Source organism: Tursiops truncatus, chromosome 1, assembly GCF_011762595.2.
Source record: "Tursiops truncatus isolate mTurTru1 chromosome 1, mTurTru1.mat.Y, whole genome shotgun sequence".
NCBI lineage: Eukaryota > Metazoa > Chordata > Mammalia > Artiodactyla > Delphinidae > Tursiops > Tursiops truncatus.
In genome coordinates this window covers 99,993,462-100,065,550 of record NC_047034.1, presented here as the reverse complement: position 1 = coordinate 100,065,550, position 72,089 = coordinate 99,993,462, and the positions used below count along the sequence as shown (strand labels likewise).

The following is a 72,089-nucleotide window of genomic DNA, read 5'->3' as shown; positions in this document are numbered from 1 at the left end:
AGTGAGAAGTTGGCTGCAATGAAGAAGCAGGCTCTCACCAGACACTGAATCTACTGGTGACTTGATCTAGGATTTCTTGCTTCCAGACAGTGAGAAATAAATGTCTGTTCTTTGAGCCACCCAGTCTATGATACTTTTGTTATAGCAGTCTGAACTGACGAAGACACTGATAGCACCCCACTTGCTGTGTTTCTAGTTGGAATTGGTTGAATTATTTCTTCCATGAGCTCTGTCTCATGGGGAGAGCATAAAAGGCCTTGGTTGTGAGCTAACTCCAGAGCACAGGTAGCTGGGAGAAATACTGTTATGACAGAACAGGGCATGAGCCTTATCCCAATTCTTCTTTCCAACCCTATCTGACTCATCTCTCTCATAGCCTTTTATTATTAACTCAGCTGAATTTGCACCATTCACATTTGGCAAACATGCAGAATTTATCAATTCCCTTTATTCTGCATTGCCTCACCAGCAGAGAGGTCTTCAGGGCATGCAAAGCTGGGCCATTTCCCCAGGCCTGAGTTCTGTATGCTGGCAACAGGTAGTAGACAGGGAGTAAGAGATGACTTTCAGGTAAAGCACAAAGAAAAAACACACCCATGCATTTGGTGAACTTAGTACCATCTCCTAGTCAAAAAAAAGTGGGACAATTCTTCCCTCTTCCAGACCTCTTCTCCTTTCCATCTCAGGCTGCAAGTTGCTCTTTTATGGCATCATAAAAGCATCAAGGCTGATGCTTACTTGAAAACAAACACATGAACAAAAACCCACTTAATTTCATCCACAAGTAAGCGTTCCATGGGCAGATTAGGAGTTAGGGGTTAGTGGCAGACAACACCACATGTATCCACACCTAGAAACATTCTGTGGCTTAACCCAGCCTTCCGCTTCCTTGGGCTTTGTTTGGGTTCTTCCAGTGTCATGGTTTCTGTCCTATTACCCTGGATCCAGTTACATCTAGAGCTTGAGGGCAGGGACAGAGCCTTCTCTTCCTTTGGTAATTCCCGACTAGGCCAACATTTGAGGGACCTGATGCGTTTCACACATTATTCCTTTTAATTTTCACTACAACTGCATGCAACATGCTTCTCCCTCCCACAGCTAGGTAAGGATGTAGAACACGCCACGTAGAGCTTTGCCTCCTCTGAGCTCTGGGTTTTCCTCCTTCCTATAGATAGACAAAGTAACCAAGGGCATAGTTACTGGACTCCAGGATTTTTAAAGTTTTTTTAAAATATGTTTTCTGGGTTGAACTTAGAACTGTGATCGTCTTGATTGAATGAAAGTACTCAGCTGCCCGCTGTGAAGAGGACACGTGCAGATATTTCTGAGTGATTAACGAATTGTGGAGAGCCTTGCCAGAGTCATCTTCTCTGAATATTTTTATAAAATGCATGGAAGGGATTAACTATAGTTCTAAATGTAAGTAAGGGAAAAATCTAGAACTGTGCTGTTCATTATGGTAGCGACTAGCTCTATGTGGCTATGGAGCACTTGAAATTCAGCTAGTCTGAACTGAGATGTGCTGTAAGTATAAAATACACATCAGATTTAGAAAACTTAATAGGAAAAAAAGAATGTAAAATATTTCATTAATAAATTCTTATACTAATTTCGCATTGAAACAATATTTTAGATACATTGGGTTAAGACGTACTATTAAAATCAAGCTCCCTTGTTTCTTTTTACTTTTGAAAAATGTGGCTACCAGAAAATTTAAAATTAGATATGTGCTTGCATATATTCCTTTTGGATAGTGCTGGTCTAGAAGAAATTTTTTTTTTTTTTTTTCTGGGACTGCTTTTATCTAACCATTTAAACTGGCTTAGAATTAAACTGCCACCTCTACTTTAAAAACATCTGGCACGTCACACCCAGGCATAATTATTTTTCTTCTACGACTCTGTTGCTATAGGAGTAGAGTTATTGTATAATAAAGAACAACTTGAGCTAATAACTTGTATATGAAAATAGTTACATCTTCATTGTGGGAACCACGAGCCACCCATACGGTTTCACTGCACAAACAAATCTCTTTTATAATGATGCTTTTTCATTCATTTGGCATGCTTTTATTATTATTAATACCACAATGAAAACGCCATATATATCAGGGTAAAAGCATCTCTTTTGGATAATCAAACCTATAAATCTTGTGACTGCTCAGATATAGCCAATTAACTCCCCTTTCTCAGAACTGCAGTGTACCAGATGGTGCAAAAAGGGTGGCCACATAGTTCTTGCAGTGCTCTTGACTGAGTGATGTAGTCACAAGAGCCACGGAAGCTAGTGAGGAGGTTCAAGTTTTTCAGTCACCAGAAATGCTCATCTTAAGCACTAATAAGAAATGTTTCTATTCCTTCAAATGTTGAAGTCTTCGTTAGCTATGTCAAAGTTCTCATCAGTACATTAACAGAATCCTTCATGGTACGCTAGCAGAACCCTTCTTTATACCTCTCATGCCTCATTGTTTGATAACAGGAGAGGTTTTTTTAAATTGAAGTATAGTTGATTTCCAATGTTGTGTTAATTTCTGTCATACAGCAAAGTGATTCAGTTATATATATATATAATATATATATATACATATACTTTTTCATATTCTTTTCCATCATGGCTTATCATAGGATATTGAATATAGTTCCCCATGCTATACAGTAGGACCTTGTTGTTTATCCATTCTACATATAATAGTTTGCATCTACTAATCCCAAACTCACAATCCATCCCTCCTCTCCCTCCCTCCTTCCTCCTTGGCAACCACAAGTCTGTGCTCTATGAAAAGAGGTTTCTTAAAAGATAAGCCAGGGGTAATACTTTATAAATAACTCTAATCACATTTCCTACCTGCTCTGGGCTGTTACTTTGTTGCTTTGCCTATAGCACTAGGCTGCATTGCTGTTGTGTGTGTTGGGGGAACAGGGTGAGAAGGAGAAGCAAATCTGTAGATAAACTGCAGTGCAGTCAGTAGGCAAAGTAGGATCGACATGGGTGATGATCTTTTGTTTTCATTCAATTTTTAAAATCTTTATATAAAAATTTCTGGTTACAGTGTTTAAATGGTTTGGTTGGTGCTACCTAAATAGTTATTGAATTAACTAGTTCTACCACTAAGGTAAAATACACACCTTGAACTTTCAAAGATTAGGAAACTACACTTCATGATCACATGAAATCTGGCTTGAGGGGGTGTGTGTGTGTGTGTGTGTGTGTGTATGTATGTATCCCCTGGGCACAATCTCTTTAGGATATCTGGGATCTTGGTTTTATAGAATTAAAATTTGCCCCATGATTTTCATGTTTTCTTTTCTTTTTTTTTTTAACATCTTTATTGGGGTATAATTTCTTTACAATGGTGTGTTCGTTTCTGCTTTATAACAAAGTGAATCAGTCATACATATACATATGTTCCCATATCTCTTCCCTCTTGCGTCTCCCTCCCTCCCACTAATGTTTTCTTTTCTTAAGCTGTGTTTTTAGATAATGGTTGCTTTTGAATGTTTTAGAGCTTATAATGGCAGACTTTTGAAGTGCCTAGATACGGTTTAAAAACCTGAATAAAATGAAACTTTCATATTTGTACACTTCTCATTCAATATTGTTTCTTGCCTCCACATCTCCATAAAATATTGCAGATTTCAGTTTCTGTTTGAGTTGTTCATCATTCCTACAAGCTATAGCTGACCTTTTCATAAATTTGTTTTTGGATAAAAACGATGACCTAGAAGATATTGCACCAAGTAAAACCCTGCCCAAACCTGATAAGTGGGGTCCAAAATATTCAGTTCTATAGAGTGAAGGTTCAAGATATCATGAGCTTAATAAAGCGAGGGTGGAGGGCTTGTTCAGCTAGCTGCCACAGAGTGTGGGATTTAGCTGAGGGATCAAATCTGTCTGCATCCCACTTGCAGCGTGATGCCACCTAGTGATGGTCGTCCTCTCTGACTTAAGCTGTATCACTGGCAGTGATCCAGCATTCTATGAAAGGCTATGAGTTCTCTGACAGCAGCAGCAATTCCAGGAAATCCCCTGGTTAATTTGTGCCCATTTCATTGGCCTCATCTGGGGAGACTGAGCCAGGAGAACCCTGGGGATCCAGGGAACCACTCTCCTCCTCCCTACCTCCCAGGAAGAGGCTGCCTGCTACTTCCAGGAAACCACGCTCCCCTTCTCATTCCACTCCATTCCTTCCCTCCCTCATAGAAGAACTGTAGGCGACCAGATCTGCGAACAGGGTTGGGTGGAGGGAAGGAGTCAATTACATTGTGTCTTTATTGCGGGGCCTGTTAGTGTGGGGTTTTGCTGCAATTTTGTTATTTTCAGTGAAATATCGTTAGGAATGAATTTGGCAAAAGCTGTGCCCTCTATTAACATGAGCAGTGCCAGATTTTAGTTCCCATGTAATTTCAGCTCATGCCTGTAGGTGAATACTAAATGTGTAGATACTGCTTATTTTCAATGTTTGGTTTATTTATTTAGCTGAGGGATATCGACTTCATTAGGACATACAGATGGTATTTTACTAAATTTTTTGTTTTGTTCCTCCTCCCCTCCCTCCCAAGGCTTTTGATTGATTAAAAAAAGAAGAATTGGGGCAATTCATTTGCTAATCACAGATGAAAGAATATCTAAATTTCTTTTTTCTTTCTTTTTTTTCTTCGTTGTGGCATGGGGGCTTCTCTCTAGTTGTGGCATGAGGGTTTTTTCTCTCTCTAGTTGGGGCGCGCAGGCTCCAGGGAGTGTGGGCTCTGTAGTTTGTGGCATGGGGGCTCTACTCACTCAGGCATGGGAACTCAGTAGTTGTGGCGCCCGGGCTTAGTTGCCCCGCGGCTTGGTGGGATCTTAGTTCCCTGACAAGGGATTGAACCAGCGTCCCCTGCATTGGAAGGCGGATTCTTTACCACTGGACCACCAGGGAAGTCCCAAGAATACCTAATTTTCAAACAAGGTAAATCTCCTGTGAAAGAACTCTTCTCCTTTTCTGAATACCTATAGCATTTGATTTGAAACAATTGTACTGCATTTGAGTCTTATCTCCCCAACCAGAATATAAAAGATTATCATTAATGACATCTAATTCATCTTTGAGTACCTCACATTGCCCACAGTAGACCTTCAATAAATGTTAAAAAAAAGAGCATGCACATACACATGTGCTTGTACAATGTTTTGTAAAAACCAACAACAAAAAAGACAAGGCATTACCCCTAATCATAGCTTCTCAATCTCCTCCAGCCTGAGTGAATAAGCAACCGTGAATGTAGGTTGCTAAAACATTATGTAATCATGCTTAGCACACATGCTTCACAGAGTTGTAAGATGTTTTCAACCTCCTTTGTCACTTAACTTATTTGACTATCTGATCGAGGCACTGGAGATTGAAATCAGCTGTTTTTTTCATGCTGTAAAAGAAATGGAGCTGTAGCCACAGTCTTAATAAGCTTTCATTCCAGTTGAATGATTCTATCCAGAGAGACAGCTTTTTCTGAAGGCATGTTTACCCAATTCTCAGTAATTAAAACCTCCTCTACTCCAACTAGAACTTTGAAAAGTTCTCAAAGAAATTCAAACACTTTGAAGGTGCTGTGGGAAGGTCACTTAATGTAGCAAGATACTTTAGATATGTGGGTTCTTGTTGCATGGTGAGAAACAAAAAGCTGATTTTGCTTAGTATTTTCCATGAAGAAGATTTGGGCTTCAGTGACACGGTGCTCAGCAAGGCAGAATCTTTTCTTAGAGCTAATGAAATTGTCTCTCCGAGTTCCAGTTGTATGATAGTCATGGATTTAGTTTTGTGCCTGGACCCTTAGCTTGAGAGAAATGGAGTAAATATGCTAGTGGGTTGGGGGAGAGGATGCTGTAGGAGGAATTTAAATGGAAATATGGGACTCTAAGCCTGGTTCCAGAGACAGACTTCAGAAGAACACTGACCTCGGCATCTCATGTGGAACTCTTTATGGATGTGAATACATGCGTTTTGTGGGTGGGTGCACAGGTTTCATCGGATTCTCAAAGGAGTTCAAGGCTCCTCAAAGAACTAGAACCTCTAATTCAAGAGACTCAGCTGAGCAGGTACATTCTAATGGCTGTTTGGAAAACTTAGGGGATCATGTCCCTAGGATTCCTTACAGATGATTATAACAAATTCTTTGTAGATATTTGTGATTCATCTGGAAAAAAAGGTAACATCCGACCTTTGTGTATAGTTGTGCCCTCTTAGACTTGTGCTGAAATCATGACTGTCAAGAACAGAGCCTTAAGGGGACAGACTTGCTGGGGAGCAAAGTCGGGGGGGGGGGAAGGGACAGAACATTTATGAAACAGGTCAACCAAATGGAATCCAGTCAGAGAATAGCAGCTAAGATGGTGGAGGGTCAGAAATTATGGAGCAGGGTAAACATGAAAGAACAGAGAACATCTACAGGCTGTAAGACTTTGCCTAGGGGAGGAGATCCATGCTAACCACCTTTACATATCCTATGGAAGAGAAGCTAGGCTGTTTTCACTTTGGGTGTCTGAGAAGGGTGGAATCAGGGCAAGAGTGGGATTTGTAGATTTGGAAGTAGCATAAAAAATGCTCTCCTTCTGTAAGAACCATCTAGCCCTGGACTGAGATGCCTTATGGGAATGAATGTACAAGATGAGGTTAGGCAATCTTCCACAGGGAGTGTGGTAGAAGAGACTCTTACATTCAGAAGACTTGTAGTAGATGATTCACAGATTCATTAGTTCACTGTCAAGTTGTCATCTCTACTTAGATGTCCGGAAGGCACCTCAGACTCATCATATCCTCATCAAACTCATGAATTTCCCCTTCAAACTTGATCTTCTCTGGTTCTCTGTTTCAGTGAGTGGCCCCACCATCCACCCAGTTATGCAAGCCTGAACCCTTTCTACTGCCTCTTTTTCAGTCCTCATTTCTGATCCATCACCAAGTCCCAATTATTTACCTCCTTAACTTATCTCAAAAATGTTTTTTTGGCTCTAACCCCATTGCCACTCCCCTACATCATGCCACTAACCCCTCTTCCAGGCCACTTCAGTAGCCTGCCCATTGCTTTGTCTGCATCCCATCTTGCTCTTTCCAGGCATTTTTTATACATCAACCAATGTAGTCTTATTAACACAAATCTGAGTAGGTTCTTTCTCCACCCAACTCTCTCCTCTGGCCACTTCTTAACACTTCAGTGACTTCCCACCGCTTTAGCCACAGGATCTTTGCACATGTAGTTACTTCTGCCTGGAATGCTCTTCTTCATCCCCATGCCACATCCTGCTCCTAGCCCTTAACTTCTTTTTTTTTTTTATTTTTATTCATTTATTTAGTTATTGTTTGGCTGCATTGGGTCTTCGTTACTGCGTGTGGGCTTTCTCTAGTTGCGGCGAGCGGGGGCTACTCTTCATTGTGGTGTGCGGCCTTCTCATTGCTGTGGCTTCTCTTGTTCTGGAGCACGGGCTCTAGGCGCACGGGCTTCAGTAGTTGTGGCATGCAGGTTTAGTTGCTCCGAGGCATATGGGATCTTCCTGGACCAGGGCTCAAACCCGTGTCCCCTGCACTGGCAGGCCCATTCTTAACCACTGTGCCACCAGGGAAGTCCTCCTTCACTTCTTAGCACCTAACTTTCTTTGAGAATTCAGTTCAGCCATCACCTGCTCAGTTCTCTCTGACTTTTCTGTTAAGCAGTTTCCTCATTGTACTTCTTATGACAGCAGACTCTTCACAACCTCTTCCATGCGTGCCATGTAGCATTTATTAGTGTGAGCCTTTGATTAATGTTGTCCTCTCCAGTAGACAGAATTTCTATGAAGTCAGGGACTGTGTATTTTTACTGACACAGAGCTTAGTAGCTGCTCAGTGAGTAACTCTGAAATTCTATGATCCTGATCCAGGAGCTTGGGGATAGGGATGAGGTAGAGGGGCACTGAGTATGCCAAGGCTTGAGGAGGGGGCCTTAAAGAAGAGTAGTTGAGGAAGCTGAGGATGAAACTGGCCCACTTCCCAGATTTGCAGGGATCCTCAGTAATGGCAGCCTCAGAATGGTAGTGGTCCTGGTAATTCCTTAATCCAGTGTTTGATCCTTCATTCCATCGGGGGTTTGTGATACGGCAGTGGGCAGGGGGATCTTTCTTCTTACTGAAACAGAGAAGATGAAGCTGGGAAGAGGGCCCCTCCCCTCTTACCCTGATGAACAGGTAGTGCAGCCCTCCCTTAATCCTGCTCAGATCCCAAGGGGAGAGGGTCTTTGAACTGGCCTGGGTCTAGTTCCTGCACTGACTCCTCTAACCCAGTTGTACATCTCATAGCCTGTGGTTGCTCACCCCATTGCTTCTGCTCCTGTCACACATCCCCTCGGACTCTTATGTTTCTTGCAGGCAGAACTTCTAGCCAGTGGTTCAGCCTCATGGACAGGATCCAGAAACATCCCACCAGAGTCTATCACCATAGACCATTTCACCACATACCATAGTCAGAGAAAGACCCATGGCCATCTATTCAATTCAGCACATATAGCATGTTTATTCTGCAAAACATTACATTTGGACTTTACTAATAAAGAAACAAGGACCTGAATGGGAAACTGGATTGCTGGAGGCCACTGGGGGTGGCAAGGTACACTGGGTTCTATTTTTCTGATTGTTATGGTGGTACAGTAACAGAATTGTGGTAAAGTGCAGTTACATTATTCATATCTTATATTCAGGCTTAAAGCGAATCTTTTTCCAAATTTCACAATGCAGTGAAATCTAGGGCAGCACACTGTAAGTCACTCAACAGCATCTGTTGTTCCCCTCTGAGTGCAGTGAATTTTGGATTACATCACTCAGGAGTGAAATGCCAGCACTAGCAAGGGCCCAAAGGCACCACTCTCTTAAGAGGATACTTTGGAGGAGCCTACTCTGCCCCAGCTCGCTGCAGTTTCCCCTGTATCCCGTCTGGTGGAACAATTGGCTTTGTCCTGGTAGAAGTAGCCATTTCATTAACAAAGGGCATCTTTTGCTTCCTTGGGAGATCAGAGATGGGTCTTTGGAGTCAGGAGCAGCTCTAGTTTGGGTGGGATGTAGCTGCAGTGCCAAGGCTCTTCGATGGTGTTCCATGTAAGGCAGACCTGGAGAGGGTGGTTCAAGTTAAGTAGTTTATTTAGGAAGTGATCCTAGGACATTATGAGGCAAGACAGGAAGGCTGAGAATGGCATTGCTGTGGGCCCCCACTGGGGACCCCATGAGAGACTGTGGAGCATCCTTTAGAGCTCTGAGGGCTGAGGAAACTGATGTGGTTATCCTCTGACTCCTACCCCCCATCTTGAGGGTCACTCCTTAACCTCATGGCCTGCTCTGAGCCCAGACTAAGTTTGCTCCTCAGCCAGAGAACCTACCCCCACCGGTAGAGATGCAGGAAGGCATAGGCCTGTGTGGGGACTGTTACAGAGCACCTCTGGGATGGGCTGAAGTCATCTGGACACTGACGCCATTTGTAAGACCACGTGAGGGAGAACCCCTACCAGCTGACACACCTATGCTCACTTGCCTACTGCTTCTTTGTGTCAGTGTGTGGCTGGGCACTGTCACCTTAGCAGCTCTCGGAAGTGGGGATGCACCACTGGGCTGTGGTCAGCTGGGCCCATGCCTGGGACCTCAGGCTCTGGGCCAGGGGCAGTAACTGAGGGAACAGAAGGTGGGAGGAGAAATTGAGGTGACAACATCAGGGGATGCCAAAGCAGAGGCAATGAATGGAAATGGTGATTTGCCTTTCCATGCTGCTCACAGGGACCAGTGAGGGATTGGTGGCCTGGGACTAACTCCCTGGTAACAGCACCCTCTTCCACACGTCCTCCTTAGGTTGTGCTTTTTGTGACATTGTTCTCCATGCTATGGTGTTCTCTTTAACCAGATTCCCATATTACCAAAGGATGGGCGATAAGGGTAGAGGCTGTTTTGTGATTTACAGCAGGCCTGCGTTTGTCCTGCTGGGTGTGGTCTTGCCTGAGCTGTGTTCTCTGAATTGAAATGAATTGAATTTTATCCAGGTAAGATCCAGGGCAAGAAAACAGGTTTATGCTCACCTGGATTCTGGTTTATCCATGCATGAGGCCAGCTAACAGAGTTAATTCAAGCTCGTTAATAAATCTGTACTAACTCCCCTGCCTTCTAAAATCTGGACTAGGGATCAAAATAGATTAAAGTGGGCCTTGTCAGCAGCATTCATTTTTCTTGTTGTTTTGGGTTAAATGGATAAGGTGAATCAAGGAAATGGATCTGATTATGCCGGTTTCCATCACATTTCATCGTAACTATCATTTATACTCTTCCCCCTTTCCCACTCATTCCTTGCCTCTCTCTTCATGCATTTCCCTTCTTTCCATCTTTAATTTAGTGATCTTTTCAAATAAGATATTTAGAAAAAGTGCTGACTCATAAAGCTGGCGTCCCCTCCACCAAAAATTAGACTGCTCACTTCTTTGAAAATAAAACTTATAGCAATTTAACCCTAGGATAGAAGAATATAAAAATATTTTTCAATCCAATTTTAATTCAGGTGCACGATGCCCAGTGGAATGGTCTTAGAAACTAGACAAAAATTAGAGTAATAAAAGCCGACCATACCTTTGCTTGGTAAGACATACACTATTATGCCTTATAAATTTCAGTCCTTCTGACTAGCTTCATTTTAACTAGCTGAGAAAAATATAATCCGCTAAAGATGGTTTCCAGTGTTCAGAGTCACCTGAGACCTAGCCAGTGTTCAGTAATTACAGCCTCGCAATTTATAGGAGATTCCATCCCCACCAGTCCTGCCTTCTCATGTCTGCATTTGTAACATTGTTCATTATATTCAACCTGCTGCCATCACTCTGGAGCTTTCAAAGGTATTCTGGGGGCTATCTTGCTGTAGGACATGGATAATGAAATAGTTAGATGTGACTTGTATTATAATCGCCTCACCTAACCCCCATTTAGCTTGAAAAGTAGACTTAATAAAAGCAGGAGTGAAAGGCACTTTATGTTTTTAATAAGGAGTCTCATATGGTATTACCTGCTGTTTTTCATTGTGTGTCTCGTCTCATGGTTTTCCTTTGAGATACATGACAGAAGAAAGCTAAGCACATCTCTTAATCTTAAAGCACTTTAAGAATCTATTGCAGTAATCTACCAAAATTGATCAATAACTTCAAGCTAACAGGGTTGATTTCCAAAGTACATATGTGTACTTATAGAGATAGGCACATTCATTCACTAGCAAGAGAAGGCCATCTTATGTCCAAGAAACTAGAGGATTCCACTGTATAATAATTTAATGTTCTGTTTGCAAAAGGTAATTATAAAACTCTCATTCCATCTCCTGCTCTGATGGGCTCAGGATGAATTTAAAATGGATTAAGAGGAAATGGATAAGACGTTCTGTATTGCTGAACTCTGCCCGGGTGTCATGATATGCAAACAGTGAGCAGAGCGCTGAAACTACTAAATACACACTGAAGAGATGACAGGCTCAAATGCGAGAGCGCCTGGATCTGCCAGAGAAAAGGGCTCCTAAAAATAGTGCTAACAATTTACAGAAGAGAAATCCTGACTGTGGTGCAGAAATCTTTGAAGGCAGAGCTGCTTGGAGCTGGATGCTGTAAACATATTCATGTTATATTAAGAGAGGCATCTATTTTCTATGCATTAACGTCAGATGAGAAAGGGTAACAGCATCTGTGGACCTGTAATATGTGAAGAAAGAAGAATCCGCTGGTAGTTGGAAGGCTTCATTTCTAGATGAGGCTCTGCCGCTAATTAGCTCTGTGACTTCAGCAAGGCACCCTACCTCTTCAGGCCTTATCTATAAAATGGGTCTGTTAAACTGAGGCTGGTTGCCCTGTGCTAAAAGGTGCTGGCAGGTTGGATATTCAGGAGTTTCCCTAATTCTAGCCTAATTATGATGCTAAATTGATTGTTAATATTTAGGGACTACATTTCTTTAAAGCTGTTTGATACCTTCCTTCTTTGATGTCATTAGATGTTTTTAAATTAAAAAAGTAATGTATTCTCATTTTAACAAGTCAAATACTATAGAGATGTAGAAAGAAAAGGATTCAAATTTAAATCTCGCTCAAATCCTCCTCTGAAACCCCCTCTACCCGACCTGAGGTAATCAGAGATAACAGATTGGTATATATTATTCCATTGTTTTCACTGTACTTTTAATATATACTTATATGCAGGTTGTTCTTTAAATAAATTCTTTGATTAAAATGACATCATTTTTCTTGTAATGATTTATCATGGACATTCTCCTAGGCTAAGGGTAGGCAAGCTATGGTTCACAGGCCAAATCGGGCCATGCTAAGTGCATTGTCTGTGATTGTCTTGCACTCCAAAGGCAGAGCTAAGTAGTTGTGACAGACCCTTTTTGTCAGCAGACCCAAAAATATTTACTATCTAGCTCTATAAAGAAAACATTTGCCAACTCTTTTTAATATGTGTAGCTCTATTGCCTTGTTTTTTAAAAGTTGCATAATATTCCATAGAAAGGATGCTCAATATCAATTCAGCTCAAGAGGCTTAGGTAGTTGAAAAGTCCAGATGACTATGGGCTTCAGGTGCTGTTAGATCCAGGGACTGAAATGATGTCTTCAGGATTCTGTCTCCCACTGGTTCTTGTTTCAGCTTTCTTTTCTGTAAGCTTACTTCTCAGGCAGTCTTTCTTCTTTTACTGACAAAATAGCTGTCATCAGTTGCAGTCTTAAATCTCATTCAACGGTGCTAAGAGAGTTTTTTTTTCCCCCAGTAGTTTTATTAGAAATCCTTGGTAGGGCTTTCATTGGCCTGGTGGCTCATCCCTGAACCAGTCACTGTGGTCAGGAGCCAGCATTCTATGGCCAAGCATAGGCCACATGCTCCCCTCTGGACCTGAGTGTGAGGCTACTAGCCTTACCAAAAAACATGGATTGAAAATGAAGAAAGTGTGGTTATCCACAGGATAATTGGGGTGAAGTTATTGACAAAAGGGAATGAATACCAGGAACTTGAGATGACAAATACCCACTCCAAGCACAGATTTCCCAAAGTGCTTTGCTGGGTTGCAGATTTGTATTTTAAAATTTTCAGTAAATATTGCTGGAGTACTTTCCAAAAAGTATGTTCTAATTGATCATAGTTGGTCTCATCAGCGATTCTTGAGAGTGTTAGGTTTTCAGTATTGTCACCTGCACTGGTTATTATAACACGATTTTTTTTGATTGGTCTGATGTTTGAAAAATGGCATCTCATTGTTTCAGTTTGCATTTCAGTGACAGCTAGTGAGATTGAGTATCTTTTCATGACTTTATTATTGGTTATACATGTTTATTCTTACATTAAATATCACTTTACATCATTTGCCAATTTTTTTATTATGTTACTTATCATATGTATAGAAGCTCTGAGTATATCAAGTATACTAATCTTTGGTCCGTCATATGTGTTGAAAATATTTTTCATCAACTTTTGTCTCTTAGCCTGATTCATGGTATCATTTACTACATTAAAGAAAAGTATATGTTAAACTCTCTGAAGGAGTATTTCTAAACGTAGAAATAAGTCTCACTGGAATGAGAGAGCTGGGTGAAAGTATTATTGAAAGCTATGTTCATCTGTATAAATATATTTAATATGCTCATCTTCAGAGTTATGTACTTTAGGTGTGTAAATAGATAGAGCACCACCCAGGTTTCTCTATTGCTGTGTGGTATTCAGGGACAGATCTGGGCTCAGATACCTAAGAACTCAGTTCTCTTCATCAAGGAGGGGTTATCTCTTACTGGTATGGCTCATCTCCACCACTTTGGTCAACTAACAGAAGCCAAGGACTGTTTTTGCTTAAAAATAAAGATGCTGGATTCATTAGCTCTCATTCAGATCTTCAGTCTACTGAAATTACTTCAAATTATGTAACATTTTTGCCTAATCATAAGACACTTTTCTTAAACTTATTTTTTCATATAATTGTGAAAAGGAAAATCGCATAGAGAGGTGTTTGTGTGTTTGTGCATATGAGCAGAACAGTTTTTAAATCATTACCATAAAGGTACGAATACGCCATTTCTGTGTGCAGAGTAGGTGTGCAATAGAATAGGATTTATTTACCTTAAATCTGGATTGAACAATTGACATAATCACACAGCAAACTGACAGACAAAAGGAATGTAGTTTACGTTATTTTTCTGTTCTTAATGACCTAAATATCAAGAGTCTTAAAGTAGTTTTAATTACCCAACACAGTCCTACCATTTTGCATTAGATTACGGTCTTTTAGAGGTGTGACACAAAATTGCTGGAGGGTTTTTCTTTTTCTTTTCCCTAAGCCATGCCTATCCATAGCTTTTTAATAAATACATCAAAAGAGTTAGTTTCCCCAAATCAATAAAGCCCTTTTATATTGGGTGTTGTTTTCCTTAACCGATTTTTGCATTAGGCAACCTGGTCAAAATTGTGGGTAGGCATTTTCTCTACTGAAAGAAGAAACTGCTTTGGCATCAGTCACAAAGCAGCAAAGGGGAATATACAGGGTAGTTGGCCGAGGGCCAGGCCTAACTACTCTGGGTCTGTAGTCAGCCTTTGATTAAGTGATATATATTATGTATTAAGTGATCTTTATTACATATTATGACTAGAAATTAATGTCCTAGTTAATATAATATCTTATAAAGAAAGAATTATTGTATCAAATAAACGTAGGTCACCAGTCGTAAAGAATTAGACAACTAAATTCTAAGTATTCGATATATGTGAATGTATTTTGCATGATTCATACCTGAGAGTCTCATGGTGTCTGCCTCAGATTCATCATCAGCAAAATAAATATCTATGATTAGCATACTTCCTGCCAATGCTGGTGAAGAGAGAGTTATGAATATTAGAATGTGAAGCTAAATCAATTAATCCTCACCCAAAATCTACTCCTCCAACTTGCATGCCTTCTGATTGAGGATTAGTAATAGTAACAACTACAAGAGTATCCTCCTCTCCCCAACGCCACCATTAAACCCGTCAGTCTTCTCAACAATTCCATAAGGTAAACACGATGAATTCCCCCTTTTTACAGATGAGGAAATGGAAGGACAGATAGATAAAGCACCTTGTCTAAGGACACAAAGCTAGTATGGAAAAGCCAAACCCAGGCAGCTTAGCCCCAGGCCTATTTTAATTTATCCATTAGGATTGCCACCTAAGTTATTGTGATGGTCTGGAATGGGGATTTAGGCTTGGTGACTTTAGGAATATTTCCTCCCTCCTTCCAAACGCTCATTGTTTTAGCTTCTGGTGGTGATGACACATTTACCTCCACCATTGCCCTACTTTACAGATTGTGTGGAATGAAATATCATAACTGGTTGCTATACACACTGCTGCTCCTGACTTGCTAAACAGTTGGCAGCCTCAACCCTCATTTTTAGTTCCACCTGTTTTCTCTTATTCTGCTCACAGTGGGAATGAAAAGCAGCCGAGTTTCTATTTTTGTCTATTAATTGGTCCCATTACATGGAAGCCATTTTTAAATAGAGCTCCCACCTTTTCCAAGTTTAGCAATCTGTTCATTTCTTTCTTAGTCCAACCCCTTAATCATTGTGAGGGCTCATCTCCCAGCTTTCTCCAACATCTCTATGTTCCTGTGGAGTCCAGGATGGAATGAATATTCCGATACAGGTCTGGCCATTAAGAATGGGAAAGCACTTCCCGGCCCTCATGTGCTTTCTGATTCTTTGCAGTATCCAGGTTTCCAGTTTATATTCTTCCCATGCTTCTGTCTTCTGTGTCCATGCATTTTTATTCAACAGCATCCCTTTAATAATGAAATGATGCAAGGTTTACTGCATGGGCAGAGAAGTTGCTCTGCTCCTTTATTCCCTACATATACCAAATGCAAACAGTGCCAGATTATATTTTGAATCTTGTTGAAGAGGTTATCAGCAGAACACATTTCAAAACAACGATTAGAACCACAACTATTCTAAAGTCACAATTGGAATGCTCATGAATTCAGAGTCTCTGTTAGGAGTTTTGAGATTTTAAAATTTGAAATAGTTAATTTGGAAAAAAAATGGCCAAATACATGTGACTTAGTTTTGCTTAAATTACTTAGTTTGATAGCCAATAGTTATTTAAAAAGACTAAAGTTTAATGACATTCTGCTATTAAGTTACTCTGTTAAGTTTTTTGGTTTTTTTGGTGGAGGATGGTCCATGGTTTTGTGAAAGTGATAAAACACTAGATCCATCTTTGTATACCTAGGACAAAATAATTAGCTTCACATCCTTTCAGAAAAATGCCCAATTCAAACAAATAACTACCTGTTTTAATTATACAGCTTTTTAATACCAGAGAAAGTTGAGTGGCGACTCTTAGAAATTTAGGAGACAGTGTATAAAATCCTATGCCATAAGCTGGGTCTGCACCTGTGGATGACAGAATCTTTAGTACAGAACTAAGAGGCTGAACAGATTAAGGAATGATCATCAATCTACACAATTTAATATGATTCCCCGTTTACTGTCACTAATTTTCATTAATAGTCCTATATTTCATTTGAGAAAAGTGAATTATATCTTTCTCTTTTCCTTACATCCACATGCTTCTTGGTTGAAGGATCTGGGACTTACAACATTGGGTAGTTAGAGATTAATGAACAGTGTAAGATATATGGATCCTTTAAAATATCAAAGATAATCTCTTGATAACTATATTGGTTATTTGGCAGCTGTCTTATAGATGACAGAATAGACTGTGAATTTTTACAGAGTAAAATAATTCAGCATTAAGGACAACTCCTGTCTTTAGAACACTATTTTGAAAAATTTGCCTGTATAGTCTGAAGATTCAATTAAATGAATCAATTGTGTTAGCATATTTGTGTTAATTTAAAAATAGTGCATTGAAACAAAATTAACATAATACGTGGGTAAAATTAAGAAAAAAAAAACAAATTCCCCTCTCTTATTCTTTTAATTTTAATTGTCAAAAAGGAAAAAAACACAAAAAGATTGATAATATCTACTGTAAGAGAAGATATGGAAAAAAGGACTGTGCACTGTTGGTGGAAGTATAAATTGAAAAGAAATTTTTGGAGAAGCATTTGGCAAAAAACACCATCAAAACTTTAAATGTGTATACCGTTTGACCCAGAAATTTCGTCTTAGTAATATATCATACAGAAAATTTCAATTATCCTATAGAAAAGTTCAAAGATGTTCCTTCCAGCATTATTTGTAATAGAGAAAACAGAGATAACTGAAATAACAATCATTAGGGTGTGTTACATGAATTATAATGCATTCTTATGAAGGATATATGGCTGTACAAAATGTGGTCAATACAGATATGATAAGTTGTCGAGAAAAAAATGTAGAACAGTACCTCATTCATGTAATATGCTATAATTATTTTTTTGTTGCATGACTTTTTGCTTTTCACTTAGGTTAATAATTATCTTGCTATTTTGTTTTCTTAGTTTTCTATGTACTTATCCCTTATTTACTTTTAATGTTTCCCTAAATTTTCTTAATCTCCTCTGATGAAACACATCAGATATTATATCAATTTCATGTCCTTGGGGACATCTGTCCTGGAGTTCGCTGATCTCCTCAACTCTCAGCTGGTTGCTGTCTAGTTCTCATCTTGGTCTCCATTTACCATCATCCCAAGCGGAACCCTTCACCTTTCTCCAGAGTGGCATCTTCTGTTTCCTGCATGCAATGCCTTTCCCTTTTCTGGTGTACTCCATCATTTTGACAAAAGCACCTCCTTCTGTAACTTCATGAGATAGTAAGTGTTTTGCAACCTTTAGCGGATATTGTTGGTGCCCTCTCCGGATTATTTTGATATTCAAAATTCCGTATCTGTTGCTGGATATGACTACAAGCACTTCTGGCTCTCCATCAAAGGGTTTCTCTTTGTTCATACACAGGAGAGGCTCTCGGGCAATGATGGATCAGCTTTTTCACCCCTTGGCAAGGATGGTTAAGATGCATGTTCTACCTGTCTCCTGCTGTTTCTCAGGAGGATTGAGTCCCAGTTGTTCATAGAGGGGATCTATTCAATAAAATATGCTTTTCTTGCTCCCCTCTCTTCCTTGTCTGAATTCTCCATTCCCCTGCTAGTGCTCCCTGGGATCACCTGCAAATAAACTGTTTGCACCAAAACCCTCATCTCAGGGATTGTTTCTGAGGGAACCCAAATCAGAGATATCTTTCATGCCTGAAAAGATCTTTAGAGTTGACCCCCATATTTATGGCTATTTTAGCTAGATATAGAATTCTAAGTTGGAAGTCATCTTCTGAAATTTGAAGTTACTGCTCCATTATATTTTAGCTTCTGTTGTTTTTGAAAAATTTAATGCCATTCTGATTCCTAATATTTTGCACGTAACTTGATTTTTTTTCCTCTCTGGAACTTTTAGGTCTTTCTTTTTGTCTGTAGTGTTCCAAAATTTCATAATAATGTGTTGTACTGTAAATGCATTTTCTTTTATTGTGGTGGGTATTGGACAAACTCTTTCAATTTGTGAAACTCCTACCCTTCAAATCTGGGATATTTTTCTGATTTTTTAAATAATATTTCTTCCTCATTTTCTGTGTCATCTCTATCTGGAACTCTTATTATCTGATGTTGGACCTCCTGAACTATCCTCTAACTTTCTTAATGTTTTCTCCTTTTTTCCCCACCTCTGTCTTTTTGCTTTACTTTTTGGAGATTTTTCTTAGTTTTCCAACTATTCTATTGAGTTTGTTGTTTCTTTGACCTTAAAATTTAATTTCAAGATCTTCAAATGCATTTTTTCCTTTAAATTTTTTACAGTAATATTTAGTCTTATTTTGTGGTTGCTATTATCTTTCCATATCTCACTAAGGATATAAATGATAGCTTTTATTTGAAGTTTTCTTCTTCCAGAGTCTCTTTCCTCCAAGAAGTTTTTTCTCCCTCTCTTTGTGAGCTATGCATTTTATGTTAGAAAATTATCTGTCATCTGGTGATCCCTGGTTGTTTCCTTCAGGACACTCAAAAGTTGATTGAAAACTCTGTGGGCATGAATGGAGCTGCCACCTGTGTGTTTCACTGTAGTATCACGTGGTCAGACTACTATATAATCTTTATGTTTACTACTTTTGATAATTGAGTAATCCTTCACAGAGTAAATATAATGTAATAATGACCGATATTGAGCTGCTGATTGATATTGAGTTGCCTTTAAAGTTCTGCTACTAGAAATAATTCTCAAATGGACATCTTTTTACATGTATTGAGTTATTTCTTTGGAAGAGAGTTCATTTTCTGTGTTTGTCAGGAAGATTCAGTGGAGCAGGAAATAGCAATCAGGCCTCTGTGATGGCAACATTGTAGTAAGGTTATTGCCTTTCCTCAGAATAAACCTCTTTGTGAGCCTAGGTCAGTGGGTGAAAGAGTCTAAGTCTCTTTAGAATTTCTCAGTTGCAAAGCCAAATTCATCTTAATTTGATTCATTGGAATATCATTCTGTTGTTCAGCTTTAGAGAGGAAGATATTTTTCTAGAGGTGGTACTTTCTTAGAGTGCCTAAGAATGTCACTGATAGAGAAATTTAAATGTAGAATTCAATGGTTCCATATTACTAGAACTTAAAAATTTGGTGATTGTAATGGTCATAAGTGATATAGGATGGCTAAGCATGTAGATGATATTTTTCCTAGTCAGATTTACTGAGGCAGTAATGGGGTGGGTCTACAAAAAATTGCTTGTTAATATTTTTGTACAGAAGGAACTGGACTGGCATACCAATCTGCTTCTCTCAGCAACTGAGCTCTCTGGTAATGTATCTCTAATTTGTCTCTGTTTTATCTTATTACCTGGGGATAGTTGACAGCAAGTAACAGGTAAATGGATGGACTTAAAGCCATTCATTTACTCTCCTAAAAAGTGTTATTTAACCATTGTTATGGATTGCATTGTTTCTCCCCCCCAAAAAATGTTGGAGTCCTGACCTCCAGTACCTTAATATATGACCTCTTTTTGAGATAGGTCTTTATAGAGGTAATCAAGTTAACATGAGTCATTAGCGTGGGCCTTAATTCAGTATGACTGGTGTCTTTATAAAAAGAGGAAATTTGGACACAGATACATTCATAGAGGGAAGATGATGTGAAGAAACATAGGGAGAGATGCATCTACAAACCAAGGAGAGGTGCCTGGAGCAGATGCTTCCCTTATAGGCCTCAGAAGGAACCAACCCTGCTGGCGCCTTGATTTTGGGTTATTAGCCTCCATTAACCATGAGACAATAAATTTCTGTCATTTAAGCCCCTTGTTTGTGGCATTTTGTTATGGCAGCCCTAACAAATTAAAATAACCGTTTATTCTATTCTAGCTTGTTAATCCAGCTCCTTCTGCCACTTCCTCCAAGTACTTTTTCACTGAAGAAAATCTTAATTTTAGGAGAATGTTAAGTTGACTTACACTAAATAGGTAATTGTTTTCTAACCCCCCAATACTAAGTAGTAATATATTTTGAAATATAACTTTTTTTCCCTCTCATTATTTCTGAGTTTGGAAAAAATAATCTCATTAGAAATATTGTTTTCAAATACATTAACAACCCAATTAAAATATAGACTTCTGGGTTTTGCCTGGATTGTAGGGATAAAGCTAGTTATGAACCCAACACTTAAGCTTACTATGTTTTCTCTTCTGTTCAGATCAAGCTGGCAGGTCTGTAATAGAAAAAGTGCTGAATGGTCATTACCAGTGTGCGATGAAATTATTGATGAATGTTTGACAGCTTGTAAGGTACAGTAATGTTACTCAGATGTTTCTTTTTTTCCTTGTGACATGGGCAGTATGGTAATTACAGTATATTTAAAATCATTGCTTACAGGGAAATGACTCACTCCAATATACAGTACTTAGTTGGATACCTGGCCATGGATATAGACAAATATCTTTCTGTTTATGGCTTTTCCTAAGATATGAGAAATCAGACAGAGGCTTATGTTCTTTAGAAAGTTTACAGTATATTTTTCATTTTAATGAGATGCCTGTTTAAATTCAAAACTAGTGTTTTACAGTGACATTTCATATGCACTGACATGTCATCATGTCATACACATGCTAGCCAGGACTTATAAACTAAAACACCAGAGCTGTCCCAAGAGTCTCCAAATAGCTATGGAATGAGTATTATGCATGAATAGGTGAAGCCTCTTTGCTTGTGCACTTGCCATTTTTTACTGACCTTGTTTGGAGCTGAACACTGCTGCAGGCGCCCTTAAATTGATGACCTATGACAGGTTCTCAGTTGAGTAGTCAAACAGCCAAATTTACTATAAGTTCTTTTTCTATTCTTTCTGGCCCATTTGCCCAACTAATAATAGTTACTGTTATTCTTGACTCTACTAGTGACTGAACAGTCACTTTTTATCTAGTATTTTTTATTCAATAAAAAACAGTCCAGGGGCTTCCCTGGTGGTGCAGTGGTTGAGAGTCTGCCTGCCAACGCAGGGGACACGGGTTCGAGCCCTGGTCTGGGAAGATTCCACATGCTGCAGAGCAACTAGCCCCGTGAGCCACAACTACTGAGCCTGTGCGTCTGGAGCCTGTGCTCCGAAACAAGAGAGGCCACGACAGTGAGAGGCCCATGCACCGCAATGAAGAGTGGCCCCCGCTTGCCGCAACTAGAGAAAGCCCTCGCACAGAAACGAAGACCCAACACAGACAAAAATAAATAAAAATTAAAAACAAAAAACAACAGTCCAACTTATGTGAAAAATTATTGTGTGAAGAAAGAAACCAAAAATTGACATATTTATTATTCATCATGGTCAAAGACCTATCATCATTTATGTCCTCATTAAGTGTTATTCATGATGGAGTTGAAATTGACCATATATTGGGGCTGGTCTGCTCTTAGAGTTTTCGAATTGGTCTCCCTTTCACCAGCTTGTCAGTTTTCAGTTCTTCTAACACATAGACACATGTCAAGTGTCATGAAATCTTTTTGTCTTTCAGTGGGTCTCCAGCTTTAGAGGCTAGAGTGGCTGCCATTTCAATCATCTACCTCCACCCACAACAACCTAGATATGACTTCCCTGGTCAATTACCATCCATTCCCTTGGCTGAAATAGATGCTGATGACTCTCAGGACCATGTCTCCCATTCCCCACCTCCCTCTTAAACTCCGGACATATCTTATGATTACAAAAATATTGAGTGCTTTCTGTGTCCCATGGGTATGTCAGACTTAACATGTCCTAACCCAAGCTGTTATTTTTTTTCTCTAGAACTCCTCCCTTTCTCAAAGAGCATTGAGGCCTCCATCAATATAATTGTTACTCCTATAGTCTCCCAAACGAGAATATCTGTTGGTCTTCAGCACCTCTCTTTCCCTTACCCCCTCATATGTAATTATCATCAAAATCTATTAATTCTTTCCTCTAAATCTCTTTGTTCCTTCCTCTGGATTCCCACCATGGCAGGCTTAGTTTATGACCTTATTATTGCTTACCTGCGCAATTGAAGAATCTCCTACTTCATCTTTGACCATTTTCTCTTTCAGTCCTCCATTCACACTGTCTCCAGGGTTATATCATTTCAAGCCCTGCTCAGAATCTGGCAGATTCTGACTTTCAATCTGCTGCTTTCGCATTGACATTGAAAGGCCTGTGCAGTCTCAAGTTAAACCAAATATCAGAGCTCCAGGTAAAGCTCCATTTCTTACTATGCTAAGTGAGTCTGGTTCCCTACCTATGTGATTCTTTTTAATTCACAATGATTTTGCAAAGCCTGTGTCCCCTCTGTCACAGAAGGGCACTGCTATTTGTCCATTTGCTGGAACTGGAAACCAAAAACCTCACAGTAATCCTCAACTCTTCTTTCTTCATACACAGGCCCAAACCAGATGTTTCTTATATATGCCCAAGACTTTCTATCTCTCCTGTTATGAACCTAGTAAACTACCATTGTCTGTCTCCTGGATTCCTATAAGAATTTCTGACCTAATCTCCCTGTCTCGGAGCCTGCTTCTTTTCCATCCTTCTGTCACATGATCTATCTTCTAGAATGCACAGTTTATCAGGCCCTCCTTTTAAAAGCATTTCAAAGGCTCTCCACAGATTTTAGGATAAAAACTAAACTGAAATTGGCTACTGCCTTTTCCCCAGCTGCATGTTCCTCTACTTTCCTTCTGGCCTTCTCCCTTCCATGCTTTAGCCATACTGAACTTCTTCCCTTTTCTTTAACATCATATACTCTCTTACTTCCAAGTCTTTGTACATGTTAGACCTTCTCCCTGGAATCATCCTCCCTTTCCTCTTCACTTGGCTAACTCTTATTTAGCTTTTAGATCTCAACTAAATGTAACTTCCTCTGGGCAGGATTCCTTCTCATCCCTTGGTTATATTAGGTGCCTTCTGTATGTTCTGACATAACAGCCCGCTTTCCCTTATTAGAACACTGATCATAATTGACTGTAATTACTTGTTTAATTAAGCCTCTCATGTTTCCCCAGATATAAAGTGAGGTAAGGGGGGATATCTTGTCTATTGTATAATCCAAGTCTAGCATAGTGCTGGGTAGCTGGCACATACTTGATAAATATTCACTTATTAGGCTTGTAGTGAGACAAACACAGAGTACTTTACGAAAATGCCTACACAAAGCAGATGTTGAACCAATGTATAGTGAATCAATATTCTTCTCCTTGACTGAAATGTCTTTCCTTCCTTTGCCTGTGTGGTTAAAAAAAGAAAATCCTTAAAGAATCTGATCAGAAGTCATGTTTTAAAGTCTTGCCAGATCCCTTCATCCTCTCCTCATTTATACCCTTCTCAACATGCAAATTAACTCCTTCCTGGCTTTGCATTTCTGGTAGCATAAACATCTGTTAAAAACTATAATGTATTGGGGTGTTTATGTGAACACTAAAAAACAATGAGATCTAAGATTAGTGATCATAACTCATTTATGTTTGGTTTCCAAGTGATCATAACTTATTTATCTTTGACTACTAGAATACCTAGCTCAAAATATTTACTGAACATATGAATGAATGAGTGAAGAACTGGTGAATTAATATCAATGCCTACATTCCTTTGTCTGGTCTTCATAGGTCCCTTCCAATTGTCTTTTCTTACCCCTCTTGAGCATCTCAGTTCTTAGTTCTTTACTCCAACAACAAGTCAAACGTGGCTTTGCTCATGTGACTTGTTCATTTTCTCTCCTACACCTTTACACACATCATTTTACCCACCTCTCCCATTGCCCATGCCTCCTGCACAGCCCAAGTTGAAATTCCTGCCAGTATTTGACCTCTGATTATTATGGTTATGCATTTATTTAGTGATTTCCTTGCTCTTTTGTCTTCTGTTTACAAAATTAAGATTTTTCCATTTATACTTAGTACTTCTTTACTTTTTTTGGTTCTTTTTTAAAAAAATGAGGTAAGATTGGTATATAACATTATATAAATTTCAGGTATTTCTACATTATAAATCAATATTTGTATGTACTACAAAGGGATCACCACCATGAGTCTAGCTACCATCCATCACCATACAGTTGATCCCTCTCATCCATTTGCCGTCTCCCTAACCCCCTTCTCCTCTAATTATCACCAGACTGTTCTCTGTAATTATGAGTTTGTTTTGTTTGTTTGTATTTTAGATACCACAAATAAGTGAAGAAAGCAGTGTTTCTTTATTTTTCTGACTTATTTCACTCAGCATAATACCCTCAAGATCCATTCATGTTGTTGCAAATGGCAAGATTTGTTTATTTTTTATGGCTGCATAGTATTCCATTTCCATATATATCTCAGGTCGTCTTTATCCATTCATCAGTTGATGGACAACTTAGGTTGTTTCTGTATTTGGGCTGTTATAAACAATGCTGCAATAAACATAGGTATGCATGTGTGTTTTCAAATTAGTGTTTTCATTTTCTTGGCATAAATACCCAGGAGTGGAATAGCTAGATCAATGACAGCTTTATTCTTAATTTTTTGAGGACTCTCTATACTGTTTTCCATAGTGGCTGCACCAATTTACATTCTTACCAACAGTGTATGAAGGTTCCCTTTTATCCACATCCTCCTTAACACTTATATTTTCTTGTTTTTTTGATAATAACGATTCAAACAGGTATGAGGTGATATCTCACTGTGATTTTGATTTGCATTTCCTTGATAATTAGTGATTTTTTCATGTGTCTGTTGGCTATTTGTATGTCTTCTTTGGAAAAATGTCTATTCAGATCATCTGCCTATTTTTGTTGTTGTTAAATTGTGTAGGTTTTTTATATATTTTGGATATTAACCCCTTATCATATATATGATTTGCAAATATCTTATCCCATTCAGTAGATTTCCTTTTGTTTTGTTGATGGTATTCTTCACTGTGCAGAAGCTTTTAAGTTTAGTATAGTCCCATTTGTTTATTTTTGCTTTTGTTTCCCTTACCTTTGGAGCCAGATTGGAAAAAAATCACTGAGACCAGTGTAAAAAGGTTACTATCTATGTTTTCGTCTAGGAATTTTATGGTTTCAGATTTTATATTTAAGTCTTCAATACATTTCCAGTTAATTATGGTGTAAGATAGTGTTCTAGTTTCATTCTTTTGCATACAGCTGTCCAGTTTTCCCAAGAACATTTATTAGAGAGGCCTTTCTCCAGTGTTTGTTCTTGGTACATTTGTCATAAATTACATGTCCATATATGTGTGAGTTTATATCTGGGCTCTCTATTCTATTCCATTAATCTGTATGTCTCTTTTTATACTAATACCATACTGTTTTGAGTACTATAGTTTTGTAGTATAGTTTGAAATCAGTAAATGTGACACCTCCAGCTTTGCTCCTCTTTCTCAAGATTGCTTTGGCTATTCAGGGTCTTTTGTGGTTCCATACAAATTTTTAAATTATTTGTTCTAGTTCTGTGAAATGTGCTATTGGAATTTTGATAGGAATTTCATTGAATCTATAGATTGCTTTGTGTAGTATGAACATTTTAACAATGTTAATTCTTCCAATCTATGAGCATGGAAAATCTTTCCATTTATTTGTGTCTTCTTCAGTTTCTTTCATCAATGTCTTATAGTTTTCAGTGTACAGTTCTTTCACCTTCTTGGTTAAATTTATTCCTAGGTATTTTGTTCTTTTTGATGCATTGTAACTGGGATTGTTTTCTTAATATCTGTTTTCTGATAGTTCCTTATTAGTGTGTAGAAACATCAAAGATTTTTTATATGTTGATTTTGCATCACAGAGCTTTACTGAATGTAGTTTTTAGTTCTAAGATTTTTGTTGGTGGAAACTTTAGGGCTTTCTATAAATAGTATCATGTCATCTGCAAACAGTGACAGTTTTACTTCTCCCTTTCTGATTTGAATGCCTTTTATTTCTTTTTCTTGCCTTGTTGCTGTGGCTAGGAACCCCAGTACTGTGCTGAATAAAAGTAGTGAAAGTGGGCATTGTTTGTCTTTTTTTCTGATCTTAGAGGAAAAGCTTTCAGCTTTTCACCATTGATTATTATTAAAATTTTATTTATTTATTTTTGGTTGTGATGGGTCTTCATTGCTGTGCTTAGGCTTTCTCTAGTTGCAGCGAGTGGGTGCTACTCTTCATTGCATTCTTGTTTCTTGAAGTAGGCCTGTATTGCTATGAACTTCCCTCTTATAACTGCTTTTGTAGTGTATTCTGCTGCATTTGGATGGAATGTTTTGTATATATCTATTAAGCGTATCCGATCTAATGTATTATTTAAGGCAGATGTTTTTCCTTCTTGATTTTCTTTCTGGATGATCTGTCCATTGATGTAAGTGGGGTGTTAAAGTCCCCTATTATTATCTCATTCCTGTTTATTTCCCCTTTAGGTCTGTTAATATTTGCTTTATATATTTAGGTGCTCCTATGTTGGGTACATGCATATTTACAAATGTTATAGCTCCTCGTTAAATTGACCCCTTCATCATGTAATGCTGATCTATGTCATTTATTATAGTCTTTGTTTTAAGGTTTATTTTATCTGATACTACTCCAACTTTCTTTTGGTTTCCATTTACATAAAACATCTTCTTCCATTCCTTCACTTTTAGTCTGTGTATGTCTTTAGATCTGAGGTGGGTCTCTTGTAGGCAGCAAATAAATAAGTCTTATTTTTTTTTAATCCATTCAGCAACTAAGTTTTTTGATTGGAGAATTTAGTCCATTTACATTTAAAGTAATTATAGATAGGTATGTACTTACTGTCATTTTGCTAATTGTTTTCTGGCTATTTTGTTGTTACTCTGTGTTCCTTTCTTCTTTTGTTGCTCTCTCCCTGTGTGGTTTGATGACTTTCTTTAGTGTTATGTTTAGATTCTATTCTAGTTATTTTTTGTGTTTCTTTTGATACTATGGGTTTTTGCTTTGTGGTTACCATGAGGCTCACATATATCAGTCTATGTATATACCAGTCTATTATAAGTTGATAGCAAGTTAAGTTTGAACACATTCTAAAAATCCACATTATTACTCCCCCTTCCCACATTGTTTATCTTTGACATCACATTTTATATCTTCGTATTTGGTGTATCCCTTTACTAATTGTTGTAGTTTTAGTTGTTTTTACTACTTTTATCTTTTAACCTTCATATTAGCTTTATGATTGATTAGTCTGCTACCTTTACTATATATTTACCTTTACCAGTGAGATTTTTCCTTTCTTTTGTTTTCTTGTTACTAATTAGTACCCCTTTTCAAGCTTAGAGAAATCCCTTCAACATTTCCTGCAAGTCCAGTTTAGTGGTGGTGAAGTTCCTTAAGTTTTGCTTGTCTTGAAAACTCTTTATCTCTCCTTCAATTCTGAATGAGAGCTTTGCCAGGTAAAGTATTCTTGGTTGGAAGTTTTTTGCTTTTTGGCACTTTGAGTATATCATGCTACTCCTTTGTGGCCTGCAAAGTTTCTGCTGAAAAAAAATCTGTGGATGGTCTTATGGGGGTTTCCTTATATGTAACAAGTTGTTTTTCTCTTGCTGCTTTTAAGATTCTCTCATTTCCTTTAACTCTTAACACTTTGACTGTAATGTATCTTGGTGTGGATCTCTTTGGGTTCATCTTATTTGGAACTCTCTGTGCCTCCTGAATTCAGGTTAGGGAAGTTTTCAACCATTATTTCTTCAAATAAGTTTTCTGTCCTTTTCACTCTCTCTTCTCCTTCTGGGAACCCTTTTAATGCAAATACATTACACTTGATGTTTTTCCATACATTCCTTAAGCTATTTTTTAACTTGTTTTTTCTTTTTGTTGCTGTGTCTATGTGAGTTCCACTGCCCTGGCTTCCAGGTCACTGATTCTTATGCTTCATCTAGTCTGCTGTTGAACCCCTCTAGTATATTTTTCAATTCAGTTACTGTATTCTTCACTTTTGTGACTTCTGTTTGGTACTTCCCTTTGTTGAAGTTCTCTCTGTGTTCACCTATTCTTTTCCCAAGGTTGGTGAGCATCTTTATGACCATTACTTTTAACTCTTTATCAGGTAAATTACTTATCTCTGTTTCATTAAGGTTTTTCTTCCTGGGGTCTTACTTTGTCCTCTCATTTGGAACATATTTCTCTGTTTCCTCATTTTGCTTGACTCTCTGTGTTTGCTTCTTTGTATTAGGCAAAATAACTTTCTATCCCAGTCGTGAAGGAGTGGTCATTGGGAGAGGGTGTTTCAGTCTGCTGTCTGTGCAGTACCCTGGAGATGATAGCCTGCCAAGAACTGTATCTTTGATTGTTTAAGTACTATGGGGCCCAGAAATATAAGCCCCCCTGGCCACCAGTGCCAGGTGTTGTGTGTGGAGTGAGCGCACCCTCTGGGCCTGGCAAGGCAGGAACTGTGGGGTGGATAAGAGCTATGTCAAGGTGAGCCCTCCCACTGCGACCAGTGACATAGGAGCCATGGTGGATGAATGCCAGGCCGACGGTCACTGTGAATGAGTGCCACGTGGAGCCGGCCTGCTCGGTTAGGGGCTTCAGGAGAATGCCAGGGTGGGGCAAGTGGCTTCAGTGAGGCAGATAGGGAGTGCCAAAAATGGTGCATACAAACTCTAGGCTAGGAAAGCAGAAGAAGAAGAAAAGAAAATGGTGCTCACCAACACCTCCATCCCTAGAGAGCATTCCAACAGGCCTCTGCCCCTCTGGTATATGCCCTAAGATTAATCTCCTTCACAAATGGCCCAGGCTCTTTTCAAACTGCTGCTTCTATGCTGGGACTCAGAGCAAATGAGTATGTGCAGGAGCCCTTTGAGAGTAGAGTCTCAGTTTCCTATAGCCCTTTGGTTCTCCTGGATGTAAGCTCCACTGGTTTTCAAAGTCAAATGTTTTGGGAGCTTGTCTTTCTGGTGCAGATCCCAAGGGCCTGATGTGGCACTCAGACCCCTTGATCCTCAGGGAGGAGCTCTGTGTTTGTGATGTCCCTCTTGCTTGTGAGTCACAACAGTGGGGGTGAGGGTCCTGGCAAGACCACGTCTCTGTTCCTCCCACCCATCTCGACGTGGCTTTTTTTTCTTTGTCATTTGTTGAGGAAGAGCTGTTTTGCTGGTCTTCAGGTCCTTTTCAGAGAGAATTGTTCTATATGTAGTTGTAGCTACCGTGTAACTGGGGGAGGAGGTGAGCTTAGGATCTTCCTATGCCTTCATCTTGAACTGCTTCCTCTTGGTGTGTTTTTAAAGGTGTTTTAAAATCTCCTCAGTGATTTTAAGTTTGCCAAGGGTCAGAGAAAGCTGTGTAAGTCAAGATGCAATTCCCAAAACTCAGTGGCTTAAAGCAAAAGACTTCTTTAAAAAAAATCATTCATTCCATATATCTATTGTGGGTCATTTTGGACTTTTTTCAACTTTGTTTTAACTTGGGACCCAAGCTGATAAAGCATCTACTATTTGGATTGTTGCTGATCAGCATAGCAGAGGGAAAGAGATCACAGAAAATTTACACACCGGCTCTTAAAACTTTACCTGGAAGTGACACTGCTCATCTGTGAAGCAAGTCATTTTACCACACCTGATTCTAAGGGGTGGAGAAATGCAACGTTATTGTACACTTGCAAAGAGTGGAAGTCTTTGATGGACAGCACTAATGATCATGTAAGGCATCTATTCCATTTGAAGGTTTGTATAGATTCTAGTACAGAGCTTTGAGCATAGGAGGAATCAGTAAATGCTGGTTAACTCTTTGCTTGACCTAAGCTATATTCATTCCACAGTTCTGCCTTGGCTTGATTTTGAATGGCGGTTCTCTTGGAGATGAAACCCAAGCTCTGAAAAGGCAAGAAAATGAACTGCACCCAAAATACAAAGGCAAAAATCATTGAAAGTGCTTTAGCACTTTCTGAACTTGGCAGTGATAAAGACCTCACTAATAGTGTAGATGAACTTGATATTGTGGCCCTATTTAAAAAGCACTAAATCCTTCCAGCTGGAGATAATTGATGAAATGGCTATATCTCAGAGTTTCTCTGGCTGCCACTAACAATGTTAAATTAGATAACTAACAGCAGCGTTTTGAGGAGATGGAAGCCATCTGATACCAGAGAATAGAAAATAGAAACAGAGAAAAGCATCAGAATCCTGAAAGCTGTTTGTGAGTTTTCTGAAGTTCAAGCTGTACAACCTTAAGAAGTTGAGTTTTAAAGATAATGGACATGGGAAAAGTGATATATATTGTATAGCCTTTTAATTGTGCTTCATGTGGGAGGATAACCACATGTGTGAATAGAAATATCCTGTCGTGTCTTGTTCCTTCTTGTGTCTATTAGTAGCCAGTGAATTGTGATGAGAAAAACAGGACAGTGTGGGCAATGTAGTGTATTGTAGAGTTAAAACCCTCAATTCCATCATTTGTAAAACAGAGATTATACCTTGGAAAAAGTAGCTACCTCACAGGGTTGCTGTGATGATTTAAAAAGATAATGAATGCAAAGAATTTCACTCTATGCCCAGAATTCATTAAATGTCAGCTGTTACGATTATTGTACAATTTTCTTCTTATGCTGGTTATTGGTGTTTGATTTTTTTAAAGATAGTGGTATTTGTTCTATTTCAGAGACCAAAGAAATAAACATTCTACCTTTGATAGGAAAAAAAAGAATAAAACAATACCTATTTTGCCACTCAAAAATCAGTGTTTTTCAAACTGTCATTTGTGATCAATTAGTAGGTCATAAAATTAGTTTAAGTCATGATCAGCATTTAACATAGGAAATAGAATAGAAACATGAGAGTGCATTTGATGTTCAAGAACAAATATTTTTTCATGAAAAGTTTATTTCATGTGTGTAGTATGCCTTTGTTAATGTGTATTTATACTGGGTTAAAATTCAAAATGCAATTCTAACTCTTGGATGTGGCCATAAAGCCTGAAAGTATTAATTCTAAATAAATGTACATGGGTCTCCGTTTATCAAAGACCCCATACCCCAAGGTATGCCTGAATTTCTCTTGAGGATAATTTTCTAAAAATGTTCTTATAAACCACATTTGTTATGTATAGGTATAAAGTACTAAAAATGATGACAAATTGTTTCATGGGGTTTCTGGGGTAAAAGAAAATAATGGATTGAGGAATTTTCTCCCTGTCCCCTTTCATATCCACAAATCCAGTGAGGTTTCCTTTATAACCATTCAAACTATAGCACATTTCAAGTGTAAGAATGTGAGTGTCATTCTGGAATCCTAATGAAATCTGCCTTAAGATTTAAACCCTTGGCCTAGCAGTATAGCCAGTGTGCTGATCTATTCAGCTTTCATTACTGGATGGCCTAAGCACTACTGGAACCCCAAACTTCCATTTTAACAAGCTAAGCACTTCCCAAATATAAAACAAAAGCAAATGAAATTAAAAAGTGGTGTGTTGGGGCTTCCCTGGTGGCGCAGTGGTTGAGAGTCCGCCTGCCGATGCAGGGGACATAGGTTCGTGCCCCGGTCTGGGAAGATCCCACGGAGCGGCTGGGCCCGTGAGCCATGGCCGCTGAGCCTGCGCATCCAGAGCCTGTGCTCTGCAACGGGAGAGGCCACAACAGTGAGAGGCCCGCATACCGCAAAAAAAAAAAAAAAAAAAAAAAAGAAGTGGTGTGTTACAATTGGCCTCTGAGGTGCAGTGGTCTTTCTCTTGGCTTACAAGGCTGGATGTTCAGGCTTCAAATTTTCTATGGCTTCTCTTCCTCAGAGTATGAAGCACATGAGAACAGGAGCCTCAAACTGGTTTTTCTGTCTTTTAGCACTTTTGAATGCACTGCTCAGTCAAGGAAAGCATCATGAGGCACCATTTAGTGAAGGCATTGGGCCAACGCATGGAAAGCTCTTCACGTGGAGGAAACACAATAGACCATCATTAGCGAAGTCTGCTGTATTTTCCTGGCTTTTCCCTGAAGAGACTGCTTCACTTGCAGCTGTATTATTTGGTGTCTATTTCTCTCACACACCTTTCCTACCTCCTTGTATTTTCATTGATGTTTACAAACCATTCTGACCCCTCCATAAAAAGAAAACCAAGCTTTGCATCTCATGTCATTGCATTCTGCTACCCACACCCTGCCTCCCCATGTTGTGGTTATCTGCTGAGCTCTGGGTCCCTGTGTTTTGCAAGTTTTAGCTCCTGACTCCCTGTCACTCTCTCAGCACCACTCCAGTCATCCTTCTTGGCAAATGGTTTATTTGCATATGTAAGCCTTCAGTCAACTGGCCTCTTAGTTCCTGGTCTGTTCTCCCCCCCCACCCCCCCCCACCATTAGCCGGTCCTAACTGTCCTCTCAGCCACTCACTCAGTGATCACATCCTAGACCTTATCTTTACAAGTAACTGTGACCCTCTGCCACTACAGATTTCCCCCCAGCTTTTCTGAGGTACAGTTGACAAATAGAAGTTGTATGTATTTAAATCGTACCGTGATGTTTTGATATAAGTATACATTGTGAAAAGATTGCTACAAGCAAGTTAATACATCCATCTTGTGTGTCTGTGTGCGTGTGTGTGTGTGTGTATGTGTGTGTGTGGTGAGAACACTTAAGATCTACTCTGATAGCAAAGTTCCACAATCTCAGTTGTTTTTTTTTTTTGTTTGTTTGTTTGTTTTTGCGATATGCGGGCCTCTCACTGTTGTGGCCTCTCCCGTTGCGGAGCACAGGCTCCGGACGTGCAGGCTCCGGACGTGCAGGCTCAGCGGCCATGGCTCACGGGCCCAGCCGCTCCGCGGCATGTGGGATCTTCTCGGACCGGGGCACGAACCCGTGTCCTCCGCATCAGCAGGCAGACTCTCAACCACTGCGCCACCAGGGAAGCCCCACAATCTCAGTTTTAAACAGCCCACTCCTTGACCCATACTATTGATATCTGTTTCATAATATTCATGTTTAAATAATCTCAGTTGGATAAAGGGTATTTGTTTTCCGGGTCTATCAAACATAATTTTTTGTACCCACATACTTCTTCACATAAACTTTTTCTCATGCTCTTCTTTGGTTATTTTTAACAGATATGATAATGGCTCATAATTAAACTGCGGAAAATGATGAATGTCTTTTGGGATTTCTTTTGCATCTCTCTCTCCAGTTCTACTCCAATCCCCATTTGTTTGCTGAGTCACGAACTATGCCCCTTGTTTTACAGAATTTCTTATCCCTATATTTGAAGTTTGACCTCTATCAGTTACTGTCCCTCTTTCATTCATTCACTGAACTCTGTGAATTAGAGATTGACGTACCCTTATTGCTATAGTTGCTATAGTTGAGGGTTTATTTGGTTGATTTATGGGATTTGGGTCAATTACTTTAATGGTTTGTTGCAGCATACACGTGTAAACATCACCTGATAAATGCTTCTTCTTTTGTAGCAAATTAGGAAATTACCAATTCATTGTATCATTAAACATTTCCTGCATGTTTTTGTTCTCTTAAGAAAAATGAGCGAATGCTTATATTTTGCATTCAGTCTTTACCATTGCTTTTACATTCAGTAATAAAACAAATATTAAAATTCATGAACTCAGCTATTTTTGGAATAACCAATTATTGGCTCATTGTATTGTAGTTATTTTAATAAAAATATAATCGGTTCACAAATACTTGGCCTGATCTTTTCATTGAGGAAGGAGGTTATTTTTCACTCTGCATTAATTTGCCTTTGCTACTAGAACATAATTAAGTAAATTAATTCCTTCAAGATTTTCTCAAGCACCTCTTGTGCAAGTGAAGGTGCTAAGAAAGCAAAGATGTTTAATCTGTGTTTCCTGTTCTAGAGCTACTTGCGAACTAAACGAAGAGACAGGGCTGAGCCAATGGTTAACCACACTGCAAGCATTTCAGATTTTTGTCCTTAAAACTTTAAATAGCACTCTAATTGTGGCAGACTGGCTAGTTGTTTACCAGACTAGCATCCCCCACCCTCCTTGACAATTAGCTAGATCGTATTTTCCAGAATCCCTTGCAAGCAGGTGTGGACATATGACTATGTCCTGGCCAATGGAATGTAGACAGAAGTGATGAATCCCACTTTTTAATTCTGTCCCATGAAATGGCCATACAACCCTTTATTCTCTCTCTAATACTATCTGCTGGCTGGGTGTCTACACCTAAAGCTGTCTGAAAGTCATGTATTGAATACAGCAGAGCCTCTGTTAGTTTAGGTCCCTGAATGAAGCCGAACTGTCTATGCTGTCACTCCCTGCTGGACAAAAAATAAATCTATGTGTTAGGCCCACAAGATTACAAGGTTTATCTGTTACAAACTCTAGAGTCACAATAACTAATGTACAAATGAACTTAAAAAGCAATCTTGTTCGTTAGAGTCGAGTGTACTTTCATTTTGTGAGAAAATGAGGCTCATAATATATTTGAGATGCATCGTTATGGAAGCTAAATATGGACTTGGTTGTATAATGGGAGACTGCCATGAAATCTAGGAATCACAAATTATTTGCTACTGTTTACTAGAGACTATGAGAAAAAGGAAAAGGGAGTGAGGTCGTGAAAGGTCTTGGGAGTGGATGGGAGCATTACAGGTGTAGTAAATTATTCGGTAACGACATTGTTATATGTTCAAATGCCCATTGATAGGGCTCCCTGGTGTCTTGGATCTACTCTAGACTGTCCTTATTCATTGCCAGGGAGGGTGGAGCTTAATTAAATAAATGTCACTGCCAGGCCCCAGCTGACTCTGTTTCACAATTCTGATCTCTGGACTTCTGTATTACTTGTATACTATTAAGATTTTAAAACATTTACCTTCTGGCCTATAACTATAATTAATTTTTCTATGTGCTGTATATAAGTCGATTTGAGAAGATAATTACCCTCAAACAGTATTCACAATTTTATTATTAGATACATGGTATTCACTGAAGAGCTAAGTAGTTTGATTTTACTCTAAAAGAGAAAAATGTAATCGTATGTCATTAAACATGTGACATTTAATGGCAAATGTTCCAAATATCAGGGAAAAGTGGCATCTCTTTTCTTAGACTTAGGCAATAACTCGAAATCATGCTACATTATAATTTTATTCTTACTTGAATGACTTTTTGATAAAGCATTTTGTTTCCTTTTCTGAGTTCCTAACTGTTCTCCTTTTTTTTTTGGTTATTGACAGAAGAGACATATGCTTTCATTGTGGCATATTTTTACAGAAATACATATGCAAGTAATTTTTTTTAAAGAGTATCTGTGGGAGGCAAGCTTTTTAATTTTTTGCATGTCATAAAATGTCTTGATTTTGTCCTTACAGTTGATTGATAATTAACTGGTTATAGAAATATAGGTTCAAAATAATTTTCCCTGGGAATCTCAAAGGAATTGTGACATTCTTTTAAAGCATTCAGAGTTTGTATGTAAAGAAACCTGCCCCCCTCCCAAATTCACAAGTTTTAGATTTTCTCTTTGTGTTTGAAGTTCTGAAACTTTATCAGAGTATTTCTAAGTGTGCATCTTTACTCTTTGTGCCTGGCACTCAGATGGCTTTTTCTGTATGAAAACTTAAGTGTGTGTGTGTGTGTGTGTGTGTGTGTGTGTGTGTGTGTGTGTGTGTGTGAGAGCGCGTACGCGCTTAGGCTCAGGGAAATTGTCTAATCTTATTTCAATACCTTTCTCCTCCCTATTTATTTATTGCTTTGGTTTTCTCTTTTTGTAACTGCTTTTAAATAGTTCTTGGATTTTCTAGGCTTGTCCATATTCCTTGACTTATTTTGTGTCATATTTTTCCATTTTGTCTTTTTGCTTAATATTCTGGGAGATTTCCTTCTCTTTATCTTCTGTCATTCATAACCATTCTATTATATATATGTTTTTGCTGAGCCAGTATCACTACCTCCTAATATTTACATCTGAGTGTATCATACTGCACTGTATCTGTATGCATGTTTTCCAGTGTAAATCCAAGATCTCAGGCATTTGGTAGAACATTCTAAGTCTCTGGGGGTCCACAAAGCATTGTTTGTGACAACTATTATAAGAGTTTATACCAGAGTGGGCCTTCTACATCTGTGTCAGACTTTCTACTCTTTTAAATAAAAGAGCACTTTTCTAATCCCAGATATTTCTGTCAATATAACTTATCATTTAACTGACACTTCAGCATGATGATTCATCCACCAAGGGGTAACCCGAGGAATCACAGCCTTATTTCCCCACAGTTTTGAGATGGATCGTACTCAGCCACAGCCTGTGGGAAGACAGTAAGCATGGATGTAGATATGATGACTGCTAATGCTTGTTCTTCTACTAGCAGCTTAGTTCTTCATTAATAATTGCTGTGGTGTAAATGGCTGGGTGAACCCCAGTGCCTCATGTGATGGGTCTCACTCTCTGAAGGTGGAGTGTAGTAGATCGAAGGAAGCTGCTCATTTGGAACTCTGATTTATATTTGACAATATATATATTGTTCTGGTGAAGAAATAAGCCTTACAAGTTTTCTTTTTTTTTGAAATAAAAAACAAAGTCAAGTCTGCATTTTCAATCTATGTTGCTGACCCAGACTTTGTTGACAAGTAAAATTAGTTTTTTTGAGGAGAAAGTAGCTAAAGGGCTCTATTTGTGATTATTAAAGATTGAATTATATATGAAGTGATTCACCTTGGGATCAAACTTTATTCTGGGTCATCCAAACAACTATCTAAAGTTGCCAAAGAAACACAATGAAACAAGTTCTTGGAGAGTGTCATTTGAAAACTGACCAATAAATAAAATAAAATTTTAGGAGTTTAGAGCAATAATAAAGATATCAATATACTCTAGGTGTGTAAAACCTTGCTAGGAATTTTTACTCGACAGAAGCCAATTTTTTACTCGACAGAAGCTATTTTTTTAATAGATGCAGGAGGGCAGGAGTTCCCTTCTCTTTGTAGAATGCTGAGAATCTTTATCATAAATGTGTGTAGGATTTTGTCAAATGCTTTTGTTGCATTTACTGAGATGGTTATGTTGTTATTCTTTTTTGGTTGGTTAATATAGTAAATTACTTTAACTGAATTTTCGAACGTTAAAACAATCTTGCATTCTTGGAATGAAACCCTCTTGGTTATGGTGTATTATCTTTTCATATATTGCTAAATTTAATTTGTTAAAATTATGTTTAGGATTTTTGTATCTATGTACATGAGATATATTGTTCTGCAGTCTTCTTAAAATGTGTTTTTCTGGTTTTGGTATTGGGGTAATACTGGCTTTATCATAAAATGAATTGGGTAGTAGTATTTTCTATTTTTCTAGAAGAGTTTGTGGAGACTGATTATTTCTTCCACAAATAATTGGTAGAGTTCACCAGGGAAGACATCCAGGCCCTGATATGTCTTTGTGGGAAGGGTTTTAAGTATAACACTTTAAAATGCATATAAGGCTATTCAGATAATCTACATTTTCTTGGGGAAACTTTGGGCCTTTTACACGTTTCATCTAAGATGTTAAATTTTTTTGCTCACATTTGTCTGAAAAAGTATTTATTTTACCATTATTTTTGCAAGATAATTGACTGAGTAAAGAATTTAGGTTGACAGGTTTTTGGTTTTGTTTGTTTGTTTGTTTGTTTTTTCTCTTTTTAGTACCATGAAAGAACTTTCCACTATCTTTTAGCTTGCAAAATTCCTGGTGAGAAGTGAACTGTTATTGTTATGTTTCCTTCATTTTACAAGATGTATCTTTTTTCTTCTGGCTGCTCTTATGACTTTACCTTTAATACTAATTTTCAGCAACTTGATTATGATGTGTCCTTGTGTGGTTTTCTTCATGTTTCTTCTGCACTGCTTTTGTTGAGCTTCTTGGATCTGTGGATTTATGGTTTTAAACAAGTTTAGAAAATTTTTATTCATTATTTTTATCTGGGGTTGTTAGAATTGATTATACTGCCTCCCATATTTCAGTTAATCCCTATGGTTTTTATCCATGTTTTATACTTGACCTTCTTCAGGTCTGTGTGTTAGGCCTCTCTAGACCACTTCAGGGCAGGGCAGCCCTTTGTCCACCTGTAACCTCCTCTGTGCACATTCTGTGATGTGCCTTTCTTGGCCCCTTTTTCTCAGTGATCACATCTCCATACTCTTTATATAGTCATATGCAAGAATTAATTGAAATCTTTTGTCTATTAATTGTTCCTTTCCCATGCTCATGAAGGACTCAACTCAAATGGCCTTCTTTGACCACCTTGTTCAATATTAAATTTTCCCAGGGTTGACATGATTTATGTCTCTCAAAACACTTGTAATTCTCCAAATGGTCTTATTTGTTCGCTTGTTTCTTATCTGTCCCACCAGAATGTAAGTTTCATGAGGGCAGGGACTTTATTTTGTTCACATTATGATCCCCAGAACCTGGAATAGCTCCTACCACGTGGTAAACACTACATAAATATTTTCTGATGAAACAGTGAATTCATGAATTCTCAACCTGACAGTCAGAATGTGTCATAATTTGGTGTCCCTTAATTTCTCTAGTGTGAATCCTTGGATGCCTTCAAGCTTATATTTTTATCGTATCTTACCATGAGTCATGATTTTGAAACTTGCATATGCCCTTTGCTTTTCTTCCTCCATCCTAAGATTATACTTGTTCTTTAGGGCCTGATTCAAATCATCTTCACCTTGAAGATTTCTGTAAAGATCACTTTGCCATTGTTCTTACTGTGAAATTTGTGTAGATGGTCTAAGTAACTGTTTCATGGTTTGTTTTATATTTCTTTATTTTCTAATTATTTCATGGTAGAGTGTTTTCTCCCTAACAGACTTATAAGCTCCTCAAACCTAGGATCCCTTTTTCTATAAGCTCAGAAGAGTCTAAATTAGGCATTTAAGAAAAATCTTATAATGCTTGGTTTTATGTAGATATATAAAGATAATGGAATTGTCTTTCTAGGTGTATCTACACATGTAGGTGGCTACTTTAATAGCATCAGTTATTTATTTATTCATTCCATGAATATTTTTTGAGTGCCTTCCATGTGCCAGGCACTGCTATAGATGCTGAGGATACATAAGTGAATAAAATAACAATAAGAACAAAAAACTTGGGCTTCCCTGGTGGCGCAGTGGTTGAGAGTCTGCCTGCCGATGCAGGGCACGCGGGTTCGTGCCCCGGTCCGGGAAGATCCCACATGCTGCGGAGCAGCTGGGCCCGTGAGCCATGGCCGCTGAGCCTGTGCATCCGGAGCCTGCACGTCTGGAGCCCGTGCTCTGCAACGGAAGAGGCCACAACAGTGAGAGACCCGCATACCGCAAAAAACAAACAAACAAACAAACAAAAAACCCCAAAATCTCTGACCTTTAAAATATTTTACTTTTTTAATTGAGGTATAATTGCCATATAACATTATACTAGTTTCAAGGGTACAAAATAATATTTGACATTTGTATACATTACAAAATGATCACCACAATAAATCAATTGTCACCATGCACAGTTACAAAAATTTTTTCAGCTCACTCCCTCTTGCAAGAGCACTGGAATCACAACTAACTCTGAACAATCATCTACAGGAAGACACTGGAACTCACCAAAAAGGATTCCCCACATCTAAAGGCAAAAGAGAAGCCACAATGAGATGGTAGGAGGGGTGAAATCACAATAAAATCAAATCCCATAACTGCTGGGTGGGTGACTCACGAACTGGAGAACAATTATACCACAGAAGTCCACCCACTGGAATGGAGGTTCTGAGCCCCACGTCAAGCTTTCCAACCTGGGGGTGAGGTAACGGGAGGAGGAATTCCCAGATATCAGACTTTGAAGGCTAGTGGGATTTGATTGCAGGACTTCAACAGGACTGGGGGGAACTGAGACTCAACTCGTGGAGGGCACACACAAAGTAGTGTGCACATCAGGACCCAAGGGGAGGGAGCAGTGACCCCATAGGAAACTGAACCATACCTACCTACTGGCATTGGAGGGTCTTCTGCAGAGGCAGGGGGTGGCTGTGGCTCACCACAGGGACAAGGACACTGGCAGCAGAAGTTCTGGGACGTACTCCTTGGAGTACGTCCTCCTGGAGGAGGACTTCAGCCCTCCTGGAGTCCCCCCTTAGCCCCACCAAAGAGCCTGTAGCCTCCAGTGCTGGGTCGCCTCAGGCCAAACAACCAGTAGGGAGGGAACTTAGCCCCACGCATCAACAGACAAGTGGATTAAAGTTTTACTGATCTCTGCCCACCAGAGCGACACCCAGCTCTACCCACCACCAGTCCCTCCCATCAGGAAACTTGCACAAGGCTCTTAGATAGCATCATCCACCAGAGGGCAGACGGCAGAAACAAGAAGAACTACAATCCTGCAGCCTGTGGAACGAAAACCACATTCACAGAAAGATAGACAAAATGAAAAGGCAGAGGACTATGTACCAGATGAAGGAATAAGATAAAACCCCAGAAAAACAACTAAATGAAGTGGAGATAGGCAACCTTCCAGAAAAAGAATTCAGAATAATGAGAGGGAAGATGGTCCAGGACCTTGGAAAAAGGATGGAGGCAAAGATTGAGAAGATGCAATAAATGTTTAACAAAGACCTAGAAGAATTAAAGAACAAACAAACAGAGATGAAAAATACAATAAATGAAATAAAAAATACACTAGAGGAATCAATAGCAGAATAATTGAGGCAGAAGAACAGGTAAGTGACCTGGAAGACAGAATGGTGGAACTCACTGCCATGGAACAGAATAAAGAGAAAAGAATGAAAGAAAGAAGACAGCCTAAGAAACCTCTGCGACAACATTAGATGCACCAACGTTCGCATTATAGGGGTCCCAGAAAGAGAAGAGAGAGAGAAAGGACTTGAGAAAATATTTGAAGAGATTATAGTCGAAAACTTCCCTAACATGGGAAAGGAAATAGCCACCCAAGTCCAGGAAGTGCAGAGAGTCCCAGGCAGGATAAACCCAAGAAGAAACATGCCAAGACACATAGTAATAAAATTGACAATTAAAGACAAAGAAAAATTATTAAAAGCAAAAAGGGAAAAACGACAAATAGCATACAAGGGAGCTCCCATAAAGTTAACAGCTGATTTCTCAGCAGAAACTCTACAAGCCAGAATCAAGTGGCACAATATATTTAAAGTGATGAAAGGGAAGAACCTACAACCAAAATTACTCTACCTGGCAAGGATCTCATTCATATTCATTGGAGAAATCAATAGCTTTACAGACAAGCAAGAGCTAAGCGAATTCAGCACCACCAAACCAGCTCTACAACAAATGCTAAAGGAACTTCTCTAAGTGGGAAACACAAGAGAAGAAAAGGACCTGCAAAAAACAAACCCAAAACAATTAAGAAAATGGTAATAGGAACATACATATCGATAATTACCTTAAATGTGAATGGATTAAATGCTCCAACCAAAAGACACAGGCTCACTGAATGGATACAAAAACAAGACCCATATATATGCTGTCTACAAGAGACCCACTTCAGAACTAGGGACATACACAGACTGAAAATGAAGGGACGGAAAAAGTTATTCCATGCAAATAGAATCAAAAGAAAGCTGGAGTAGCAATATTCATATCAGATGAAATAGGCTTTAAAATAAAGAATGTTACAAGAGACAAGGAAGAACACTACATAATGATCAATGGATCAATCCAAGAAGAGATATAACAATTATAAATATATATGCACCCAACATAGGAGCACCTCAATACATAAGGCAACTGCTAACAGCTATAAAAGAGGAACTCGACAGTAACACAATAATAGTGGGGGACTTTAACACCTCGCTTACACCAATGGACAAATCATCCAAAATGAAAATAAATAAGGAAACAGAAGCTTTAAATGACACAATAGACCAGATAGATTTAATTGATATTTATAGGACATTCCATCCAAAAACATCAGGTTACACTTTTTTCTCAAGTGCACATGGAACATTCTCCAGGAGAGATTACATCTTGTGTCACAAATCAAGCCTCAGTAAATTTAAGAAAACTGAAATCATATCAAGCATCTTTTCCGACCTCAACGTTATGAGATTAGAAATAAGTTACAGGGGAAAAGAACGTAAAAAACACAAACACATGGGGGCCAAATAATACATTACTAAATAACCTAGAGATCATTGAAGAAATCAAAGAGGAAATCAAAAAATACCTGGAGACAAATGACAATGAAAACACGATGATCCAAAACCTATGGGAGGCAGCAAAAACAACTCTAAGAAGGAAGTTTATAGCAATACAATCCTACTTCAAGAAACAAGAAATATCTCAAATAAACAATCTAACCTTACACCTAAAGGAGCGAGAGAAAGAACAAACAAAACCCAAAGTTAGTAAAAGGAAAGAACTCATAAAGATCAGAGCAGAAATAAGTGAAATAGAAACAAAGAAAACAATAGCAAAGATCAATAAAACTAAAAGCTGGTTCTTTGAGAAGGTAAACATAATTGATAAACCTTTTGCCAGAGTCATCAAAATAAAGAAGGAGAGGATTCAAATCAAGAAAATTAAGAATGAAAAAGAAGTTCCAACGGACACCACAGAAATACAAGGCATCATAAGAGACTACTACAAGCAACTTTATGCCAATACAATGGACAACATGGAAGAAATGGACACATTCTTAGAAAGGTATAACCTTCCAAGACTGAACCAGGAAGAAATAGAAAATATGAACAGATGAATCAAAGGAATGAAATTGAAACCGTGATGAAAAATCTTCCAACAAACAAAAGTCCAGGACCAGATGGCTTCACAGGTGAATTCTATAAAACATTTAGAGAAGAGCTAACAGCCATCCTTCTCAAACTCTTCCAAAAAATTGCAGAGGAAAGAACACTCCCAAACTCATTCTACGAGGCCACCATCACTCTGATACCAAAACCAGACAAGGATACTTCAAACAAAGAAAATTACAGACCAGTATCACTGATGAATATAGATACAAAAATCCTTAACAAAATACTAACAAACAGAATCCAACAACACATTAAAAGGATCATATACCATGATTAAGTGGGATTTATGCCAGGAATGCAAGGCTTCTAAATATATGCAAACCAATCAATGTGATAACACCATATTAACAAATTGAAGAATGAAAACCATATGATTATCTCAATACATGCAGAAAAAGCTTTTGACAAAATTCAACACCCATTTATGATAAAAACTCTCCAGAAAGTGGGCATAGAGGGAACCTACCTCAACATAATAAAGGCCATATATGACAAAGCCACAGTCATCATCATTCTCAATGGTGAAAAACTGAAAGCATTTCCTCTAAGATCAGGAACAAGACAAGGATGTCCACTCTTGCCACTATTATTCAACATAGTTTTGGAAGTCCTAGCCACGGTAATCAGAGAAGAAAAAGAAATAAAAGGAATCCAAATTGTAAAAGAAGAAGTAAAACTGTCACTGTTTGCAGATGACATGTTACTGTACATAGAGTATCCTAAAGATGCCACCAGAAAACTACTAGAGCTAATCAATGAATCTGGTAAAGCTGCAGGATACAAAATTAATGCACAGTAATCTCTTGCATTCCTATACACTAACAATGAATGATCAGAAAGAGAAATGAAGGAAACAATCCCATTCACCATTGCAACAGAAAGAATAAAATACCTAGGAATAAACCTACCTAAGGAGACAAAAGTCCTGTATGCAGAAGACTATAAGACACTGATGAAAGAAATCAAAGATGACAGAAACAGATGGAGAGATATACCATATTCTTGGATTGGAAGAATCAATATTGTGAAAATGACAATCTACAAAGCAATCTACAGATTTAATGCAATTCCTATCATATTACCAATGGCATTTTTTACAGAACTAGAACAAAAAGTCTTAAAATTTGTAGGGAGACACAAAAGACCCCGAGTAGCCAAAGCAGTCTTGAGGCAAAAAACAGAGCTGGAGCAATCAGACTCCCTGATTACTACAGTAATCAAGACAATATGGTTCTGGCACAAAAACAGAAATATAGATCAATGGAACAGGATAGAAAGCCCAGAGATAAACCCACGCAACTATGGTCAACTAATCTTTGACAAAGGAGGCAAGGATATACAATGGAGAAAAGACAGTTTCTTCAATAAGTGGTGCTGGGAAAACTGGACAGCTATATGTAAAGAATGAAATTACAACACCCCCTAACACCATACACAAAAATATACTCAAAATGGATTAAAGACCTAAATGTAAGGCCAGACACTATAAAACTCTTAGAGGAAAACATAGGAAGAAAACTCTTTGATATAAACCACAGCAAGATCTTTTTTGACCCACCTCCTAGAGTAATGGAAATAAAAACAAAAATAAACAAATGGGAGAAGAAGAAGACCTAAATAGTCGTTTCTCTAAAGAAGACATACAGATGGCTAAGAGGCACATGAAAAGCTGCTCAACATACTAATTATTAGAGAAGTGCAAATCAAAACTACAATGAGGTATCACCTTACACCGGTTAGAATGGGCATCATCAGAAAATCTACAAACAACAAATGCTGGAGAGGGTGAGGAGAAAAGGGAACCCTCTTGCACTGTTGGTGGGAATGTAAATTGATATAGCCACTATGGAGAACAGTATGGAGGTTCCTTAAAAAACTAAAAATAGAGCTACCATATGACCCAGCAATCCCACTACTGGGCATATACTCTGAGAAAACCATAGTTTGAAAAGACACATGCACCATAGTGTTCATTGCAACACTATTTACAATAGCCATGGAAGCAACCTAAATGCCCATCGGCAGACAAATGGATAAAGAAGATGTGGTACATGTATACAATGGAATATTCCTCAGCCATAAAAAGAAACCAAATTGGGTCATTTGTTGAGATGTGGATGGACCTGGAGATTGTCATACAGAGTAAAGTAAGTCAGAAAGAAAAAAAACATCTTATAATAATGCATATATGTGGAATCAATGGTACAGATGAACCAGTTTGCAAGGCAGAAACACAGATGTAGAGAACAAATGTACAGCCACCAAGGGGGGAAAGCGGCGGGGGGTGGTGTTGATAGTGGTGGGATGAATTGAGAGATTGGGATTGACATATATACACTAATATGTATAAAATTGATAACTAATAAGAACCTGCTGTATAAATAAAATAAAATTCAAAAACCTTTTTTCTTTTCTTTTTTGTGATGAGTACTGTTAAAATCTACTCTCTTAGCGACTTTCAAATATGCAATACACTATTAGTGACTATAGTCATCATACTGTACATTACATCCCCATGACTTATTTATTTTATAGCTGGAAATTTGTACATTTTGATCTTCTTCACCCATTTTGCCCTTCCATCCCTGACCTTTTTGAGCGTATGTTTTTTGTGGGGTTGACAGACAAGAACAATTTAATAAATAGAATATATTATGTGCTAAGTAGCCATATGTAAAGCAAGAACTTCAAATCTGAAGGAGAAAAGGAACTCAGCAGTTTAGTTAAAATGTAAGTATTAGGTCCTCAAAATTTTATATAAGACATTTGCCATATCTTCTGTTTTGATACAGATTCTATGATCTGTTTTAAAATAATGAAGAACTATGTGGGTTGAAAGGGAAAGAATATTATTTTATTTGCTTCAGTGTGGAGTAATTAGCAAACAATGAGTACAGGCTTCTTTTAACTTGATCTGAATTATCTGTGCTTTATCATGAGCCACAGAAGTTGATTTAATGTATCCTTGAAAACAGCTAAAGTGGAGATTTCATTCATGACTGTAATCCACACATCATCAGGAGAGAATGTTTGTACTTTGGTTTGCTTGGGGTATGTTACTTTCAGTTACTGCTTTCTGTGTCCCCCTCCCCATTCTCTCCTCAAACCCTAGGTCTGAAATCTTGAAATAGTTCTTTTGCCGTCTTCTTTTCCAAGAATCCACTCCAACTGGGGCACATAAGTGGACTTCTTTGCAGCAATTTAATCTCAATCTCTTCTCAGGACCTTTGTCCTTAAGGGCCTCTTAATAGGCATGTAGCCAGTGGGCTTGCAGGTAAAACTTTTGGTTCAGCAGCTATGTTTCCTGGAATCATATATTTTGATCATTTAAATTGTTTAAATATCCTCCAGCTTCTCTAATCCTACCCTCCCAACAGCTTGTTTCCATTTCCTGGAGTATGTAGCCTACTTTCAGAAAGTAGCCCTTGAAAAAAGGTTAAAAATTGGGTATTAAATTTTTTTTATAGCACAGGCAAAGACTAAAAAGAGTATGATTGTATTAGCAAATGTATTGGTTGCAGAAATATTAATGACTATTAAAAATAAATATCTATTGATACAAAACTTCTAAACTGTGAAGTAGTAATGGATTTTAAAGGTAAATATTATATGAACTTTTGAAATGTGTGATATAAATATAATCCAATAACATTTATAAGATTCATATTTTAAAGATGAGATTAATTTCTATTTGTTTTTCATTTTTATAAATGTCAAAGTATAATGTATTATGAACAATTCAGGGAATAGAATTTTTGAAATTTCCTAGGGCATTCATAATTTATCAGTGTTATCTGTCTTTTCCCAATACAGCTTGGTATTTTGGGAATAAAATTATAAAGTAGAGTGTATTTCACTCAGGTACACAGTTAGCTGAGTTTAGGAAAAAAGAGAAGATTTGAAGGCTATATACCACTTCTCCCTGCCACTCTTCATGTCATTTTTTTTTTAACATGTCTGCACGTCCATTTATTCATTGAACAGATATTTATTGATCTGTTATGTGCCAGACACCACTCTAAAGGCTGAAGATATAGTAATGAAAAAAATATTCTGTTCCTCATGCAGTTGATGGTCCAGCAGATATGCAATGGAATAAAAAGGCAATGCACGTGATATGTGAGATAGCAACATGTACTGAGGCAAAACAAATAAAGCAAGAAAGGTGGTTGAACTTTTAGATAGGATGACCAGGGAGACCTTCAATGAGAAAGCAATTTAAAGATTTAAAGGAATAAGAGAGCAAGTCATGTGGTTACCTGGGGAAAGAATGTTCGAGTCTGAGGAAACAGTAAGTGTAAAAATCTTAGGTAGGAACGTGTTTGGTGTATGAAGGAACAGAAGGATGCCAGTGTGACTGGGATGGAGTGATTGAGTCAATGAATCCATTGATCTTTCTCTGCCTATATGAATGTAGTAATATATGTAGTCTAATGTAATGTTTGCCTACCATTCCTTAGGGGTTCCAGACGTAGCCCAAATGAAAACAATTAAAGCTGTATTAGTTCAGGACAGTGCTTATTTACTTTTTCTATATTTATTTTTAAAGACTTTATTTTGGAGGGAGCAGTTTTAGGTTTACAACAAAATCGAGAGCGAGGTAGGGAGATTTCCCACATACCCTCTATCTCCAGACATGCATATCTTCCTCTATTATCAACATCACTCACCAGAACGTACATTTTTTTTTTTTTTTTACCAAGGAAGAATGTACATTGACACACCATAATTACTCAAATTCCATATTTACGCATCATAATTACTCAAATTCCATATTCACTCTTGGTGTACATTCTATGAGTATGGACGTATGTATAATGACATATATCCATCATTACAATATCATAAGAATATTTTCACTGCCCTAAAATTCCTCTGTGCTCCATTTATTCATCCCTTCCCCTACCCTCTGCAAACACTGGCTTTTAAAATTGTCTCCATAGTTTTGCCTTTTCCAGAATGTCATATAGTTGGAATCATACAGCATGTAGCCTTTTCAGATTGACTTCTTTCACTTAGTAACATGCACTTAAGTTTCCTTCATGGCTTTTCATGCCTTGATAGCTCATTTCTTTTTAAAGCTGAATACTATTCCGTTATTTGGATGTACCACAGTTTATTTATCCATTCACTTCCTGAAGGACGTTTTGGTTGCTTCCAAGTTTTGTCAGTTATGTACAAAGTTGCTATAAACATCCCTGTGTAGGTTTTTGTGTGAACATAAATTTTCAGTTCCTTTGGGTAAATACCAAGAAAGGTGATTGCTGGACCATATGATAAGAAAATGTTTAGTTTTCTGGGAAACCATCAAACTTTCTTCCAAAGTTATTGTATCATTTTATATTTCCACCATCTAATGTATGAGAGTTCCTATTGCTTTACATCCTTATCATCATTTGGTGTTGCTTACTTAGTTTTCACTTCTAAAAGAAGTGTTGTTTCTGACATGAATTAGAATGGAACTAATCAGTCTATTCCATGGCTTTGATTGAAGAAAGGATTTGGGGAAATGAAAAGCTGTAATGTCTTGTTTAAATTAATTGAAATATCTACAAATTTAAAAAGCAAAACAGAAAAAATAAAATTTTAGAATTGATATTTTGCCAACTCCAATTTAATTCAACAGACATTTATTGAGCTTCTCTAATGTAAAATGTTTGCTGCTGGCTCCTTTGGGGGATATGATGAGCAAAAAAACTTGTGGACTACAACTTTCTCAATTCCAGGGATCTTTAACAAAAGAGTCTAATAACCTGTCCTAATAATACTGTTCCATTTATTCATTACTTTGCTCTCAGGGTCTTGCTTAACTTGCTTGCAAGCTGATTTCTTAATAAAGAAACTTACTATGCCTCTGTGAAGTAGTAGATATTAATACTATTCTCAAATTTTGCAGAATAGTAGAGAGATTTCCAGTGTTTGTCCTTAGATGCCTGTGCACCCCTGGCTGTACTCTGTCTTGGAGTGGATGCTTGTAGACAGCCACTTTGCACCTGCAGCAGTGGGCAGATTGAAGCATAGCTCCCATGTAACTTCAGAACATGGTTCTTCTATCCCAGAGGTAGTGTAGCGTTAAGCAAATAAACTTTCTTTGGAAGGAACGTTTTGCATTCACTGTCAGAGCTAATAGGTATCTGTGATAGTTCTCTTCCTGATAACTCTAGATACTGTGGATCTTCTCTTTTTTGTTCAGATATATTGAATTTTCACTTCTCACCCTTCACTTTGCTCCCTCTTCCTCTCAGTCAGTTTTTGTGATTTTCATCCGATGGCCTTATACCTGGATTCACTCTATTTTGAGAGATAGTTTTATTTCTCACAGTGGATTGGTGGAGGTTATTTGGTACACTGTGTTTGGAAGGATTCTGAGACTGAGTCCAGGTTCAGAAGGAGAGAGTGTGGGGATTAATCTGTAGTGAGAGAGTGGGAGGAAATAGTGGTTGTAGCAGGACCTCACTGTACTGTTGACTCCCATGGATGGTGAAAAGCCCCGCCCCTCAACCTACCATCCAAATCACCCTCCTTAATCCCATAAATTGCAACATGAGGTCAAATCATGCTCAATCAAGGTTCTTGAGCTACCGTATCTCAGCAAATGTTTGATACTTGGAAGGAACTGTTTACTGTATATAGAGGGTACCCGAGATATGCAGATTTGCGATATATGGATTTTAATGGGATGAAGCCTTGAATAGTTGAAATCACTCGGGATCTTCTATTTCAGACCTTCTGCTTTATGGATTGGCTTGGTCAATGGTATCAACAGGCAGACTGGATATCTAAAAGACTCATTGAAGTTGCAGGTCCCTGAAAATTTGTGGGGCTTATTTCCCACTTTCTGGAATACATGTTGCTAAGGCATTTAAATCTTCTGCCAGTTCCTGTTGATAATGCCCAATAAACTTGATACCATCAATGTAGTTCTGTGAATTGATATTCTGTGAAATGTCAGGGTGATCAAGTTCTCTGTGTGCTAGGTTATGTCAGACAATGGAACAGTTGAAGCAAGAAGGTGAAGGTACACTGCTGTCCCTGGTAGGTGAGAACAAATTGATTGTGGTGGGACTTGCAATTTGGTATAGATAAAAAAACATTTGCTGGGTTAATAGCTATAAACCAGGATACAGAGGTTGTACTGATTTGCCCCTTTAAAGATACTACATGAGGAGTAGCTGCTGAAATTACAATCATCAATAACTTTACAATAACCCATGATCCATCTGCCTTCTATATAGGCTAAAAAGAGAGAATCACATTGGAATGTTATAGGAATAATTATCTTTTCACCTTTCAAATTTGTGATGAAAGCAATGATCTCTGTAATTCCATCAGGGATTAGTTGCGGCTTACTACTCTGTTGGCAGAGGAAGTTTCAGATGCTGCTACCTCACCAGTATACCATAATAGCTCTACCTTTGCAGGTGAGAGCGCTCATATGGCGATTTTGTGAGTTTGACTCACAAGAATGACTTTTCCAATTATGTAGCCAGGATGTGGGGATGTAATTGGAGGTCCAAAACTTCAGTTTTATCAGTTCACCTCCATAATCCCCACATTGACTAGGGGGCCACAGTGGCCTTATGGGTTAACATCAACAGAGCTAGAAACTAGTAACATCGAGATAGGCCTGAATGCTTTTCTTTTCCCAGAGTGTGATCACCGTCTATGAGGATCCTTGTGAAAGGCTTAGAAGAATATTCTGGAATATAGTTATGGCAGTGTTGAGTGAACCTTCTGCAAAGGGTCCAAGAACTCTGAGCCTATGAACTTGCACTGGGTGAGAAGATGTACTTCATCATTGTGGTGATCCAGGTCAGATTCCTGCTCAGTTGACCTAGAATTTTTCTGATTATAATTATATTACATATATAATTATTTAGTGGGCTGCCTATTTGTTTTATTGAAACACTGTGATCAATTAGCCACTACTGAAGATACCTACAGGTCAGACAGGATTGCTTTTTATGGTAATTATGCCTACCTTATCTTTAGTGGTTAAGTGATACTGCTTGGCTCCTAATGTTCCAGGATTCCACTATTTACTTTAAAATCAGGAAGCCCTTTTCAGTGGTGGCATTTCTCACTGTCATCCCTAGCGTGCAAAAGACAGCCACTCAGAGCTCTTCCAGGAGGATGATGGCCCCTTATTAGTGCCTTTCTCAGTGCTTTAGTGAAGGGAGTATTCTCTGGACTCTCTCAAGGAGCATAGTATTGTGGGTATTCCGTTCACTCCAGTGTTCCTATCTTTCTAGGGCTTTCAGTCCTTTCTTCTATTTTACACCAAATAGGTTCTGGCATCTCATCCTGATTGAATTAGGTCATCTTGGAGTTCATATTTCAGTAATCATTCAAGCAAACTGTTGGAACCTCTCACATTTACTTAATTCTCTGTTAAGTTAAACCATCATAATATATTTGATTTGATCCAACATTATATTTCATCGTCATGGGTTAATAACCTTAGAATCTACTCCCCTATTGATTCTCCAAGTTTCTACCAATGTGTATTTGCAAAATCTTGCTCTTCATTTGGAATATGAACTCTCTTCTCCCAAATAAGACTTGGCCCTTACCTTCCTGTAGAAGACTCTGTGACTGTGTGAGAGCTGACTCTAGTCTTGAGGCAGTGAGAGGTGATGAGGAGAACAGATATCCTTTTTGAAGGCTTCAGCCATAGAGGAGGTTATCATGGAGTCTTCAAGTATGATAAAACTACCCTCCTCAAAATGTGAGAAATGGCTTCTGCTGGCAAGAGACGCTCGGGGATATTTGATTAAAAATACTTAACCTGTCTAAGTTGAACAAAATTTCTTCCTTCCAAATGTCAGGCATCCATTCCTTACAAAGAATTCCTAAACTTTCACATAAAAACTTTGTCTCTAAATTCATCTTACATTGTAATTCTGTAACTCATGAAGTTATATTTTGATTAGTTGTATCTGCCTTATGACTCCAAGAAATGAGGTTCTTTTATGGCCACCAAAGACAATATCTGGTCCTCTATGACTTGATGTCAGAGAAAGCTCATTCCTAGCTCTTAAAGTTACAATTATTACTGTAACTGTCAAGTTCCTGAGCAATTTTGTCACTCAAAGCCTTGCCTTCAGTAGAAAATTCATCCTAAACAGCCACAGGTAATAATTTGTCTTCTTGATACTATTGCCTGATACAGATTACCAGTCTCCCATTTGCCATTGACAAGCAGATTATCACTGTGTTCAAAGTTAAAGAGGCAAGTAACTCAATTACAGAATTCTATCTTTGAGGGTCAGTTTCTGGAGTCCACTTATGTTAGCAAGTACTCTATCAATCAAGGTCCAGAAATAAACCATGGTAGATATTTCAAAAGGAGGGCTTTAATATAAGGAATTGGTTACTTGGTGTATTAGTTACCTGTTGTGGCATAACCAATTACCTCAAAATTCAATGGCTTGAAGCAATGAGCATTTATTATTTCACACAGTTTCTGAGCTTCAGGTTTCCAGGAGCAGCTTAGGGTCTCTCGTGAGGTTTTAGTCAAACTTTCAGGTGGGATGTTAGTTATCTGAAGGCTCGGCTGGGGGTGGAGGATCTGCTTCCAAGATGGCTTACTTTCATAACTATTTGCAGGAGGCCTCAACTTCTCACTGGCAGTTGGCAAAAGGCCTCAGTTCCTCATCACATGGACCTCTCCACAAGGCTGCTTGAGGGTCCTCATGACATAGCAGTTGGCTTCCCTCAGAGAGAGTGATCTAAGAGAGAGAGAGAGCAGGAGGAGGCCATGATACCTTTCATGACCTAGCCACACACCATCATCTGTCATATTCTATTCATCTGAAGCAAGTCACTAAGTCCAGCCCACAATCAAGGGGAGATGAATTAGGGTCCACCTTTTGGAGAGAACAATGTTGAAGAATCTGTGACATAGTTTAAAACCATCATACACTGGCATTAGGAGACTGAAAGAACAGAAGGGGAATAACATGGTAAGTCCAATATTAGTACTGTAGAAAGCTGCTGCTACTCTTGGGGCTGAAGGGACAAAAGGGTACTGGTCTGTGTGGCCAGCTCACTGACTCTGAGTGATGGATATCCTGTGGCTGTTGTGTGGATCTCTAAGGAGGCTACCACCTGGCTACTGTTCAGCTTCCTGAGGGAGAGATGCAATGAGGCTGGTGCTCTCTGAGCAGTGTGTGGTGTCTCTGGTACTCCGTCACTGAAGGGGCACAGCCAGCTGGTGGTTGTGACTTTGAGGGGGTGTGGCATTGTTGGTATGTTGGCTGTTTTATGCTGCTGGAGGAAAACTTATAGGAACCATAAACAGAAAGAGAGTTTGTTCTTCCCTTCTCCTGTCTTTCAGTTTCATACCAGTCTCTTTCACTGACAGAAACTAAACAAGGGTCCACCTGGCAAGAGAATATTGAAAATAGAGTGCAAAGAAGCAGAGTATGGATGGGTTATTTGGCACTGAGGAACGATAGGTAACTAACTGGCACAGCTTGATTTTGGTTTGTGTTTTTCTTGCAGGTACTACCTCTCAGATCCTACTGGTGAATTCTTTTTGTTGAACCATGAAGGCCATCATATCTGGTCCAGATCCCTGTTACCTCTTCATGGTAAGTGGCTGTTGCTTAGTATGAATTGGATACTCTGTATTTGAAAAGTACTCAAGATAAGCAGATTTATGATAGATGGATTTTAATGGGATGAAGCCTTGGAAAGTTGAAATAATTTGGGGTCAGCATCGATTTTAGACCCCCAGTGCCCAGTTGGCTATGTGGACATGGAGGCTGTACAGAGGTTGGATACCTGGAAGTCTCTGGCACGCCAAGCAATAATGGTTCACCCTCTCTTCCTTCTCCTCTGCCATGTTGTTTTGGAAAATCTGATTAACTATGCCCCAGTTTATAGTTGTTCTATAAGGCTTGCTCTGGCCAGAGATGGACCAAGTGACCTCCTGAAGGTTTGCAGCTTTGGAGAAGGCTGTGAATTGGGCACTCTTTTGAGTCTCTGCCAAAGAATATTGTGATTGCATGAGCAGTCTGGAGCCTTCCCCTTTCCCAGGTAGTCTTTGAACAAGGAACCCAAGTGGTCAAATTCTTCCCACTCCCTCTGCCAAGCACTCATCCAATCCCAGCTGCTTTGCAATTCTTGGACAGGTTTTGTTCCCAATCTAAACTCTGGGACCTGTCACTAGGAGCTCTAAGTTGCCCTGGTATTTGGTATCCAGGGAGTGTCTGCAGCCCATGTGGGTAGAGCAGCTCAAATAGATTTCTGCCATTTTAGCCCACACCCATTCTCTCTTTACATTCTCATTGCACACCCTTTAAGGGATGCTTAATGCTAAAACAAATTTAGTAGATACAATTAAGAAATTAATGGAAAAATGAACATTAGAAACTAGCAATTGGATAAGATTTTCCAGTTCCTCTTCTAGTTGATGAGCTTTTATCTGGCTTGGCTGCACACTTCCTGGCCAAACAGTGAGGAGGGCTGAACCTATCTTTGTCTCTGTCTTGCTTTTCCTTTTAGGGATCTCCTTTTCTTCTCACCCAGGTGCTATCTTGTTCCCGCTCTGATGGTGCCTTTGTGATTGGATGACATGATATAATTCACAACTTCTCTGTGTGTCCATTTCCTCCATCATACATCTCTTTGGATGTCTAAGTTATACTTTACACGTAATATGCCCCAAACTAAGCTTCTGATTATTAAAACTCCCCCAACTCCCCCAAGCTTTTAGTTTCCTGTCTTTTCATTTCAGTTGATGAAAACACCATCCTTCTAGTTGCTCAGGCCAAAACCCCTCAGAGTTATTCTTGTCCTTTTCTTTCTCTTATTCTTCTCCATTAATCTGTTAGCAAATCTCATTGGCTCTACTGTCAGAATCTGCCCACTTCTCACCATCTACTGCCACTGCCATCCTTCACACCACTGTCATCTCTCACCTTGATCAAAGGAATAACCTCCCACCTGATTTATCTGCTTCTATCCTTGCCCCACTTCTGTCTCATCATAGCATGATCCTTTAAGAATGAAAGTTGGAGCATGCGGTTCCTCTGCTCAAAACCCTCCAATTGCTCCCCACCTCACTCAGAGCAAAAACCTAAGTCTAAAATATTTACAAAGGATCTTTGATGATCAGGCCCCTCACTCATCCTCTGAACCTCATCTTCTACTTGTCTTCCCTTTGTCCCCTGCATACTCTCGTCTTTTTGTTTTTCTTTTAGCAAATCATACAAATTCCTCCCTCACAATTTTTGGATTAACTTTTCCCTCTGCCTACAATAGCCTTCTTGCTCAGATATTTGCATTGTTTGCTCCTTCCCCTCTTTCAAGTCTTCTCTCAAATGCCACCTTCTCAGTGAGGACTTCCCTGATAATTGAATTTAAAATTGAAGCCACCTCGACTTACTGCCTGGCATGTTCTGTCTCTCTTCCCTGTTTTATCTTTATTCATAACAATAATCATCATTGGACTAACCCAAGCAGCCAAGTAAAAAATACATTTTACTTACATATTGTTGACCATCTGTCTCTCCCTAGTATAATGTAAGCCATATGAAGGCTTGGGTTTTTGTCTGTTTTGTTCATTCCTATGTCCTGAGTTCCTAGAGGAGTGCTTGGCACAGAGTAGGCCTTCAGCAAATGTTGGTTGAATGAATGAATGTATAAATATATGCATGAAAAAATAAATCTCTTAAATGTAATGTAGGGGGTACTGGATGATTTATAAAGTGCTTCCATTCCTAAATCTAGGAAAGAAGCTCAGGCTGAGGTTGCTTCTGGGCTTCAGTACTAGGCTATACATTTAACATTTGGTAATAGACTAGCACTGAATCATGAAAATTGTTGCCAGCCATAAACAATCACCCTGGCCTTATTGACTGTGCATATAGGCTAGATACCAACACTGCTTCTACCTAGGACTATCTGAATTTTAAAAGGATTCTCTTGAAGATTGAGAAGCCAAAGGTTATCATTTTGTAATAGAAATCTCAGCATTCTAGTGTGCCAGTAGTAGGAAATATTTGACAGTTCATCTCACCTCTAGAAAGTTTCTATTCTGTATACTCACAAGGTTAACCCTGAATTTTTATGTAAATCTCAGAGATCTAAACATAGTAGGAATAAAATTTATGTTTATGTTTTCTCCCTGGGTTAGTAGAATTTTCCATGGCTTGGTTTATTTGTTGTTCAGCAGTTGAGTGGAAAAACAAAGCAGTTTTTAGTTTTGAGTTCTTAGGAGTATATCTGAGAAGGCTGACACTAAGAAGGAAGTCCCCAAGGAGCTATCCGTAATGAAACAATTAGCCAGCAAGGCCATATCCAATCGGTGTCAGAATTTGACAGTGGCATAATGGGCATTGTTACATTACAAAAAATAATATATGGAGAAGGATTACTTGGAAAACTGTGACCAGATCTCCAGCTCACTGACAAAGTATAAAATGATTCATTCATTTACTTGTTCATTCATTCATTCAAGAAATTTTTATTGAGTGCTTACTATATGCCAGCCGCTTTTCCAGGCATATGTGATATGTGAAACTCCTTTTCCTGTAATGGGTTGCATATTTTGTTAATTTATTCACTCAACATTGATTGAGTGCCAAACATGTGCTAGGTACTGTGCTAGGTTCTGGATATACAAAATAAGTTGGTATGGACCTTGTCATTGGGAAGCTTTCCTTCCAGAAGGGAGACATGTTTTAGATATCTGGGCAAGGTGCAGGCGGAGGGCACAAAGGAAGAGGTGGTTAATTCTACCTCAGAGTTCTAGTAAGATAAACAAAGAATTCCTAGAGAAGGGGGTGTCTGGAATGAGCCTTGGCAAAAGTAGGTGTTTGTTAGGACAGGAGGTTGGGGGTGGGAGGCAGGCTTTGCAAGCAAAGGGATTCAGTAAGAGCAAATGCAAGGTGTTATGAAAGAGCATGGAAAAGTCAGGGAGTTATAAAATTTTTGAAGTCAAGACACAGATAATTTAGGGTCTTCTATGTCACTTTAAGAATTTTGCTTTTTGTTCTGTAAACTGTGGAGAGCCTTTGAAGGATTTTAAGAAGGAGGGTTACATGATCTTTCTTGGGTTTTAAAGGTCACTATTACTTTGGTAGCATTTGGAGAATGAATTACAGGAAGTGAGATTAGAGACAGGGAGTCGGGGGGGTATTTCTGATTTGATATAAAGGGTGATGCTGGCTGAACTCTGGCAATCAAAGAAAGAAGGAGAGAAGGCCATAGGTATAAAAAATGTTAAGTTGGGCTTCCCTGGTGGCGCAGTGGTTGAGAGTCCGCCTGCCGATGCAGGGGACACAGGTTCGTACCCTAGTCTGGGAGGAGCCCACATGCCGTGGAGCGGCTGGGCCCGTGAGCCATGGCCGCTGAGCCTGCGCGTCTGGAGCCTGTGCTCCGCAACGGGAGAAGCCACAACAGTGAGAGGCCCGCGTACCGCAAAAAAAAAAAAGTTAAGTTCATGGAATTGACAAGGCTTGGTCAGTGGGGCTGGGAGACAGAGAGAGATAAGATAAAGGGAAGAGTAAAGAAGGAATTCCTGCTTTCTTGCTTGAGTTAAAGGAGTAAGTAGTGGTGTCTTCTCGGAGACAAGAAACTTAGGACGAGAGCAGGTTCTTAGTCTTGGAGGTAAGTCTGGTTTTGGAGTTGATTTTGTGGTCTGGCTAGAGATCCATACATAGCATCCACCAGTAGGAACTGGTAAACTCATTCAGAAGGTTTTTGTAGATGAGATGAGTTCGGGGATCACAAGCATATGAGGGTAAGCTGAGGAAGAGTCTGCGCAAATACCTTCCCTGCAGGACTGCACAACCTCTAAACCACAAATGGGTTCATCATCTGAAGTGGCTTTTTTTCCAGTTAACATATTTGAATCAAGATCCCAAAGATGTAGCTGAAGGAGAATGGTGTAAAATGACTTAAGACGGTTCTAACCATTAGTTCCATAGTTAAAAGCAGGGAGAATCTGCCTTAACTGAAGTGACCATTTACATCTGACTTGGAGGCACTGGACAGGAGCTGATCGGGGGCCTGGTGGTCCTTTTCCACTTCCCCTCACTGCTGGTTAAAACTTAAAATGGAAGCATTAGAACTATGTTTAATACAGTTGAAATCTATTCTCCCTTGCTAAGAGGTAAGGCTTGAAATTTGCCTATTTTATATGTAACATATATAATGTATATAAAATTACATATATATATATATATATATATATATATATACTTTAATAATAACAAAGTTTCCATGACTTGCCTCCAAAATATTTGATTGCTTCCATATCTGTGGCCCCATAGCACTCGATTAATACCTCTATTTTGGTTCTAATCAAATGCTATTAATTCTGTTTTTTCCATGACACTCTCTATTAGACTGTCTCTAAGGACAGAGACATCATAGTCTCCATCACTGTACCCAGCCTCAAACCGTAGATGTTCAGTTAAATTTTTGAGTGAATGAATAATCATTTATGGAAATAGCATCTGATTGGCCTTTAATCTGTTTGTTTTCTAGCTGTGACTTACCCTCTCTGGGAAGCAGGTGATTTTATTAGCCCTATTTTACACATGAACAATGCAAGCTGATGAGGTGAAGTGGCTTGCGCAGGTTACACAGCCACGAAGAGATGACACTTGACCCTGGGCTTCTTCATCCTAATTCCCTCTCTTTTCTCTCTGCATTGCTGAGCCTTCCCAAGAAGAGGCTTTAAAGGGGAGGAGACTAAGAGCACTGGGCCCTCCAGAGAAGTATGGAGTAAATGAGATTTTTGTCTCAGAACATGGAAGCTGGGAATAGAGGTGAAAAACTACATCCACTGCCAATTTTGTCTAGAGTAGCTTTGAAAACTAACATTTTATAAAGACACCACTGAGCTCAGATTTCCACAAAGGGCAGGTCAGCAGTAATCCTGGCATTATGTGCTCTCAGGCCTGTGACCACAACATAAATGCCAGTGAAAGAAATCTTACAGTCAGTTTGTGAACTACAATTGAAAATGCAGGTGTGGTTGTAAAGAGCTAGGAATACAGGGAGTGTAAGTTACAAGGGTAGATGTTAAATATTCATCTCAGGAAAGGATCATTGGGGTTTATAATAGTATTGACTGCACTCTAGTTTTATTTTCTAGGTTCAAAAAAAAAGCCTTCTGTTGCTGCAGAGTCCAAGGGCAACTTTTCAAACTTCTGTATTTAGGGGAAATAGATGTTATTCAATGTGGCAGAATTCAGTATGCTTTCAATAACAGGCAGGTAAAGCGGATTCTTAGAAAGTAAGTGCTGCGATGGTTAAATTAGTCTAATAGGGGATGTCCCCGCTACCATTTTCAGGGCAAAAGCTCATTTACTTAGGCTCTGTGGGGTGGTGCATAAAGGTCAGGTTAAAAAAAGGAGGGGGCTTCCCTGGTGGCGCAGTGGTTGAGAGTCTGCCTGCCGATGCAGGGGACGCGGGTTCGTGCCCCTATCCGGGAGAGTCCCGCATGCCGCGGGGCGGCTGGGCCCGTGGGCGGTGGCTGCTGGAAAGAATAAAAGAATGTAGTGAGAATAAGACTTCTGCTCTCTATTAAACATATAGAACTTTAGCTTTCCCACCTTCTCCCCTTCTCCCCCCACCAGGTAATTGTGATTGAATGCCTTTGTATTATTCCCTTCTGGCCCTATAATGGGCTGGCGTACATTGTATATTATATCTGGAGCTTAAAGATGGCAGTGAGCAAATGTTGATGCCTTCTCTTCTTACAACACCTAAAGAATTGGAATTTGCAGCTCTGTTTCTTGGTGTTTACATGTGCATGGGGGTCGCTGACAGGGTCTCTGATTTCTCTATGTGTATGCATAGCAATTTGTTGCAAAGACCTTGCATTCAGTTGTTTAGTTACATCTCCTAGCACAGACACTTTCTTTCAAAGATCTTTGGGAAAGGGAATGCCACTATGTGCAGTCATTATCCCCATAAAAGAAGTCACCAAACGGTGTCACCTCATTTCTCCTTCCTGCCTCCTTGCTTCATCTCCCTGACTACGGTTTCTAAGCACACTCCTCAGCTCTGTTCTTTCATTGGTTTTCCCTTTGCCATTCATCACTCATCAAGAAACAACAACAAAAACAAAACCTGGGTGTTTGGCCAAATGACCTTTCTATTGTCGTATCTTTTTGTCTGTTCCATTCTATGATGACAGAATGGCAAACCCTTGAAGGCAGGTTCCATACTTATCTGTAATTTATCTTCAAGACCAGGCATCTTTTGGATATTTGTTAAATATTATATGTGACACATTATAAAACTTTGAGGAAATAACTCCAGAAATACTTTATTCTCTCTTTTTGTTTTATTAGTTTTCATTTTTAGTGGCTGGTGAAAATAGGAAAAGGTGGAGGTAGTCATTTAGACAGGGAAAGACATTTCTCTAAATGTCAATACTTATGAAACGCCATTTTAAACCTTTATAAATGATTATCTTCCTTGGTACTGATGAGGCAGTTTCACATTGCTGCTCAATTTATTTACTCAGGAGACCAATTTATTTCACTACCTCTGTACTAACTGTTTGCATTGACATCTAGGTCTGCTTTGAGCAAGCAACTGTGACAAGTTGTTTATTGAACTGTAAACAGGTATTGTCTGAATCTAAACAATGGCTTTATCTAATTAGGAGACCCTGGGCATCATCTTAGCCCCATGTGGCTATTCTGCCCAGTCTAGCATCTCCTGCAGATTTCCCATGGCTTTTAAAATCTTCTTGCTCACATTAAAACTCTTCATCACAAAGTGAAGAATATCCTTATTTTGTCCTGTAACTTTACATACTTGTGTTTTGTGCAAAAAAAGGACTGACTGTAATAAACAGAGCAAGGGTGGCCCAATTTAGCATGGTGAAATAAGAAAAGGAAAACATGAATGAGATATAAAAAAAAAAAAGAAGAATGAATAAAGATGAAGTGGGCCTGTTGCTTAGGCTGTAAAATTATCTTGTATAAATTAGAAGACAGTTTCTTTCCAAAAGGGAACTCAATGAAATGATGGGATAGGAGTTTTCAGACAAAAATACAGGTATGATTATGGAAAGCATGATAGGAGAGCTGAGGGGTAAAAAGTTAATTTTCTGGACTTAGATTGAAATGGAACATGTTCGAAAGCACTTGGGAGCCCTCATCTTACCCGCCATTGTTTTGTGTCTGAAGATGCTAATTGAGCACAGAAATCAATGTCTTTTGTTTTCAGCTGTCAGCACGTTTCTAAAAGGCTTTGCCCAGTACTGGAGAGAGGAACTCTTAAGGAAGCTTCACTTTTTGGTAGCTATTACTATTACAGTTTCCTCTTGGAATGGGAGAATTAATTGCAATTTTGAAAAAAAAAAAGTCACTGCAGTGAGGTTTTCAAACATGAGGGCAAACATAGATATTTTTCTTAAAAAAATTGATAAGGGGATGCCCAACTGGCACACATTGAAAAGAAAAGGCTGTATCAAAGCAAGCAGGGTGAGGAGGTATCTTTTTTGTCACTATATACCTCTCTGTTTATTTCATCATAAAGGAGGATTTTCACATTCTTTTTGTCTCTCCCCAGACGTTGAGAGTTGCTTTCTTGGTTGCTTCCTTAACGATTTGTGTAATTGGTTTCACTCACTGAGGCCCAATTGGTAGGTTCATTGTGAGTGCCTCATGAAATATGAATCTATTTAAAAATTAATCGTAAATCAATATTAATTCAATAAAATATTTTAATCTGAGGTATGAATATTTTATACCTTCACACAGACATGTAGATTTCAAAAGCCGTTTTCATGTTTCTGACAGGCTGTCCAGTTTTGCCAGGACGACATTCAAATATTCCTCCTCTCACTGCATGGTGCGGGCTGCCGGCTCTCTCAGCTCGAGCTGCCCAGGTCAATGGTTATGTTTATTCACACTGCTGAAGGAATGCAAATGAGATGCACGCTGCCCGGGAATGCAGGAAAGTTTACCTTGTTTAATCGAGTTTATAGTTTCTCTGGTCTCTGCCTGGAATACACTTAAAGGGGGTCTCAAGCAATCTTATAGGTTAATCCTTGTTCGCACTGGGTTTGACTCATATCAGACCTGGCATGCCGAGGCACCTGAAGCCCGTCCCTGACAAGGGGCTGTAAAGAGATGGACTGCTACTGATCTAGGCGAAATGAGCCAGTGGCACCCGTCTGATAAAACTGGAGATTTACTGGAGCAGACAGGCCCGAGCTTAAACAGACTTCTCTCTCTATTGAAACCCTGTCTGTCACTTGAATCAGTCATCTGCCCTGTCAGGCATCATCAGCTAAAACAATGGAGTGGTGTTTGAGTTTAGCAGAAAAGAGGGCTATGTCCGATAACAGATAGGAATGTGTTATTCTGATCAGCGGGGTTGGGTCCTCTTGTGTTTTCTGATCTGAATTATGAGAGGGTGGGTGCTACTCCAGGTGCAGGATAGAGCCATAAAGACTTTAGAACTAAGGTAATGATAATGAATTAGGAGGGGGAAAATGGTTTCAGTACTGATTTCAAGACAAGAAGTGGTAGGTAATGGCTAAAACAATAATTTTCCTCCTGCTGGGGTTTCTACCTTCATTTGTCTTTAATGTATCTGTGCTACCTGATGCTACACTATGATGGTGGACAGAAATAGGCTCCCAAGGAAGAAAATATAAGCTGAACGTGTTAAAAATTCATCCGCCTTGGTTTCTTCTTAAGGGAACAATGGTAAAAGAGGGAATTGAATTACTGAATGTTTTCTGTGCAAGGCCCAAGCCCTGGAGAACAAGTCTATATAGGCTAGAATAGCCCCAAATTAGGAAGTGGATACTATGAACACAGTGGAGGATTTACATAAGATGCCTAACAGAAAAGAACGGAGTCCTTCACATCTCTGTGGGTCCCCAGAGCCCCTTGCGGAGCCTGGTGTTCAGTAGGCCCTCAGTAGACATTTTGCTGAAGGAATGAATATGTATTTATTCATTTTTGACAGTTATTTAATTTGCCTTTGTAGTGTTCTCTGGACACAAAACAGAGCTCTAAAATGATATATATGCTTAACTTTTTCAGTAATTTATTATTGTATTTTAATTTTAGAGGAGAAGGTTTCAGCTTTGTAAAAATGGTATTGCTTCTGTGTATTGAAGCTAAGGGAATGTCACTACCTCAATAAGGTCCCATGACAGGGCTCTCTCTTCTGTGTGTGGGAGGGCACTGGCAGTAAATGTTACCTCCGACGTGTCCCCTGGCACTGATATTACCCTCCTCTTCCATTTCCCCCCCGTTTGATCGGTTGGTTTATTTCTTAGTGTACCTGAGTGGGTTGCTTTGTCCTCTTTCATAAACCTATTGAGTGGGAGGTGTGGATCAGTGCACACAGAAGGGTCTGCTTCTAAATCAAGAAATGGCCTGGATAGGTTGACCAGCTGTCTTGTTTTGCCCAAGGCTCTTCCAGTTTCAGCACTGAAGTTCCCACATCCTGGGAAACCCCTCAATCCCAGGCAAAGAGAGACAGTTGGCCACCCTAGACGCGGCACTTGAGATAGTAAGTCTTTGACCTTTATGCCATGGGTTTCAGGTGAATCCTGAACTTCTGGAAGTTACATGGGTTTGAAGATTGAGAAAGACTGTGATACATTTCATGATTTTGCTAAAAATAATAGTCATATAGATTAGAAATCACCCACTTGGTGATCTTATTAAGTTCCATTCAGACTCACTAACCACATCTAGTATCAGTGTACAGGAAGGATCTGACATAGGAACCACAGATTTTTAACAGACTAGGGTCAGCAGTATTCTTCCACGCAGGACTAGACAGCTCCACTGGTAGAGCCAATGGTCACACCCAACCTCCTTGCTTCTAACCACTCTGCTGTGGTTAACAGAGATTAAAGATATTAACTATAGTGAGCTCACTGTTAGTGGAGTTATTTATTGGTATCTTCCCACTAGCTCATGACTTCCTTAGGGGCAAGGATCTGGCCTTACTCAGCCTTACATTCTCCCCCAGGCCTTGTGGCTCTGTGGGGTGGGGCAGTCATTTGGCTTTTTGGAGGCTGCCTACTCATTTGCAGTAGAACTGGTATATAAAAGCAAACTCAAACACACTTTTGCAGTTCTTTCTCTCACTTTCCCCTCTTTTCTATCTTCTCCCACCTATCACCACTATTGGAGTTTACTCTGGCTCTGTCCCATGGGAAGTGTGTGGGAGAAATCTCAGTCATTTATATGGGGATGATAAATCAGGTCTTCCTGATTCATGTGTTTTTGTTTTTTTGTTTTGTTTTGTGTGTGTGTGTGTGTGTGTGTGTGCGTGTTCGTACATAGATGAGAAGAGGACACATGGTGGTTTCGTTCATGTTCATGTATCTTTTCATTCGGACAGATTTTAATACCCAGGCACTTGTCTATTTCTTCCAAACTGGGAGAAAAAATATATATATATCATTGTTCTGTTGCCTAACAGCAGCTGTTGCAGCTGTTTGGAGAGAGGACATATGTAAATATCCCAAAGGTATGACACTTTAAATGCTGACACTTTATTTAATAATGTTTTGATTTCCAATAATTTAATTTCTTTGTTGTGGAAAGCAGTATGGCATACTAGGGAAAGCCACAGTGAGTGCAAATGCTAGTTTTGCTGTGATCTTAGGCAGGTAAATTAAACTTTCTGAGCTTTACTTTCCTCAACTAGAAAGTGGGATAATGTCTACCTTGTAGATTTTTTGTAACATTTAGTTAGAAGTGTTGTATGAAGTAATGATCACTGGCATATCATGATGGCTACATAAATGGCAACTGTTAAAAGTAAGGTAGAGAATTCAGTTCAGCCTAAGAAAGTGCTTTCAGATATTAACTCTGTCTAGCAAGGAAATGGGCTGCCTTGGGGTGAGTGAGCTCCACATCACTGGAGGCACTGAAAACAAGGCTGGATCATTATCTTTCTGTGATATAATAATGGGAATTTCTATACAATGTAGATTTCTATTATTTAATAAACCATATTAAAAGTTTGGTAATTCTCACCTAAAATTCTTTTAATAAAAAATGCTGGAATTAAAAGAAACACTTCCTGATGGTTTTCAAGGTAAATATATGAAGTTGGTAGACTCAAGTGCAGACTAGAACCTGCTTCCAGAGTGGGGAAACCAGGAGTAATGCTCTTTTTAGAATCATATTTTGTATCCCTCTTGTCTTGGCTGTTCTAGAAGGCACTGGAGAACAGAGGACTAGGGAACCTGGGATGTCTTACTTCCACTTTGTCCTCATGACCCCCTGACTTCTTCAGTTCTATCCCTAGGATTCCCTCGGCTGTCAGAGGGCTAGTGAGGACTTTCAGAGAGGAAGTCTCCAAGAAGGGTGTGGTCATTTAGCCCCACAGCCCAGAAAGCCCCTGGCAAAGTGAGTGGTTCCTCTGGGAAGGTTGAGAGAGAAAGTTTGAGAGTGACTGAATAATTTCCAGTGCTTGTGTGCATTGTGAATTCCTGTGCATTAGCTTTGCTCTGACAGTGTTTGAGGGAGCTTCCAATAATAGTCCTCTTATATGGGCTTCAAGATGACTTCACCTTTGATGACTTTTGAGTGTTTGTATGTGATGTGAAAAGAAAGAGTGGTGGCGTTGCTGAAGTTTTAAGAACAATGTTTTGCTAATTTTAGTACTCTGGTACAGTACTTTAGACTGTAAGCTATGGGGCTGTAGGCTTAATGTCATCAGCAGTTTTCTTTGTGTTTTTAGTACTCGGGAATATACCTTCCTTTTAAATGACGATGCTTTAAAATTTGTTAAGGAACTTAAAATCTCAAGTTCTCTACAGAAGAGATTAAATTTTTTAATTGGTATATAATTGACATACAACATTATATTAGTTCAGGTATACAACATAATGATTCAATATTTATATATATTTAGATTAATTTTTTAACATAAAAGTTTGAGGTATACAGCATTTTCTTTAAATCATCTGAATTCTTAACTATTCAGAAAAGGTTTTTGGGGAAAAATACTTGGCTGAATCCACGGTATCTGAAAATTGCTCAGGACCATTTGGACAACGTCTAATCACTTTCTACTTGAAATAATGTTTTACTGTCTCTGATGAAAGAAGTAATAGAGTCTTAAGGCTGGGCTTTCCAGTTTACCCTCAAATTTGCCTTCCCATTAATCCTGTGACTTCCATTGTAAGCTTTCAATTTTTAGTGGAATTAAAAAAAAAATGAACTAGAACTACTTTTCTTTCTCATTTTTAACTGAAAAAAATGTACAGAAATGAAACTCCAAGTACATACTACAGGTTGGGAGGAGGTAGAAGATAAATATCATCAATGATTTATAGTTACTTTTCACCAAAGACTTAAGATGTTTAAAATATTATTTACTCTAAAAGATTTATTAGTTAAACATTCTGGATTTTTTGTGGATGTGTCAGTTAGGGTCCAGTCAGGGAAAAATCATTCTCTCTAGATGTTTCAACAGAGAGAATTTAATATTGAAAATTGCTTCCACAGGTGATGGAAGGGTCCAAAAGCCACATAGGGGATGATATAGCATCCCAAGTGGTAACAAGAACAGGAAGACACTACTGTTCCTGGTGCTGGAATAACGAGAGAAGTTGGTGCTATCAGAATCTAGAAGCTGGGCTGTCTGGTGGGTGATGGAACCACAGTAGAAAAAAGAACTCTCTAGTAGCACCTAGCTTTTCTGGAGTCACAGAGAAGACTTAGTCCCTGACATTATCCAAGGAGTCTGGGAAATATGGTTTGCTGTGATTCAGAGCAGAGCATGACAAAGGTGGTGAATTTATTTGAGAAAATACAGGAACAAATTACTGAGACAGTGGGAATCAGTGTAGATGTTGTTTGATGCATGAAGATATATGAACTTTTTGGCATCAGAGGTGAGGTAGCTGGCCTTTCATCATCTTGCATCTTGGATAGCATCTCCAGAATGGTGGCTGATTTGCACTCATTACCCCTTCCTCACTCTTTCTTTTGTAAAGGTGCAATGTAATCCATCCATTATGGGCATGAAATAATTAAATAGTTTAAGCCCAGGTGGCTGTAGCCAAGGTATGATGCTTAAAACTGTGAGACACCAAGTATTATGCTCAGTCTAAATAATGCTCTCTTCATTCCAGTAATATGGGAACTGAAGTGTCCACTGACTAGCAGGCGTATTCATTCCTCTGAGACACAGACCAGACAGACTCAACAGAGAGGTGTGGCTCAGGGAAAATGGGCAAAATCCATGTGTAGTTAAAAAGGCAACGGTCATCCTGAAGATAGACAGAAGGAGAGGAGTTCTCATGTTTCAGCACTTGTGTGGGTCTGAACAATAGCTGGTAGGAACAGGATGTGCAAAAGCTATAGAAATACAGTTATTAAACACTTGACACGTCAAGTGTAAACTTTGAGCAGTTGCTCACGGAGGGGCTGAGAAATCCTTATAGTTGAAATAAAAGCTCAGATGAAAGAAAAGAGGAATTTCAATTTTTGATAATGTAGGATGCAGAAGAGGATCTGTGGATGATTTTTAAAAATGATGAAAGAAAAAGGATCCAGACAGAATCAGAACATCCATATTTCCCTTACAGATTGAGTAGTTCCCTAGTGGGAAGAGATAGGAAGGCATTGGCTGAACAATACCTGCACATTTTGTTTACATTTTGAAGGAAAATTTAACTATTTAGTTTGTTCAGGCGTTCAACAGCTATTGTGTTCATTAGGTGCCAGGATAAAATGACACACTGGATTAGATATTGTCCATGCCCCTGGGAGCTTATAGTTTAAAAGAAGATACTAATTAGTGACCAGAAAACTCCAGAAAAAATTGAATTGTCATTATAGAGGAAGTGAGAGTCCTGGGGAAGTACCTTGGAGGAGTACCCAGCCTAGGTGAGATGCAAAGGAGTACAGGGGAAAGATCAGGGGGAAAACAGCCAACTGAACTGAGCCTTCAAGGATGAGTAGGAGTTGTTCGGGAGGAGTATTCGGGGAGAGTATTCTAGGCAAGAGAATAGCATACATAGATTCCTGTGGACAAGGAAGGCACGGCGTTTTTAAGGATCTGAAATAAATTCAAAATGGCTGGTGGGTAGAAGGTTATGTATTAAGTGGCAAGATAAGAGACGACAGAGGTAAGCAGGATTCAGGTCCTTATAAGTCATATTGAGAAATTTAGATTTAACTCATTCATTCATTTATTCATCCATTAAACACAGTTTTTAGCTAATCCTAGGGGACCCATAAGCTAGGTGCTTGGCACAAAATGTGAAGAAAGACATGTCTTCTACACATAAAGAACCCTATAGTCTATCCAGAGAGAAAAAGGAAAAAGCAGTTTCAATAAAGCACGAAAAGTCCTATGATAGGGCAGCTATGCTAACACTTGGTTGCCACGCGAACACTCAATAGAGGCACTTACTCAGATTTTGTCTCTGGAGATAGTGGTGGTGGTTGCTGGGGACATAAGAAAGATGTTCCAGAAGAAATGACATTTAACATAAAACCTAAAGCATTATTAGGAGTTAGGAGAAAAGATAGAGGTAGCAGTATTCTAAGCATAGGAAAGAGGACATGCAAAGAGCGAGAAGCAAGAAAGAACGTGCCTCATCTCAAGACATGAAAACATTTTTTTTTTTTTAAAGATGTTGGGGGTAGGAGTTTATTAATTAATTAATTTATTTTTGCTGTGTTGCGGCTTCGTTTCTGTGCGAGGGCTTTCTCTAGTCGTGGCAAGCGGGGGCCACTCTTCATCGCGGTGCACAGGCCTCTCACTATGGCGGCCTCTCTTGTTGCAGAGCACAGTCTCCAGACGCGCAGGCTCAGTAGTTGTGGCTCACGGGCCCAGTTGCTCCACGCCATGTGGTATCCTCCCAGACCAGGCTCGAACCCGTGTCCCCTGCATTAGCAGGCAGATTCTCAACCACTGCGCCACCAGGGAAGCCCTGAAAACATTTCTGTATGGCAAAAGAATACAGGCATACCTTGTTTTATTGTGCTTCAAAAATACTGTATTTTATTTATTTTTTTACAAAGTGAAGGTTTGTGGCAACCCTGAATTGTCAGATGACAGCAGTTTTAGCAATACAGTATTTTTAAATTAAGATATGTACGTTGTTTTTCTTAGACATAATGCTATTGCACGCTTAGCAGACTACACTATAGTGTAAACATAACTTTTACATGCACTGGGAAACCAACATTTTATGTGACTCGCTTAATTGTGATATTTGCTTTGTTGAGGTGGTCTGGAACTGAGCCGGCAATATTTTTGAGGTATGCCTGTAAAAGTTTTGAAACCACGTTGAGGAGTTTGGATACATCCTAAGAGCATTGGGAAGAAACACTTAAGAGTATTCAGTCAAATTACTGGATGTAAGTATAAAGAAATCAGTGGATTTCCTATATACTAGCAATAATCTTTTAAAATGTAATTGTGAACAAAAGACATCAACAATAATATTGCTAGTAATGACAAATCCACAGGAAGTGCTATGACTGGCGCCAAATCCTCTGCTCTGAGGCCCTCTGTGGAACCTACATCTCCTAGTTCGGTGCTCTTCAGGGCACTGTACTGTTCTGGAATCTTTACTGTGCAATTCCTATCTTTACTGAAATGTTTTCTCCCCTACTAGGTCTCTCAGTCCACTTTTGCTCCAGTTACAGTAGGGGGACAAGCATTTAGCTCTGTTCCTGCCTGTAGGCAGCCTGGGGACGTGCAGTCTACATGGGGCCCCTTGGGCTGGGGCCTTCAAACCTCTACGCCTGGAGAAGGGCAGTGGCTTCCTGAGTCTGGGTTCTGTCCTGATGCCCCTGTCCTTAATCTCACTGGCTTTATTTCCAGAGTTTTCTTTTTCTGCCTGTCCTCATTCTTGCTTTTTAAAGTTCTCCCCACTCAAAAGCTCATTTGCTTCCCAATGCTTCTGGATCGTTTCAATTCTGCACGTACTATATTGGATAACATATTGACATTTTAAAATGCAATTTTATTATTCTATGGACATGCACGTAATTTTCCCAGCATGCTGGCCGCAGTAAACATATTTCTATCAGTAAAGGCAAGGGGTGTAGACGGCCCAGATGTGAACTGGTTTAAGGTGCTCTCTAAACCTTAGTTAAATGACCTAACATGCTGCTTTGGAATTACTATAATGCCTTTAGGAAAGACATTTATCTGGCTATGTTTAATTTTCTAAGGCAATAGATTCAAGAAAAAAACCCAGGGAGGATTTATTTGCTCAGTACTTTCTGTGGTGATATTTTTATTTTGTATTAAACATACGTACTATATAAATTCAGTGCTTCCACATTTTATCATGGTTTAGGGATATTTAAAATATCACATGCTATCAGCCTAAGCATGAAACTTGTTTACCGAATTTCTTCCTGAGCCGAGTGCAGACACTCCTTAACTTAGAACAAATCACACATACAAAATGAAGATAAATGCCAACATCCAGAGCAATGCAAGTAAATATTGTTATGAGCACTGCTGGAAGAGAGGAATGAACATTGGGCTTGGGGTAAGAAAAACTGGGTTTGCGGCCCAACTTTTCTAATTAGTAGCAGTGGGACGGCAGATAAATCTGAGCCTTGATTTTCTCATACAAAATTAGGACAATGGATTCTTCCTTCCTTTCTTTTCTTTGTTCACTTATGAATTCATTACTCTTACTGAATGCCTAATATGGGGTAGGTATTTTGGTAGGTAAACAAACACTCAGTCGCCGCCTTCATAGGTTGTCATAAAAGTCAAATGAGACAATCATAGCAAGTGCTACCATTTATCAAGTGCCTACTCTGTACCACAGACTTCACATTATTATCTGTTATACAGTGTGCCAGGGACTTACATACGTTACCTGTTGTCCTCACTTAAACTTCAGGTAGTTCTTACTCCCCTCTACACATGAGGTAACTGAAGCTCAACTAAGAAACTTTTCCAAAGTTAGATAACTTCTACAGGGCCTGACTGGGATTTGAACCATAGTGGATCTCATTCAAATGACCCTGATTTTCCAGTAGAGCCTGTGAATATGGAAGTTTTTTACAAACATAAAGCACCATATGAAAAGAAATATTATTTACTATTATTGTTATCTATATCCATGTGTGATGCTGTAAAAACAGATAAAAACCAAAACCCAAACAGGAAATGGTAGTCATGTTATTATGGGGATTCTCATTAAAATGCTTTAGATTCCTGGTTTTACAGTTTGAAATTTCCATTCTCTTTTTCCCCTGTGGGCACACATTGCTGCTGTTCTTTTTCTGTCTTCAGCTCATGGCTGGGCTTTTGGTAAGCACATTATTTTAAAAAAAGAGAATTGAAATGTTTTTGTTGGAGAATCACTGTGTCAAGGAGGTTGTGTACCTTCTTGATGATGAAAATGGCAGTTTCTCATAAAAAGGCAAAAACTCTCATTTCAAAAGGATGAATATAATGTTACTTAACTACTTTCTTCGGTACGCAGGCCTCTCACTGCTGCGGCGGCCTCTCCCGTTGCAGAGCACAGGCTCTGGACGCACAGGCTCAGCAGCCACGGCTCACGGGCCCAGCCGCTCCGCGGCATGTGGGATCCTCCCAAACCGGGGCACGAACCCACGTCCCCTGCATTGGCAGGCGGACTCCAAACCACTGCACCACCAGGGAAGCCCTACTTAACTATTTTCAAAAGGCTACTTTTAGGTCACTAAAGAAGTCCAAATATAAGAAAGAATAGTCTCTGAGGTCTGTAACATTTTCATTTGATTCAAGAATGGATAAATTTTAATTTATTTTAACCTCTTGCCTTTTGGTATTTGGCTCTTCTGACAGGAAGCATTTGTCTACTGTGAGGTTTGTTTTCATACTATAGCCTGCCTTAACCGGGAGTCTGTTTTCATATATTCGTGAAAGCTAAATAAGGTCCCAAGTTTTTTGACACAAAGTACATATACTATTTCAATAGTTTAATTGAAATTTTAATTGAAATATAACATAAACA

General features: G+C 38.9%; 1 long non-coding RNA gene across 1 annotated transcript; it reads left to right on the top strand.

Moving 5' to 3' along the window:
- The first annotated feature begins 20,409 nt into the window (after window positions 1–20,409).
- LOC141279767 (uncharacterized) lies at window positions 20,410–61,983 on the top strand. Its single transcript, XR_012334609.1, has 6 exons — window positions 20,410–20,450; window positions 20,681–20,771; window positions 50,785–50,947; window positions 53,642–53,730; window positions 61,685–61,757; window positions 61,915–61,983. It is a non-coding gene; the product is annotated as an uncharacterized lncRNA (long non-coding RNA).
- Window positions 61,984–72,089: the final 10,106 nt, after the last annotated feature.